Genomic DNA, 72089 nt, shown 5'->3' with positions numbered 1-72089 from the left:
TCCATAACAGCACTATCTGGGGCAGTTGGCCAACCTCTTGAACAATTTGCCAAGCTCACTGATTGTTATGTTATGTGGTCGGAATTGCTGGTTCCAAAGAAAAGGTGAGTCTTCATGGTTACAATCTGATTTTGCTTTGAACCCTTTTAATCCAGGATCTAAACTACCCAAGAGAGAGAAAATGATAACCCAAGGATGGCTTCTGTTGGGCTGAAAATAAGGTTGATTTACTGAAAAACAAAGCTTGGATTCGATGAGGTTTTCAATTATAAAGAAGAGAATGGACCAAGATGCTGCTTTACAAATGTCAGTTTGAGTATTTTCACAGTGGGATTCTCAACATCGTATATCGAATTTCAAGCGAATTAATGAACTGCAATTTTGATTGCCATGCCGCACGCGTTTTGAACTGCAACGTTACATCCAAGAATCACCAAGAAGAGCAAGGGTTTTTCAGTCAAGGTTTAGGTTCTAAAGAATGTCTCCAAGGAAGTCCTTTTTCCCCTGTTCCGTTGTTTTCTCTTCTTCTTCATTGAGCTTCTATCTTCTGCGTGCTGCGATAGCTTCTAGGAGCTAAGCTCCTACTGGGGAATGCCAGCAACGGAGAATCCACTAAGGTCAGTGTTGGTAATACATCAGAAGTAATTCAATTCAATTAATTGATGGGGAAAAAATTCCTTACCTGGATTTGCTTTCCCTTACTTGAAGTATTCACAGCGGAAGTCTAGATCCACGTCCTCGTTCCACCACCAAAGATTTATCGGCAAGATTCCTCAGTCACAGAGAAAGGGAATAATATCCACAACCCAAATGCCGTGGATTAATGGAATGAAGATCAAATACAAGCAAAGAAGAAAATCTAAGCCTGCGATTCTAAGAGAGAGGGAGAGAGAGATGGAGCCGCCGTTTCTCAAAGATTCGCTCGTGCGAATGAATCACTCCGTTACTTACTCACTAATGCGGTGGTTACTAAAATATATAACCTATTTTGTAACCGCCCTAATAGTGAGTTTCCAATATTGCCCTTGGGCATTTAAATTATTAATCAAATTAATAAATTCCAACAGCTCCCACTTGCACAAGGGCAAGTGTTAATCTTTCAATGTGTCCCAGACACACTTGTATATCCCAGATGTATACATTCAATCTCTCTGCTATGTATCCCAGATACATAGACCTCTTGTGTCCCAGACACACATGCATATCCCGAGATATACATATATATTGATCTCTTCACTATGTATCCCGGATACATAGACCACCTGTGTCCCAGGACACTAATATCCACAAGTCATACTTGGCAAAATGGGTTGTGCGACCGGTGATATACACACGCGTGAGCCCCAAACTAGAAACCTTCCCGAGAAGGCCGAATGGCACATCACTCATAGAAACAAATCAAATAAGCATTAGTATAACACAGGTGTCCTAGGTTTATTCAAACTCACCGGACTAAAGGTATCTCGATCCCTCCGAGAGATCACCTTCTTGTCCTTAAAATGTTCACTACTTGTAACACATACGGTTTGGCGCCAAAGAAACACTTTTTAGGGTGCGGTTGAATCAAACCTTTCCTTTCGCCCCAGACCATCACTACACTCGGGATTGACTCCTTTCCCGGTAGTGCCCCTTTAGGTCGAATCTATCATGACCATAGGTAACACCCCAAAGTAGCCACATCAACCCTTCGTTTCATGATGTCGTCGAAAGTCACTAAGAACACTAATGGACCATAAGGTCCAGGACTCACACAATGAGAGGAGCGAGGGATCCATCCTCTCATTTCCAATGATCGCTAAGCACACATAGTATGATATATGTGCTATGGTGGAGCATTCTATATACAATAGAACGTATGTCCATCTCAACACCATACGGGTCTTAGTCCAGTCGCAACCCCTTGCGCCTAACCCGAGTTACTTTATTGTCGCCACCCTAGCGCCACATAAAGTACTCGCACTGCTCCTATAGGCAACATGAATAGTGGGAACATTCATGTCGATTCTCTTCACAATAGAGAAACTCATCTTGATTCCAAATCAAGGCGACATCATGATTATGAATTGACCTACACAAAGTCATTCACAATCCATCTCATCTCTGCTCGCCTCCAAGGCGCCGAGAGGCGAATGCTCGTGTGAGTGAGCCATTCTCTTGCCTATTGACATATGTTGTTTTATGCTAGAAGAAACACAATCACACGAAAAGTGAATAAAAAAATGCTGGAATGAACTCATATTATTCATAAATAAGAAAGTCTCGGTACAAAAATAAGTCACAATCTCACGCAAGCCCAAGGATTTTACATGAGAAATAAAAACATCCTTGGCTATAGGTTTGGTAAGAGGGTCAGCTACCATCAAACTAGTAGATATGTGCTTAAGTACAACTTTCTTTCTTGATGTAATGTCTCTAACAAAGTGATATCTCAACTGTATATGTTTGGTCTTCCCATGATACTTGGGGTCCTTGACATAGCTAAGAGCTGCCGTACTATCACAATAGACAAGGGCAGCCTCTTTGGATGTCATCACAATCCCAGTATGTCGAAGGAATCTCCTCAACCAAACAGCCTCTTGAACCGCAGTGAGCATGCCACATACTCTGCTTCCATGGTCGAGAGGGATATACAAGCCTCGCTTCTTGCTACACCACGAAATGGCCCCTCCATTCAGCAAGAAAGCATATCCGAGAGGTTGATTTGCGCTCATCGATGTCTCCAGCCCAGTCGGCATCACTATAGCCAACTAACCGCAAATCCGATCCTTGGTAACACAACATGTAGTTACTCGTTCCTCCGAGATATCTCAATATCCTCTTGACCGCTTTCCGATGATCTATGCCTGGGTTTGATTGGTACCGACTAACCAAACCCACTGCATAACAAATATCCGGCCTAGTACACATCATAGCGTACATAAGGCTACCCACTGCACTGGAATATGGAACTCTTTCCATCTTGGTTTTCTCCTCTAGAGTCTTAGGACCCATATCAAGGCTCAAATGCAAACCCTTCTCCACTGGAGTATCAATTGGTTTGCAGTTGTGCATCTGGTATCTCGTCAAGACATTGTCAATATAGGTCTCTTGAGATAAACCCGGTAATCTCTTTTGCCTATTTCTGACAATCTTGACACCAAGCACATAGCTTGCTTCACCCATGTCCTTCATATCAAATACGGAGGACAACCATTTCTTAATGGTTTCCAATAGCTCCTTGCTATTGCTAGCCATAAGTATGTCATCTACGTACGATGTCGAATGACATAATTATTATCGATCTTTTGGTGTAAACACGGTGGTCTTCCTCAAGCATGGAAAAACCATTTTCCATCATAGCTTGGTGGAAGCGCACATTCCACTGTCTAGATGCTTGCTTTAAGCCATATATGGACTTCTTAAGCTTGCACACTTTGCGCTCAAGTCCATGTGCTTCAAAGCCTTGAGGTTGATCCATATAGATCTCTTCCTCAAGTTCTCCATTGAGAAAAGCAGTTTTTACATCCATCCGATAAAGCTCCAAGTCCAAGCGAGCAACAATGGCTAGTATGAGGCGAATTGAGGCAAACCTAACCACGGGGGAAAAAGTTTCCTCATAATCAACGCCCTCTTGTTGGGTGTAGCCCTTAGCCACTAAACGAGCCTTGAATCTCTCAATAGATCCATCCGCCTTTCTTTTGATCTTGAGAACCCACTTGTTCCCAATCGCCTTTCGGCTCGGCGGCAAGTCAACCAAGTCCCAGACATGATTAACTTTCATCGACTCCAACTCTTCCTTTATTGCTTTTAACCATTCCTTTGAGCTTGACCCCGCAAGAGCTTCCCGCACGTTCTTTGGTTCATGCTCATCGACTGAAATCATCTCACGGTCGATCTCTTCAGGAGTTACCATGTAGGCTTCATCCTCTATGTCGAAACGTCGACGAGGAACTAGCCCGCGCCTACTACGGCGCAAGTGCATGTCGATTGCTCACCGTCTAAGGTAGCTATCACATCTGCACTCCCACTCCCACTAGGATCTTCCGGATGAACCCCGGGTTCATTATCCGAATCTGAATCCCTGGAGTGACAAGACCACTATCTTGTATCTCAAAGAATTCCGATGATTCTTTGTTGACTCCTGAAAGAGATGGAAAATCATTCTCCAAGAATGTTGCATCCCTAGACTCAAGTTTCGTTCTCCTCTCATTCTCATCTAGTCCAATGAAGACATGGCCCTTTGAGGGTTCAGAATATCTCACAAAGATACACTTTCTTCCTCTGGGTCCAAGCTTTCCATATTGGTGAGAAGTAGAGTGAACATATGCTGCACATCCCCATGCGCGCAAGTAACTCAAATCGGCTTCCTTCCGGTCCACAACTCATATGGTGTGGAAGGAACCGATTTGGTTGGAACTCTGTTGAGGATATAGGCCGTAGTCAGCAAAGCATCTCCCCAATAAGAGATGGGTAGATTTGCCTGCGCCATCATGGATCTCACCATGTCTAGCAAGGTTCTATTCCTCCTCTTAGCAACCCCATTTTGCTGTGGAGTCCCTGGAATAGTGAGTTGTCTAGATATCCCCTTTTCATCACATAACCCTTTGAACATATCGGAGAGATACTCTCTACCTCTTTCCGTTCTAAGAGTTTTAATCCTTTTATCTAATCGATTCTCAACCAAGCTCATGAATTTCTTAAAACATTCCAGAGCTTCTAACTTATGAGAAATTAGATAAATGTGACCATACCTTGTATAGTCATCTATGAATGTGATGAAATATGACTGTCCTTTTCTAGTATGCACATTCATGGGTCCACACACATCTAAATGGATAAGTTCTAAAGGAAGAGAGGCTCTCAAAGCCTTTTTAAATGGTTTTCTAGTTGCTTTTCCCCGCTAGACATGACTCACGGGTTGGCAAATCGGATAGTGAACCTTGGCCTAAGAGACCTTCTCTTGCCAACATGTTCATCCTATCTAAGCCAATATGTCCTAGTCTAGCATGCCACAAATTAGAATCAATACACACAGTATTTTGGCAAACAAAAGCATTACTAGAATTAAATGAATAATCAATTGTATCCAATACAATGAAACCATTATCAAGAAAACCATAACCATAAACTGTATCACCCAGATACAAAACCAAAGAATTGTTTTCAAATACAATTCTAAAACCATGTCTTAAAAGATAAATAACGAAACAAGATTTCGCCGAATGTCTGGAGCATACAGCACATCATGGAGTAACAGCGTCTGGCCACCTCGCAAAACTAATTTGCATGTGCCTATGCCATGAACCTCCACGCTTGAGCTGTTCCCCATCGTTATCCTTTTGCTTCCTCTTGGAATACGACGGTATTCCACGAAGCTCGAGCGTTCCCTTGTTATGTGTTCTGTCGCACTTTGAATCAACAATCCACAAAGGATTTAGTTCAAGCAAGCATAGTAGAACTTGTTACATAACAAGATGAGGTATAACACACAAGTACATACCTCTTGCTCGGTGCAATCACGAGCAAAATGACCAGGCTTTCGGCACTTGAAGCAAATCAAAGCTGATTTCTTCTTGCCGCACTAGTCCCCCTTGAACGCTTGGGCCCACTCTTGTTTTTGTTCCCACCCTGGTTACTTTGCTTGGACCGCTGAGGTTGAGCTTTCTCTCTCTTGCGCTTGAAGCTTGCACTCTTACTAGTGCTAGCTTCAGCAGCAAACACATCAGTTTGAGGGGTATCGGCCAACATCCGATCCTCATCAAGCTCAAGGTGCTTGGCGGCTTGATCGAAAGTCTTGACCTCATCGGCATGAGTCAAGAAGATCTTCATATGCTCCCAAGTCTTTGGCAATGACCTGATGACTGCGGAGACTTGCTCCTCATCAGTCTTCTGGCGCCCACATGCGCTCAACTCACTAATCATGTTAGACATGATGGTTATATGCTGCCTCATGGTGTGACCCTGGCGCATCTTATAACCGTCAAAAGTGAGTCCGAGCTGGCGGCCTCTTGTGGTGGAAGTCCCTCCATACTGGAACTTCACAGCCTCCCCCAAAGACTTTGCAGTCCTATGCTTCTCATAACAAAGCATCAGGTCATCCCTCATGGAGCTCAGGATTGTAATCCTGGCTACCCGGTCTTTCCTCTTCCAAGCATTGTATATATCAAGGTCCCTGCGATGCTATGTGCGGTGGTACCTTCCTCGGTGGGTTCATGGTCTGGTTTATGGTCTCTAGCATATCCTGCTCTTCCAGAGAGATATTGCACCTTTCGGTGCCGAGAGGTCATAATTCCTCTCATTCAACTTATCTCCTTTAGTGAGGTCGGCAACAATGCTCTTGGTAGCAGCCATTTTTCTAGAGATATTACATACAAGAATGAGTTCAATAAATCTAGCATAAAACACAACTCATGCAACAAAAGTCACACTAGCATAGTCAACCTATGGGATAAGCACTTAAACCAAAAGAGATGCTAAAAAAACATTCAATCAAATTCTCATGCAAACCCACATAGACTTATACACTAACTTCATTCTGTGCAAGAAACATGATTGATAGACCCATAAATAAAAAAATAGTTTTATTAAAATAAAACATGCAATCATGTTAAAGCTATGAGGTGGTTCACCCAGAACACTTCTACCTCATTAGCTCCCACTAGGCCCCAATAGGCCTTCAATGCCCAAACATCACACAGATCGTCGGGCCATTGGTGTCCAATAAGTTAGAAACACATTCTGAATCGGACGGGACCAATATCCAAAAAAAATCCATCTCCCAGACGGATTGCCGTCTTCCCGCACGGAATTCCGTCTCGCCTTTTTATGCCCAGGCGGATGACCGTCTGCGCCCGCACGGAAATTCCGTCGGCATTCTCGTGACCAGACGGATGACCCGGATGGTCGACCGTCGCCCAGACGGATGACCGTCTCCCAGACGGAAATTCCGTCTGGGTCACTGTGACCACTCTGATAATAGACGGACGACCGTCTGGTCAGACGGTCGTCCGTCTGGTCCACAGTGACCAAAAAACGGCGATTTTTCAATTTTTCTTGAACGGAAAAAAACGGTAAAACACGTTTTTTCACTCAAAAATCATCCAAAAAACACATGAAAAAAATCCAACAATAAATTTTAAACAAAAATTTTCATCATGGATTATCAATTCATGCAAATCTCCATTAGGGAAATCCACAAGGATCTCCCACTCGGATCCGAACCCAAATTAAAGGTTTCCAAAAACCCTATCAATTCTCCCATGGGTTTCGTATTAAACCCTTGATCCTCCCATTGGATCCATAAAATAAAATTAAACAATGGGGAGGAACAAAAAAACGTGGGAACCAATGGCTCTGATGCCAATGTTGGTAATACATCAGAAGTAATTCAATTCAATTAATTGATGGGGGAAAAATTCCTTACCTGGATTTGCTTTCCCTTACTTGAAGTATTCACAGCGGAAGTCTAGATCCACGTCCTTGTTCCACCACCAAAGATTTACCGGCGAGATTCCTCAGTCACAGGGAAAGGGAATAATATCCACAACCCAAATGCCGTGGATTAATGGAATGAAGATCAAATACAAGCAAAGAAGAAAATCTAAGCCTGCGATTCTAAGAGAGAGGGAGAGAGAGATGGAGCCGCCGTTTCTCAGAGATTCGCTCGTGCGAATGAATCACTCCGTTACTTACTCACTAATGCGGTGGTTACTAAAATATATAACCTATTTTGTAACCGCCCTAATAGTGAGTTTCCAATATTGCCCTTGGGCATTTAAATTATTAATCAAATTAATAAATTCCAACAGTCAGGAAATACGGTCTTATAAATTTACTCGCTGATTGGATGAGAAGAACAGATGGTGAAGAGAACGAGCCTCGGCTGGGTTGGTTTTATGAGGACTCTCAGCTACAGTGACAACTATCAACCCCATTGACCCCCTGGCTGATTCTAATCGTTAAACCTACTCAATGAGCTTTGCATTTAATCCTACAGCACAGGAGAAATACCAAAATATCCAGGTGTTCTCGTTTTGGAAAAAGAGACGGGGAATCAAGAAAAGCACAGGAATTTAAGGGATGTATTGATGGCGAAGGTGGGTAAGGGTGATGACATTCGGAGGAAATGATCCTTTTTCTTGATGAATTAAAGAAAGGGGTGGAGCGATGTAAGATTTACCCAGATCTGTTAGAAGGTAACAAGGGAGATGTGGGTGGGGAAGAAAAAGGAAAAGGAAAAATCGATGGTGAGAAAGGGAATTATGAAGTGAGAGATCTGGACTCTGTTAAACAAAAAGATAAGCAGAAATCAAAAGGGAAGATGGTGATGGGAATGGAAATACAGAATGATAACTCGTGGGACAAAAATGGGATACATGTGGAAAATGCAAAGGAAGAAGATGCAGGGATTTTACAGAAGGTGTTAAAAGGTGATGAAGAGGATTGAGAACTTTGAGCATGTTTCTATTAAAACAATGAAAACTCAATCGGTTACTTTTGTGTCAAACTATGATTGCCCCAGAGCAGATCCAAAAAAGGAGGAAAATGTGGACATCCAACAATCTAAATCTATTGATGCTTTTACACAAACTGATGAGTGTGATGAGATATTCCCCAAGGAAGTGAGGCTGAGGAACCTTAGGCATTCATGGTCTCTCCTAGCAAGAAGCGCCGCCGGGAATCACCTGATACCCCCATCATCCTTGATTTCATGCAACTCCGTCCCATTGAACGTTTCATCTGTTTCTGGATGCGCTAATTAGGGACTTGTCCGAGCCTAAAGCGATGTTTTGGGAAGCGTGGGGGTCTATGGAGGCTCGATATCTTCGCAATCCAGACTTTGGTATATCCCTTCAACATATGGTACAGGTGCAACGTGTGCCTCAAGATGTATTTTAGGACTCAGTGGAGGACTCAGCAGCTGGCATTCCCCAGGGCTTCATCCAGGTCTTTCCATACCACAAGTATTCTGAGTTTTTTGAAATCTACATTGTGTTGTTTATTTCAATTCTTGCTGTCATTAATAGCTGGAGGAAGAAACTTAATCCTATATCCAAGAATAGGTTCTTTGCTTTATCCTATATTCATCTGTTTGTCTTTTTTTCGGTTTCATATAATTTGTTCTATATGATACTGCTTAGTTGGATACGTCTGTGTTTGTCGGTCTTTGTAATCCATTTCTGGGTTTGTTGGTTTTTGGAACTCCTTTGCTTGTTTATTTGTTATCATGTGCGTTCTTGGGGAATTAGGAGGTGGAAAGTCGTCTATGAATCTTGGAATTCCTTATCCAAAGTTGTCATTATTTGTGGTCATAATGAAGGTTATGACGTGAAATGTGAGGGGATTAAATGGAATGTTTACTCAACAGTGCTTCAAAAAAAATTTGAAGAAGCATAGACCTAATCTAGTTTTTTTGTGCAAAACTAAATGGTCGGGACCACTTAAGTATGGTGGAAGAAAAAAAAAATAAGTTTGTTCCATGAGTACTTAGTCATTGGCCATGAAGGGAGCAGTGGCTCAAAAGTTTTAAAGGGGGGGCTGTTAGTTCTCAATTCTATTAATCGCAAAGTGGAAGTTTCCTTTCTGATCAATCAATGTTCTTTGTTCGATGTTGGGGAGAGGGTAGAAGTTACGTTGTTTGTTTCATCTACGCTCCTCCTAGTTATGCTGAAAGGAAAGGGTTCTGGTCCACTGTGGCATCTAATCTGCAGATGGTCTCAGAGCCATATGCAATTTTAGGTGATTTTAATGACATTGTGGATGCCAATGAAAAAAATTGGGGGGGGGGGTGTTTAGAGCGTCAGGTGCTGTGCAGGGATTGAAAGAAATCATTAATGACGAGAATCTGGTAGAAATCATGGCACTTGAATGCTCGTTTACTTGGACAAACAAGCAAAAACTACCTATCTGATTAGGGAGAAGCTAGATAGAGTCTTTTGCTCTCCAAGTTGGTTAAGTTTTTTCCTAAATCAACAAGTTGAAAATTTACTTGCTTCTAGGTCGACCATAACCCTCTAATTCTTAAACCCCTGGGGGCGACTATTTACAACCGAAAGTTGTTCCACTTTCAAAATGCTTGATTCTCACACCCTTTGTTTCCAACAGATCTTCAATCTGCTTGGGATAAAAGTTCGAATGTTCCCCTCGGTGAGAAGTTGGCAATTTTGTCTAGATTTTTGAAACAATGGAACTCTTCAATGTTTGGTTTGGTGGATAACATTTTTCAGAATATGGCACTTGACAGGGACTTCCTGGAACAAAGTGGAAACAAGGACTGAGACCTTATTCAGGAAAAGAAACAAAGAATGGCGTGGGCTCTTGAGGTAGAGGAAATGTTTTGGTCTCAGAAATCTCGAGATACAGAAGAAATTTTGGCCCTTAAAGTAGTTTTAGAATTATTCTCGAATATAACAAGACAGGAGATAAATCTTGAGAAAAGTGTGGTGTTTTTCGGCAGGAATGTCCCCAAAGAAGAAGGGAAGACGATACTATCGATCCTGAGGGTATATAAAATTAAAGATGATACAATATACCTAGGATCAAACCTGATGCCAGGGAAGGCAAAAGCTAGAACCTTGCAAGGGGTGGTGGATCGAATGACGAGGAAGATGACAATGTGGAAGGCGACGAACTTGCCATTCGCAGGAAGGGGTGTGCTAATGCAGGCATCAATTCAGTCAATGGCGTTATACCAGATGCAATGTCTAAGATTACCAAAGACAACGTACAAAAAGATTGATGCAATTTGCCAAAGATTCTGGAATGGACAACCTCACAAATGCAAACAACTGAATCTCATTGCGTGGGGTAAATTTTGCCAACCAAAAGCTCTCGGGAGAATGGGGTTCAAGAGAATGGAGGACTACAATTCGGCTTTGTTGCTGAAGCAAGGATGACGAATATTGACAAATCTAAATGCATTATGGGTACAAACTCTGAAAGCTAAATATTTCAAGGACCGAAGCCTTTTCAATCCTAAAGTGATTACAAAGAAGGGTTCATGGATATGGAATAGCATCACGAGTATCATTCCACAGCTGAGGGGAATGGTGATGAGAAAAGTCGGGAATGGGCAAAGAACCTCTTTTTTGTTCGATCCATGGGAGCAACAACAAACATTCAGCACAACAATAGGCTAGGACTTCACAAGATGGCCTTGCCAGGCAACAATCGTAGAAGTGGCAGAAGATTTGAGAAGTCAGAATAGGGAGTTAATCTCAACTCAAAACTTGGGAATAATTCCATTAATCCCTACTTCGGATCAAGAAGATTCTTGGTCCTCCTTTATTTCTCCAAATGTAGAGTTCTCGGTTAAGATGGCTTGTTGAGAAATTATTAAACAACGGTTTACGAACCTGGAAAACCAATTCTCAATTTGGTGGAACCACATGTGGAAGTTACCAATACACCTGAAATTTAAAGTTTTCTTTTGGTGTGACTTAAATGCAGGAATGCCGGTCTGCGCAAAACTTGCTCAAATGGTCACAAATGCAGCCGAAGTGCGCAATATGCGGAAAGGAGGAAGAATCAATCTAGCACATCTTCATCTCTTGTGAATGGGGAAAAAGAATTCATGCAGCTGGACCCTTGGGGCTCTGCACTGAAAATTGGGCGGACACATCTCTTCTGAGATGGTGTCATGGAATGATGTCAATATTAAATAAGGCTAATATTCGTTGGTTCATGTCGGTATTTATAATAACATGCTATTTCATCTAGAAGGAAAGAAACGAAAAAGTGTTTAATCTTAAAATACCCAACCCCTGAAGGCGTTAGGAAGCATTAACTATTGAATTAAAGCCTTAAAATTACAAAGGGAAGAAGAGAACCCAACAATTCCCTTTCTAAATTATTGTGTAAATCAGGATGAAATAGAAGATAATTGGTGTAGGTATATACCACAATCTAACAAACATATTTTAATTTGTGCAGGGGTTTCTAACCAGCATCGGGATATGCAACAGGATGGAGCATCGGGATATGCAGTGACAAACATCTACAATCTGTCAATTTTGGAAAAGGGAAAACTAAAAGTATTTTGGAGGCAATGCTTGGCGACCTACAAATGGGGATGGACAAAGCAAGAAGAAGCGGAAGAAGGATAGAAGAAATATGGACTAACAATCAATGCTTAACAGATCTATTACCATGGCCATCAAGAGCAAAATGGCCCCTTGAGGAATTACCTATGTTAATGGAAGTGGCTAACAAAACAAGACGGGTGAAATTTGATAAAGTCCCAAATCCGGTGCTCCGGGTGATTTTTGAAAAATATGCAAACATAGCTGCTAATCAGATGGATGACTGCAATAGTACATTAGATAGTATTGTAAGTGCTATCCGCACTAACACTTTTTATAATAAGTTCTTTCTTACCAAAAAAAAAAGTGTGATTTTGTCTTCATAATTATCGATTTATTTGATTTGATAAAAGGATATAATTAAAAATTTTATCTTGTTGCCAGGTACTTGCCTAAAGGGATAGACATATACTTTGAAAATGTAGGTGGGAATATGCTTGATGCAGTGCTTCCCAACATGAGATTTGGTGGTCAAATTGCTATGTGTGGGATGATCTCTCAATACAACCTTGAAAAGCCAGAGGGTGTTCACAATTTGTTTTACCTTATATCTAAGAAGATTCACATGGAAAGGTTTTTGGGTTTCGCCTACTTCCACGTTTATCCCAAGTACATGGATTTATTCTGAAATGCAGCAAAGAAGGGAAGGTAACTTATGTAGAAGGCATTACTGAAGGTTTTAAGTAGAAGGGGAGAAGGGTTCTTTACTAGACTTAATGTTGGGAAACAGGTAGTTGTAGTTGTTCATGAATGAAACTTTTTTTCTTTTCTTTATATGATAAAAGAGAAATTATATTAGCTAGATAGGATTGCATCTACTAGAGCACTACTAGGAATATTGTTCTTGATAGCTAGATGGGCTAGAATAGTCAATTTGTCTTGAAGTGTGGGGAATTTAAAGTTACAAAACAAAGCTCCATGAGAATATACCAAATATTAACCAAGACTGGTGTATGCACCAAGGGCCAAGTTTTCAGTGGTGTGGGTGAAAAACTAAGCACTTGCTTCGAGTTGCATCAGATTTCTTTTGCTTGTTGTAGTCCCTCACTCATCACACGTAGCAGTGCCTCCATTTTGTTACCCATTTCACCTGCCTAGCTTTAGAGTAGCATATATTCCCATTCCTTACAATCCCCACACTCCAGCCCGCACTGTTCAGAAGTTCATCAAGTACCCCTGCACATAGTAAGGTTGGTGAGTGAATGGAATTTATATGAAATAGAGGGTCAACTATGCATATGCTTTTGTTCTAGGAAATAATTTCATCTGAATTCAATTCTCCAAATATACCATTTTGTAGTTTGAGATCACCAATCCATCTATTTATATTGTTTAATTTTGCTTATGGATTAGGATTTCCTTTCTTGAAGCAGACAGTATTCCTTTTCGGCCAAATAAAGTAGCATATAATAATAAAGTAAGAAAAAACCACCGCGTTGCTTTATCTAGCTATGGGTCATTCAAGAAGGAGTTACACAAGCTCAACATCGAATCATGGTACAGTTATTCCATCCTTAATCCAAGTGCTTCACCCGTCCAAACTCTCTTGGTCCATCCATTTGAGATGAATGTCTGCCATGTGGTTTCTGCTTCCTTCCCACACAATCCACAAGTAGGTTCCGTTGTTGTCCATTGGGAAATAATAGATTTAACTGGTATCCTTGCATTCAAAAACTGTCAAAATAAAGATTTAAAATTTTGGATGTAGTGGTAGCTTTAAGAAGAATTTCCACCACCTTGAGAAGAGATTGTAATGATGGGACACTTTTGTTTCACCAATGCTAGCCCCACTAGTCTGGCAGAGAAGTCATCATTGGGGCCAATCAATGAAACTCACTTGTCATGAGGAGAGGAAAAAGGTAGGTTAACAATGAGAGACTGGCAATTGGATATTTCAGAAAGATACTCCCTATATGGCTTAACAATCTGTGTCATTTGTGTCATCGTATCTTCAGCCAGCTCAACATTCAATCTCAGGGTTTTCCTTTGCCGTGCTAAGGGCATTTAGATGCCAAGGATCGAACTAGAAGTAAGTGAACTTTCATTCCCACCTTCCTTGTTACCATGGTTTCCAAGGTGGGGAAGTACCTCACTTTTAAGATCTTTGCCCATGAAAATTGAGGCTCACTAAGGATTCTCCAGCCCAACTTTAAGAGCAGAGCAATATTCACTTCTTCCATTTTCCTAAAATCCAATCCTCTTAGATCCTTTGGTTGGCAACATTTGTCCCAGGATATAAGAGTTCATTGATTTTCCTTGTTCGAGTGACCCAATCAAAACTTCTAACATGGTAAATCAATTTGTTTGCACACTATCTTCGAGTAATGAAAACACTACATGTGGTAGAATGAGAGAGGCTGGAGGACAGATCTGATGAGCACTTCTCTTCCTACAAAGGACATGCTAGTTGTTTTCTAAGATGCAAACCTGGCCTTAACTTTTCTTAACAAAAAGAGTAAATTTTGTTTATCTTGCCCTTCCCTACATCAGAGTCGTGCTAAGATACACTACTTCTTTCTTCATCTCAAAGATCCTCAAAAGCAATAAGATTTGGGATCATTGGTATTGATTAACATTTCTACTAAAGAAAGCTCCACTTTCTTAAAGTTGATTTCTTGCCCTGTTAAATCTAAGAAGAGTTCCAAATTTGCTTTAATGCACAAGATATCATTAGTATCTATCCTGTATAACAAAAATGTATCATCCGCAAAGAAAAGGTGGGAGACTTCTAGGGCACCTCTGGCAATTTTGATCTCCTTGAAGAGTTCTAGCTTCTTATATTCCTATAGCAATCTAGATTAAATTTCCATGATCCAAAAGGAATATGAGCTAAGTGGGCATCCTTGTCTTAGACTTCTTGACCCCTTGAACAATAAATACAGATTTCCATTCATTTTAATGGAGAAAGAAGCTAATGAAATTAGTTTATTAATAAAGCTACACCATTGTTTGTCGAAGCCCAAAATAGAAAAAATGTGGTTCCCTACTAACCACTCAACCCTATTGTAGGCTTTAGACATGTCGAGTTTGGGTGCTACATATCCCGTCCTTCCTTGAGCTTTATTCATAACATGAAAATTTTCATGAGCCAAATAAATGTTATCAGTGGCTCTGAGGCAAAAATATTCCCTAAAGGGGAGAGATGATATCGGGTAAAAGAGGTTTTAGCCGCCAGGTTAAGGTTTTTGCAAGAATTTTATAAGTCACATTGCATAGACTAATAGGTCCAAAATCAAAAACCACCCTAGGGTTTCATTTTTTTGGGATGAAGCAAAGTAGGTTGTGGTTAGTTCCTCCAAGTAGGGTAAGGTCTAAGAAAAAAAAATTTAAAAATTGAACGCATCCTGCTGGATTAATCCCCAATGATTTTGATAAAATCAAGCATTAAGTCAACCCATTCTTGGGGCTTTGTAAGGTCTAGATAAGAAAACAACATCCTTAACTTCATTAAGAGAAGAGGGGGAGGGGGATGAAATATTCACCAAGTTGGGTAACTCCCTAAGGGAAGGGAAGAGGGGGTCCACAAATGATGGGTCCAAAGGATTAGAAGTAGAATACAAACTGTGCGTGAATTGAGTGAACACCGACACAATCCCCTAAGGATTGGTGACAACTGTACCATGGGATTCTATAAAATGTGTCCTTCTCCTATAGCTAAGAATTTTGGAGGATAAAATGATAGAATCTAGTGTTTTTGTGTCCATTTGAGACATACAAATTCTAGACTTTTGGAACTAGAAAAGTTCTTCAACATTGAGAGCCCACGAGAGAATATTCTTCTAGGCCAATCAAGGACGGGGGCTGCTTCTAATGCATCAATATCAGCAAGATAGATTCCCAAACAACACCTTCGACATCCCCAAATTCAGTTTTATTCCAATGAAGAAGGAACCGAGACAGATTAGCTAGATTACCAGAAAATGAGTCATCCCTATATGCTTCCCAAGCCATATTCACTTGTACTTAGGAATGTAGGGTGGAGGCACGAAGCAATTTGGTAGTGGCATAACTTTCTTCTAGGGGGGTTATTGATACAAACCAAAAGAGGGCTGTGATTTGAGCAAAGGGATGGAAGCCTTTGAACATGCGAAGAAGGAAAAAGGGCCAACCAAAGAGGGCAAGCAAACACATGATCTAACTTCTCTTTAATCAAGTTGGGGTGGTTTTTGTCTATTGATCCATGTAAAGTAAGAGCTTTGAAGCTGAGAATTCAAATAGTGAAAAGGTTGCTATGAGGGACTAAAAAGGTTTTAGGGATTGTAAAGGTTTGAAGGGGGCGCCAAATTTGCCTTCTGCTGAGAGAACTTCATTGAGATCTCCAATTAGAAGAAAATGTTTGTCAATGGAATAAAGAACAAATTCAAATATTCCCAAAAGGATCTTCTTTCAGGGTAGGTTGGGGAGCCATAAACAAACACTATAACCCAAAGGGTCTTCTCCTGACAGGTTAAGGCAATAAAAAAAAATTCTTTAGAAGTAATAAAAGAGCAAGTCAAGTCTTGCTTTGCTAGAACCATCAGACCTCCCTTGAGTCTTTTTTTTTGCCAATTCTATTGAAATGACCCATTAGAGTGTAATTTTTGAAAGTATTTCCCTTCAATTGCATCAATTTGATTTGATTAGAGCACTTCGTTTCGCAAAGAAAAATAAAGTCCAGCTTTTATTCTCAATAGTTTTCTTTTGGCACTAGAGGGTAAACTTACCATTTACATCTTGAATGTTCCAGAAGAAGATTTTTCATGACTTCTCACCGCGGACAGGTTTTCTTTTCTATGCCTCAACTTTCTTTTCCTTTTTTCTATAATCTTATTGCTTGACTTCCTTCCTTTATTGTTTCTCTCATTTTTCTCTTGTTTCTATCTCTCTTCTTGAACTTCTTCTTCAAAAGTTCATGTGAAGCTTCTTTTACTAACTCAAAACACAAAATCTCCAAAACTCAAAAACAACTTAGACTTGGGGCTACACAACCCTCCACCAACCTCCATCAAACTCAAAGTATGGCTAGAAAGTAGGAAATAGCAAAACAAACACACACCTAATGAAGAAAGCAAAACAAAATAGACATAACTAAAAGAAAAACAGAAGTAATAGCATGGCTATTAATTGTCAAGAAAACATACCAAAAAGCATAATGAATATTACAAGAACTGAAAAAGGAGCAACATAAAAGGAGGATGCCAAGAGTCCTAGATAACAAGAGAGAACAACAACACACTAAAAACAACGATAAGAAATAGAATAGGCTAGTAAACTTAAGAACTAAACCGATTGCAAGACTTGGGAGTCAATTTGATGCACCAGTAGAAAAGGATAACCCAAAGAGAAACGAAATAAACAATGCACAAATCAAAGAATTCACTATATTTGTGATAGGGAAAGACCTGAGGGGCGGTGGGTGCCATGTTTGCGTTGTCCGCTTGAAAGGTTGGAGATATATTTGGTTCAATCACTGTGTGTCCAAAATAGTTGTAGTAACGCAACTTCATATCCTCCCAAAAAATAAGAAACTGGTCTATAGGCTGAGGTGAAGCAGCAAGAAGGGAGTCAACTGCAAACTGGAAGGAATCCAATGGAGTAGGAAGGTCAAGGGGAGGTGCCATCCTCTGGCGCTTTTGAGACAGGTTCCTTCCATCATCCTCACCCGATTGACCCTCGACCCCCTCAAAGTCATTGAAAACGCCAGTAACAGAGGTCTTTTGGATCTCCTTCGACGAGTCTTCTTTCCCATGTTTCTTGGGGCAATTGCAATCATTGTTGACCTGAATGGACTGAATGTTGAAAACTTGAGTAGTACCATGCTCAATCTCAAGTGAACTAGCTGATCCTTTGACTTTCAACCAATCTAACAACCGTTTAACAGAGGGATCAGCAAGAAGCTCCACTGGGCAAGAGTCATTCTGTGGAATCTTCTCCCCCTGATTTTGCTCCCATGTCACACTGCCTCCTTCCCCAGCAAAGGTATTTTTTGCAACATCAGAGAGGGCAGATTCCTTTATCGCCTCTTCAAATCGGGGAACGTTATCCCTAATAGAGATTTTCTTGGGTGCAATTTGTTCAATGACCTCTCCTTGGCCCCCAACTGTTTCTAACTTCTCAAGCCTTCTTATCTCATAATCAAAATCGTTTGCTTCAATGACTTTTTTCCCTTTACCATTCTCCATTTTTTCCTCACTGCTACTAGTAGAACACTTTCTCACCACTTCAGTGTCCACATTACACCCTACTGTGTAGATACAATCAGCCAAGAAACAATCATCAGGAGCACCTCTCTTTTGGGTGGAGACCTCTAGTCCAAAATCAACTATTTCATCCCCACCTCGACCTTCTTCTGATGAGATACCTTTAGAATCAAAAGAAAAGGTTTCTCCACTATTTGGGGTACTATCCAAAAAGGCATCAACAAAATCAGCATCAGAGATCCAAATGGGGCTAGAGCTAGGTTGGTCCCTGTGGCAGGTCTTCATTTCCAAACTATTCCGCAAGCCTGAGAGGGGTAAAAATGGCCTTTCAAAATTAGGTTTCCGCTTGAAGCCCATAACACCCCTGCGGATGGGATCAGTAGTAATCTTCTCATAGTAATTGGCAGCAAATAACCCAAAGCATTGCACAAGTTCACCCTTGTGCATAGAGCAAAATTTAGTTTCATGGGTGATCTTTCCACAATTAGTGCATAAGATGAGAACTTCATACAATACTTCTGAGTTGAACCATTCCCCCTTAACATTTTGGATGGCAACGCCAACTTTCACAGATTGGTTAATATCAAAGAGAATCTTAACCCTTGCACAATTCATGGGGAGTCCCAGATCAACATAGTCCAACTGAATATCTAAAACCTTTCCAATCGCAGAAGCAGCATTAAACACTTGTTCAAAGGCAAAGCAATCTGGCCTAACTTCCCTTAGTTGTACCCAAATGACAATGGGTGGTAGAGTTGCCTCCTTACGGTTCTCAGGAAATGGATCGACAGCCAAGTGAACAAGGTGGTTACCTACCCACCAGGGAGACAAAGAAATCACCTTACTTCGAAGCTCTGGGGAGATAAAGCAAGCCTTAACATTGTCCCTCCCACAATAGGCCACAGAGGGTAACCCAAAGTCTTTCCAAAACTCAGCGAGGCTTCGGTTAACCGGATCCATTTGAATAGGAGGAAAACCCAAAGCATACCCATATAAAACCTTGTCCGGTAGGCATTCACCTCCTACCTCTTTCTCCTTGAGCTCCATAGAATGACGAGATAGCTTCCAGGATGGGGCTTGTCCTTTCTCAGTCACTCTAGGCAATAAACAGAAGCTAGAACAAGAAGGAGATCTAGACATGGAGGGCGTCTTGGATGGGGATGAAGGTGACGAGGATGATAGTCGACTCTGCACACAAGGATCAACACAACGAGACAAGCAAACACAAACAAAAGCACAAAGAGAACAAACAGCACAGAAACAGATCAATAAGGTCTCAAAGTAGAAAGTGAAAAGAAGAAGCGGGATTTCAGGGTGCAAAAAGAATGAAATCGCGGGTTGGTACAGAAGGAATAAATGCCATAAAGGAAGTCGAAAAAGGAAGTTGGTAGATAGGATATAAATGGGAGCATAAAGTACACACCTGAAAGAAATGGGAGGAAGGAGAGAGAGCCACGTTGTTGTATTCAAATAAGAACCTTTCACAATGAGATATGCGTTTTCCATTCTCTAAATGCTAATTGAGAATGAATTTTTTTTTTTTTTAATAATGTTTTAGTATTTGTTTTTAAAAAACATGCATTTGTGGACTATAGATGAGTAAGTGTAGCACAGGTGAGGTTTTTTTTTTTTAAATTATTATTACGGAAAAAGATAATTTTGTTAGAGTAAACACATTTACAAAATGTTTTGAGAATTACATTATTGCACTATTGACTCAAGCAAGGAATGAGGTTTATGTTTGCCAATGCAAAGTTGGTCGACTGAAAAAACCCATATCTTTGTGAAAAGGTTGTAGGTTGGACCCTTGCAGACGGCATATGTAATATCCACATTAACTATATATAAAAGTCATGTTCCCAAAAAAAAAAAAAAAAAAGAGTTGTCAAAAGCTTTAAATTGAGCTAACCCTGATTTTTCTAAAATGTCCAAGATGTTAAGGATGAGACTGAGGGCCTGAGGCCACTGAGATATTGAGGAGGCACGCCGGCACAAGGAGGATCAAGAACACCTTACCTGCTATATCATATTTGTTGAACATGGAAAGAGTAGAGTTGTGCATGATTTTATTTATTTATTTATTTAGTTTGTAGCACATAATCTAATCCAAATTGGATGGACTTAATCTTGGCCTCCATAAAAAGATCAGAATCTATCCAACCCATGTTAATTACAAAAAATCCTGTTAAAAAAAAGCCCATTAATCTATATAGAAAAATAAATTTGGTAGTAATCTAAAAAGAAAAAAAGAAAAAAAAAATTTGAGTAAGATGAAACTTATTTAAGGGGTTGACCACAATAGATGAAAAGTTGAAAGGTGTTTTGGATGCATTGCCCCCTTTTCTTTCTGTTTCTTTTCTTTTTCTTTTCTTTTTTTTTATTATTATTTTTTTTTGTGGGATGCATTGCTGAAAACAAATGAATGTTTACAGGTAGGGTGTAAATGGACCGGATTCGGATCGGATAGTGGTAATACCATATTCACATCCTATTATATTCAAATGGATTCAGATAATATCATATCTGTTTTCAGACGGATTCAGTCGGATTCGGATAATAATTAGATAGTTATTTTCTTAAGTAATACATATTGAATACAAGTTTTTGACTACCTATTTACATCTTTACCATTTTATTTGTGAGGGCTAGGTTTGAAATTTAAGAATTTTGCAATTTGGTAGCTATTTTAGTAGAAAATCTAGAAAAATAATCACATATCATAGGTAAAAAAATAAGAAAAATAAGAAAAAAAAATCTAAATAAGTAACTTAATCAGATAATTTTATCGGACGGATTTGAATAATCGATAAGAAAGGGGTATACTATATTCACATCCTATTAATAATCGGACAGATTCGGATACCCATAAACGGATGCAGATGTAAGTTCTGAAGTGGAATTGATTATCCATTTACACCCCTATCTACATGTGATGAGCCTCTGATTCCTTGGAAAGATATAATGACAAAACATATAAAATTCATTTTACGTAAATTTGACTAGGAAAGCAAAAACTACCAAAAAAAAGACTACGAAAGCAAAATGTATATAGAATTAGGATTAGCTAGAAAGAAATTATTTCTAGTGACGTGGTCGTCGTAAGGATCTTTTCTTCTAAAACCAAATATTAACATTTCTACGCAAGAGAATAGAGTTCCAATCTCTTCATAGCCAAAGGAGAAACCATGCCTTATATTTAAGTTATATATAATAGTTATCCCTAAAGAAAAAATCGTAGGTGGGTCTCAAATAGTGGGTTATACTTCCATCCATATATACTTTATATGCTAACATACTCAAGTCTTACTAAAAACCAAATTATACCTAATTGATTAAACTCTCGGTACGAGTTGATTTTTAATTTTTTAAAGAAAAATGACATTTTACATTTATCTCCATTTTAGTACCAAAAAACGGATTTTTGTTTGTGCCTACGAGGATATCGTCCATGCAGGCGCTAGGTTGCGACACTTGTGTTAAAATAATTGAACGGTTTCAAATGCCTTTAGTTTTTTTAAAAAAAATTTAATTTACAATCAACGGCCCTTTGATTAAAATAAATTCGTGAAAAGGCCAAAATAGAAAATAACTTAAATTAATCGGACACTTTTGCTTTCATCGGAAACTACACATTTCGAGAGCCAAATCTAACTCAAAAAAGTTGCAGCAGATTCTTCAGGTTTTCATTATACATACGCAACAAGAATAAACAAGAAACCCATCCAAGATTTATAGCTCTATCTACATTTGTTCTGTTTCTTCACTTAAGATAGAAACTACTGAAGAAAACCAAGATTGATGCAATGGCTGATGAAAAAGAAAAGGGGAGGAAAGCTCTGATTTAGGTTAAAAGTTCAACCTTAGGAATCCAAACAGATTTGAGAAACAGAGGAAAAGATGAGACAAAAATAAAGGAGAGGCGTCAATCAAGAGTGAACACACATAGAAGATGAGACTGGTTATCGAAGACGGAAGAGACTGTTAGGTTAAACTTGATCTTAATCATTTTATGGTTACACCCAAATTTTGGTTCGTAGGAGAGATAGAGACAGAAGATGATGGAGAAGAAGAGGTTGAGGTAGCAGTTGCCAGATTTCTCAATGGTGAACTCTCGGCATCGATTTCTAGCGTTTAGATGGATCGTTAGATTTTCCAACCGGCCGTTGTTTGTAAGTTTAGGTTTTCTTTTTAGTTAATTTTATAAATTTAAAATATTTCAAGAATGTATGATTGTAATATTTGAAACTTGTTAATGATCAAGTAAATCTCAGCCATCTATTTTCATAAAAACACGTGTCACATTTTAACACCTGCGCAGACATCCCAACAAAAATCTCCAAAAAACCAAGTCAATTTTTTGACCAAAATGTCTTCATACTTTAATGTCTTTTATTCAACTTGTAACATATTCACTTAGAAAATTATTTAATATCAAATTATTGGTACCTCGAATTTCTATCTCATATTTGGGTAAATTGAATAAAAATATCTAAAGAATAAAATGCATTTTTGCCATAATTGGTCATTTTGAACACCAAAGAAGGATACAGGAGAAACAAATGCAAAATGTTATTTTTGAATTAAAAATAGATTTTTTTTTTATTGGGTGCCCACTTAAGTGGGGTGAAACTACCCGCCTAAGTGTAAATAGTATTGGACGTCCACTTTTTGCTTTTAAAAAATTACCCATTACCACTATTAAGTTTTTTCATTTTTTTTTTATTAACTTTGAAATTGAAATGGTCATTTTTACCATGGAACGAAATGTCGGCGGATTTTGCTGGTTCACTACCTGGCGAACCGACGAAATCTCACCGAGATTTAGCCGATTTCCTCACCTCATTAATTCCCAAATTTCGATTCTTACAAAATTACAAACTGACAATGCCATGAATCTATGACACGGATTCTCACTCTCATCCACTTTAATAGAGTTTAATACTTACCAAACCATTTCATCATCACGCAAACCAAGACACAAACCCATTTTCATCTCACGCAGCCCCAAGCCCCCCAGCCCATTTCCATCAGCACAAAACCCAAGAGAAGATATTTCTTCTTTTCCATTTTACAAAGCTGGGTTGCGTGTGCTCTTGGATAAACAGATTTCCCATTCCCAAGTCTTATTTTTATTTTTCTTTTCAGCCATTTGTGCATCTGAATAAACGAAACAGAGCACCACCGGGGGTGGTGGTCTAGTGGTCCCAAGCTCACTCCTAGTGGTTTGGTAAACCTCATGTCCTAGGTTCGATCCCCTTTGCTATTCTGTTTCTTGCATTGGACAGTTGTGTGCTCTTTGGCCTGGGCATGAGTGCTACCGGCTTCTGTGGACTATACTAGGCCTTCGGTGGGGCTCCGCTAACGGGGCCAGTGCTTGCGTTGGTAGTGCACAGGGCTAATGCTTGTATAGGTCGCACTCGATAAAAAGTCCGAACATTGCGTAGCGGGGGGCGCTAGGTCGCCGCTACTACATCCCCTCTTTTTTCTACCAAAAAAATAAAATAAAATAAAATAAACGAAACAGAGCAAATAGAGAGCTCCGATGGGACGACGGAGGAGATTTTGACATTTTCCAGAGGTGTAGATTTAAAATCCAAGCAACTTGGCCGACGCCGATCATCTTTGTTGAAGCATTTCAGGCAAAATATTTTAGGCAGCATCTTTAGTCTCAGCGATTCTTCACCACTGTGGTACTGCAAAGTATTTCAAACATCGGTATGGATTCCGGCGATTTTTGGTGAAGAATTTTTGCCTAAATTTCGTCAGTTCGCCGGAAAATCGGCGATTTCCGGCGATAAATGGCAAATCTCGTTTCGCCCCCTAGTTTCGTTTCGCTAGGAGGCGAAACTGGCGAAATTCGCCGAAATAACTTTCCATGATTTTTACCCATGAAGGATGTTATGACTAAATTACCCTCTAAAGCCTTAGCAAATTTGCAAGTTTGTAAGAGAAGAACCAAGAGGAGAAATGATGAGAAAGTGAAGAAGAGTAATTAGTTAAGGGTTTCATCTCCTATAATCCTATTCCAACGCCTCTTCTTCTTAATGTTTCTTCTTCTGTGCTTGGCGTTGTTTCCCTCATTACTTCGTGGATTTTATCAGTTAGGTGTTATCAAAAAAAGATTTTATCAGTTAGGGATAAATATATCTAATTAATTTCGATCTTAATTTTTTGGAAAAACAAAGAGATATCATATTAGGTTATTAATGATTTATTCAAAAATGAGAGATGAGAAATTGAGAATTAAAATTAATTTAAAATTTTGAATTTACAATTCTAGACATCATTTGATACGAATTCAAAGGTCTAGTTGATTGAAGACACAGATATTTGTGAAAAACTAAATGTAGTGCCAATGCAATGCAGGGTTGGTTGAGTGGTAAAATCCATACTTCTTAGTGGAGAGGTTGTTCAACCTTTGCGGACAGCATTTCAATTCCAGTATTGTGAAGAAAAAAAAACAAAAAACAAAAACAAAATGTAGTAAAAAAGAATCCAGGAGGTGAAAAGTGGACAAAAAGTCCGGCTTGCAACGGACAAGCCCAACCAACTAGGGTATGAGCAAGTAAGTTCTCATCCCTAGAACATATAACAAAATTACATAAATCAAAGTTTTTAACAAAGTCCATAACGACTGAGACAGCCCTAAAATGGTTTTCTTTAGCCCACATAAGAGCAACGCGAACGACAACTTCACTTGCAAGGGTGAAGGGCAATGAGATAGGCTCAGAATATGCAGCCACCATTCGACCCCTCCTAAAAGCGGCAAAGCCCACCTCACCGGCTGATGACTCCAAAGGTAATGCCACATCACACACAATTTTCACAGCACCCTACTCCACAGGTTGAGATCTCCCAACATTCGTAGACTCAGAAACAACATTCCTTTGCTCTTAATTACGAACACCATTGCGGGTCCTCTCAGTGTTCATCGTGAACTCATGAAAAGCCAAGTCAGCACTATTGGCCACCACTAGGGGAGTCAATAGAATATTAGTTGGGTGGAAAAATTAGCACAAAAGTTAGAATTTAATAATTATTTTCAAAAATAGAATTTATTTGAGTATAACTTCTTTTTTTAAATATCTTATTAGATAAATGTTTTTCAGAATTTTTCAAGCTGAAAAAAAAAAAACACGAAAAGAGCATCAAATTATCAAACAATGTTCTACGGAAAAAAATAAACTATGATTTAAAAGACTTTGTTAGGATTGTTGATTTTTCTTCTTCTTGAAAATGCGTACTTCGGTTTCAAAACAACTAACTGTTGCTCATTCTCTAGTTGGGAAGGCAGTTACTTTAACAGGGAGGACTAACTGGCCAAATTCTACTACTTGGTTGTTGAATCTTTGTAATTCTGACATCTTGTGGTTTTATTGTTATTTAAAATGAATGTTGGTCTACTTTAAAAAAAAAAAAAAAAAAATCCCAAAACGACGAAGGCTAAGGGCCCAGTTACGTTTGTATCGTGACACGTGAGTGACTCATGGCTCGTATAATATGAAGGTTAGGATTCTGCTTGCTGGTTGCACTTGCTGTTTTGATCTTGGCAGTTTTGCGTTGCTCGTCTTCTATGGGTTCCGACTTCAAGTCCATTCCAATAATAGGTAACGAAGAATCGATTACTGTTTTCTCTCTAATGGATTTTCTGATACACTGTTCTTTCATGGTCTTTCCTGAGATTCTTGGTTGATTGTGACTTCAACTTTTTTGCGCTATGAGGCGAAAAAGACTTTTTTTTTTGTCTCTGAGCATTAACCCGTTCTGGGTATTCCGGATCATGCAATAAGTTCAAATTTCTTCTGGACCATTTCAGTGGGATTGGGAAGGCGAGTGTTGGATGGGAAATTTGCTGGGTGATGTATCTTAGGTTGATACTCTCTAACTTGGATCAAGGCTTACCCTCTGTGGTTCTGGTTATCTTGTCTAAATTCTGAGATAGGGCTGCGTCCCTCGACTCTATTGTTTTTTATTACGGACGGTGCTACGTCTTTGAATGTCTCAAAGATTATTCCACTTTAGGCTTTAGAAGTTTTGAAGATTTAGTTCCTCGTTTCTATTAATATGACTAATTGGTATAGAAAGTGTTAGAATTCTTCGGCTGCTAAGCATTATTTTAAAGTCACAAATGAGGGACTAATTGTTTTTATTCTCTGAGCTCAAATCATGTGCCAAAATCAATACTTTTTTAAATATTTTTGGTGTCAATATCTAGTTAATTGAACAATTCCCATCGGTTCAACAAATTGTGTTTGCATAAGAAAAGATAGCTAGGAATTGCATTTAATGCTTTTCACATTTATATTCCGGTATGGAGTCCAAATGCTCAACTACCCAAAAGTTTAACTGGAAAGCTTCAGAGCTTTGTTGTTCAATGGTTTTATACTATAATTCTTCTCCAATTTCTAATATAGAGTCATAGACATGCCACTGCAGCAGGATTTGTATAGCATTTGGGTTGCGAATGTACTGTTTCACTCATGGTTGATTTATATCGGTTTTTTATTTTGGAGGTGATGATTTTTTCTGTCTGATACATGCCCTAAAGGGTGTCCCAGTGCCCGAGGCTATTGCTATTGTAGAGTCTGGGAGGGGCAAAGGTACACAGCTTTCCCCTGCTTCCTGAGATAGTTGTTTCCATTTCGAACTTGCAACCTAATGGTTGCAAAAGCAAAACAGTTGACACTTGCCCATTGGGTATGATGCATGCCCTATTAATTAAAATTCTGAAGCTAGGAAATTGATAGATAGGCAAGGAAAAGTATGTTATGCATCTGGTAATGCCTAAATGAATATATGATTAGATGGAGCATTGGTGAAGCACTCTCTGATGGGCTGCTTTTATTGACTTAATGGTGTCTAATTATAAGCCAACCAAAGTTGTTTCATCAGTTTTTTGGGTTCCCATGGACTTAAGTTGCAGCAAGTTTATTTTCCTTCTATACTTCCTCATATACTGTTGCAATGCTTTTCTTTTAGTTTGAGGTGGTGCCTTATGATTATTTGATGATTTGGTTTTAACATTTATAAGTGATACTTGCTTACTTAAAGCCAAGGAGAGAGGGTTGGTTACTAATTAGTCACCTTCTACTTTTCTTTTGATGTCTGTTTTCCTCTTCTATCTTTTGAATCAGCACCAGAAGTTGTTGAAATGATGTTCTCCCTTGGGACTGATTTTTTTCCTATATCATCTGATGCCGATTTTTGTTTTTCAGATGTCAGTCCACTGCTGGCTAAATGCAATGATCCTTTGCTTGCTGAAGATCAAGGTGTATCTGAAGTTGTTGAACAATTAGATCGAGCTTGTAAGGAGGCTGGTTTCTTCTATGTGGTGGGTTACGACTAGTAATTTTATATGGAAGATAGGATTCTGAAACTGGAAGTAGTTCATGTTTTTCCCTTAGATTCCGAGGGGTAAAGACTGACTAAGAAAAGGGTAGCCTTGTCAATACCTACTAGATATGATTTTAGATCCATAGATGACTGTTCATTAATAGTTAAGGATCAGAAAGTATTTTGTCTTCTTAGTATTTAGGGATTTAGGATATAGGGGTATTTGGTTCAGGTACACAAGAATGTAGGTTATAATGGATTAATGGTTGGATGGGTTTGTAACTTGGAGAGACGTAGGTAGGTATATGGGGATAATCCCTAAAGTTCAGGACAGTTCTGATGGTTAAATTGGCTTAAGATCAAAGTTTCAACTTTGTGTTTCTCGGGGAGTCCAAATTTTTTTTTTTTCTTTTTTAAAAAAGCTAATAAAATCTTGGGTCATGGATGGTAATTTTATTTGTACTCTTTATTGGTTGAAGTGGGTGATATGTATAAGTTGTTGGATGAATTTCTAATGGATTCTAATGGTTGGTTTGGGGTGGAGATAAATTTTAATGGCTGGGGTTTAGGGAAAATGAAACTTGGGGAAGTTGGAGCATTTAGAAGGTTAGAAGAACTGCAGAAGTTCAGATAAAAACTTACTGTTGTTGACCAGCGATTGAAATGCTTGAATTGATCCTTGAACTTGAAGAATTATTAGCAAACTTGAGGCTTCTTCCATGGAGATTGGATTATGAACCATAGAGGAACTGAAGAGATTGGTGAAAGGGAAGGGGGGTGGGTGGGGGGGAGGAGGGACTGGAACTACTAAAATTTCTCAAAAACAGTGATTCTGAAAATAGAACTTCCATTAATCAAATCGTGGGCTCAACAGAGCAAGATAGAAGCTAGGACTCAAATTTGAACAAAAAGTACCGTTCACTGTTAATGTTTACATGACCAGTCACTTTAGGATCCCTATTGAAATTACAACCCCAAAAATAAAACTTAAATAGAATAATAAATAGGCTAATTAAAAGTCAAGTAACCTAAAGCCATGATTTTAGCTGCTGGTGTAGGGAGTTCCCCCAAATCCGGCCTACACCTAATAGTGCTGGTGTAGGGAGGAATCCCTATAGCTGAGGCTGTTTTTGGGCAGCAGCCGAATTGTGTCACCTTGTCCCAGATTACTTGGAATCTGCTAAATGAATGCAGTTCTGCTTTTCTAGTCCTTTTAAGGCCCACATTTTGTGAACTGACGAGTTGTAGATGGCACAGAGGCTATCTCCGACAATGGTTTAGCTGATGATCTCTCTTGTGATTTAATCCACCCATCTTTAAACCTTTTAAACTCGGCCGAACAGTGATGTGGTTTTGTGCTTCATTCAATGTAATAGGATTATCAGTCTCTTCTTCTTGGTTAGGATAAGGCTGAGATGTTGTTCTTGTTGTACTGTTCTCTTCCTTTATGTTTGTTTGTCAACTTTTAATACTGTTCTCTTCCTTTATGTTTGTTTGTCAACTTTTAATACTAATAGACTGCTGAAATGAAATCTATTTCCATTGGCTATGCCAGAAATGCCATGGTATACCTGATTCCCTAGTCAACAAGGTGAGAGAATTGGCACGCCAATTTTTTGATCTTCCATATGAAGAAAAACTTAAAATCAAGATGACTCCAGCAAGAGGATACAGGTTTTGCTTCTTGAATTCATACCATGTTAATGTTTTGAAAATGGGTATTTGTCAATGATACGTTATCTGGAAATATTTAAACTTCTTTTCTTGGTCAATGTTCTATTGCAGAGGATATCAAAGAGTTGGAGAAAATATCACTAAAGGAGTACCAGATATGCATGAGGCCATTGATGTAAGTCTGCTTATGTAATTTCAATGTTGTAGTCTCTGTGCAGCTGCAACCATATTCTAGCAGTTGGAGATATGGAAAGGGGTGTGATACTTAGACCTGCCATTAGTTTCTTAACTAAGCACTTCTTTTAGTGTCTGGCATTTGCAGCCTAATCTTTGGATTTAGGTGCATGTGTATATCAGATTTTCTTTAATCTTTTTTGGTATGGGTCTTCTGTCTGTATATCTGTTTGTGCATATCATATGTATGAGGATCTTACTTGTGTCTCAACGGTAAGTTATTATAATTTAATGTAAATGCAAAGTCAAACACATATGAGTCTATGGTCATGCCACATGCATGGTTGTCTGCAATGTAAGCATGTGTTTGTGCTTATGGAAACTTTTATGCCTGAAGCAGCAATTTGCCCTATAGTTCCTAGGTTATCAATCTAAACTTCCCATGTGCAAGAATGCTCTTGATGTGTTATAGCTCAGAAAGCATCCCATTTTGATGAACTTATGTTTAAGACAAATCCTTTACAGTTATTTAAGCTTGATCAAGTAATTGGATTCCAAACAATCAAAAATCTCGTTCCAAAAATTGGTGCTTTCAATCAATGATTAATTCCACACACATGATTTTAATTTTGTGTTTTCCTTGCTGGGTCATCATTTGAGACCTTTGTTCTAGAGACTGTCTCAACTAAATAAAATAAACAAAGCAATTGCCCTGAATTGGTATTATAAAAATTTTGAAGATAAATAACTGAAGAAAATAATTGGAGGATTAAATGGTCCACAACTGGTTCATGATCAATGAAAGTCAATGCTGGAATATTCATCCCTAGAAAATTTCAGTGTTCCAATTGTTTTGTTAAAATTTTCTTGTTAGTTTTTAAATTAAGGTTGTAGCTAAGCACCAGTGGCACCATTAGATGAACAATCTCAATGAGAAAATTTTATCATGTGGCAAATGTATTTTGCACTTGATAAATCAAGAATACCCTGTATAGAATGTCATGGTAATCTTACAATAAGAATTTATATTTAATACTAATTCTTCTCTTATGATTATTGTCATCATCTTCATAATAATTACGAAAACTCTCATGGTTACAGTGCTATAAAGAATTGAAACCTGGGTCCTATGGAGCTCTTGGGAAACCTTTAGAAGGAGCTAATGAATGGTATGTGTTTGTTTATGTTCTCAGTCTAAATTTTTACCATGGTTTTGTGAACCACTGAAGAGGGAAGAGAGCAACTTTCTTTTTCAGTTATGCATAAAGTTTCTAAGTGGTGGTATCCTAAGTCGCTCACACATAAAGACTAGGATTCCATGTAGAAACCAGAATCACAGGGCTAAGATGGACCAGAAATAAGGGGGAAAGACAGCTTGTAACGTCATGGGAGCAAGGTGTTCTTCAAATACAGTTTATCTGCACCAGAACATTATGGGTGGCAGAGATTGGTCTTCTACTTGTAGCCTCCTTTGAGCTTTCGATGGAACAGAGTTCAGAATAATAACAACTCTAGTTTAGGTTGTAGAGTCTGATGTAGCTCTAGATTGAAGGGGATCAACTAGGGGCCAGTTTACCAGGATCTGTTAGAGATCCGAATTCAAGAGGGCAGAACTTGGGTTAAGGTGTCAACAAGGGGAATTATTGTTTTCCAATCAGAATTGGACTTGCTGGTTGATGACCAGGGATTTATGGGATGGGAACTCTATTCAAAATATATTAGAGTAGGATCTTGTACCTGAAACTAAAATCCTAAAACTACAGGCAATTGGGAAAAGTTAAAAATAATCGGTTGATGGGGTTTGGATGAGATCTTGTTGCTGCATCTTGGATTGGGTGTTTCTTCTCAAACTGTGGGTCAATATACTGGTTAAGATGGCTGGAAAACCAAGTTGCAGGTTTTGTATTTATAGCATCTTCATGGACTATAATGGAGAATCAAAACAGAACAAAGGGGAAAGAAGGGGCATGGGGTAATGATGGAGCATGCATCTAGGGCAGAAGAGTAGGAAAGGAGAAAGGGAAAAGAGGGGTGATATGACCTTGGCCTCTCACCTTTGGCCTTGGACAGTGTGTCATCAACCACATGGTATCTTGCCTCATAGTTACTCTCACAGCTCAATACCACTAAACCAAAGCACTTTTTTATTTATAGAATTCTTGTATATTGAGTTATATGGCTGTTACATCTTATATAGGCAGGCAAAACATAGCAAACTCAATAAAACATGTCGCTTTTTTTAATTTTTTATCTTTTTTGGTAAACAATAAAACATGTCACTAATGTCCACCTAACAACCACCAAACCTTAACCTAGTTATGACAATGAGCCTCTTTTTGTCAATGGAGCCCCCTTTTTATGGAGCCTCCCTTTTGACAATAGGGGACCTCCTTTATTGACAACGAATTGGGCTTAGGCCTGGTCCAATATTGGTGCTAGGCTAGGGCTTAACTTGATCTATGAAAACCATCTTTATGGCCACCAACAAAAATGGTCCTATGTTGTTTGGGGCTCGTTCTTGTGGGCATATTTCAGTAGAAACTATATGATCCACATCACTAAGGTTATATTCCACAGTTCACTTCTTTTTTCTGATCAAAACCTGTATATTGCCATGAAAAAGTTTTGTATTGTCTGTATGTGTTTCTCTTCTTAAGCTTAGGTTGTCAGGACTGCTGCAGTAGTTCTGATAGTAGAACTGTAGGCAATAAGCTTTTTACTGTATTAAATTCTTCAGTTGGAATGTATAATTGCGTAAATAAACTAAGAAGTACATGCTGCAGTTCTGTGAAAGAATATGGTTTTTGGTTTCCGTGATTAATAACTACATTCTTTACTGGAAAAAGAGATTTGCCACCTGTTCTGGGAAAGCCACCTAGGGCAATTTGGTTGTCTCCCTGGGTATTTTCTTTTATCAATCTGGTGTCTGTTTCTACTTGCGTATATCTATTAGATGGATGTATCGCTAAGAACGAAAGGGGAAAATAAATCCACAATTCTTCTCTAGTTTACATGATCAATTATTCTGTTAACAGCGAATATTATAGTCATACTTGGTTGGAATTATCCATTTTCAACTTTGTCCTAGGAAAAAACTTTTGCAAACTTAATGAATTTACTGCTAGAAGTTAATTATTGAGGAACTTCAATTTTCTACTTTTGTCAGCGCAAAGACTAAGCGACCTCATTCATTCATGTAGTACGCCATAATTGACAATTTTGCCACATTACATGATTATGATTTGTATTAATATTTTCCTTCTTTTAAATATCTCAGGCCAGATAAACCAATAAACTTCGGCTCTGTGATGGAGGAGTATATCAGCCTTCTTACAGGCATGTTTGCCATACATTTTTTTCTTCCTTCTTTATAGATTTCTTTGGCCTTATAGTTTTTACTGCAGAATGGAGGGTGAACTGTATCAGCTTCTATAAATAGAAAAGTTGGATCCATATGACTGTCTGAGCAATGAAATTACTATTAGCAATTTGTTAAATTTATTCATAAAAGCAACAGCCACTTGGTGTTAAGTCGAGGATTCATATTTGAATGAAGGCATACATTAAGTATTCTAGGTGTTCCATCATTCAATGTGGTTAATGGTTTGTCCTTCAAAATTTTGTGGTCTGACTGGGTTGGATGCATCTAGTTCAAATGATCAGCCAAGAGTAAATGGTTTTGCAGCAAATGATGTTCTATGTTGTTGTTAACACTGTAGAACCTACCAGATAGTGGCTTCCCCACCACCCCATCCGGGGGAGGAAAAAAAAGAAGCGCCCACCTAGTCAACAAAGTGTCACCTAGATTGTTGCCCTGTGCATCCAGGCTCTTTCTTGGGTCCAGGGTGACAACATGATGTTGGCACTCAAGTTTATTTGTGTATATTATTTTGAACTGATTGGAGTAGCTCTGATACATTATAATCTTAGACAGCTATTTGAAGTGCCATGGCCATGTCCAATGGGGACCTTTTGATCTCCAATACAGACAAGTGATTTGATTCAGATTGAAATACTAAAAAAGTCTGTAGCAAACCTAAAATGACCGTAGGAGAAGTAATGAGGACATATATGAATAGCTTTAGCCTTGTATAAGCATGATGTCATAGAACTCAATTGGAGGGCAAGGATACATGTAACCAACCCCATTTAATTGGGATAAGACTTTGTTATTGTTTTGTATTTTGAAGAACAGGTTTATGTCTATCCTTTGCTTTTCTGTTATATACTATTTTCTTGGATTGAATCACCTATCAGCATAATTAGATCATGTTGCATTGGTATAAATTCCTTGCATTAAGCATAATTTTATAAAATTGTCATTGCTATGTGTATACGGTTGTCTACTGCATGTCTAAAAAAGCACCTATGCATTGCCTTGTCACCCTGGATCCCCCTAAAGCCTTTGGTCACCCAGCTGCATGACAACTATGTTCCAAACAGCTGAACCATCTGGTCCTGTCAGTTTAAAAGTCTGGGCTATATGTTATGCAAACATATTTAATGTGTAGACATCTACCTCATGCATTTCCTTAGGTGAATTGACATGCCATACCTATAAATGTGTGTTTATATGGGCTTGTGACATACATTTTCTTGTAGGAATTGATTTACTTCGTCTCTTGATAACTAGCAGATCTTGCAAGAAACATTATGCGTGGAATTGCTCTAGCATTGGGTGAATCACCCAATGCATTTGAAGGGGAAAAAGCTGGAGATCCATTTTGGGTGATGCGTATAATTGGCTATCCAGGTGCTTCTGATACCAATGGCTCAGGAATGCAAGAAAATGACATTGGATGGTAATCAAAAAATATTTCTGTTTGTACTTGTAAGTGTGGTTGGACTTTGTTTTTTTTTGGATTTTGCAGGGTCTTATGTGAGTGACAGTTCTCTTTCATGTTTTATGTCTCAACAAATGCAGTGGAGCTCACACGGACTATGGTAAATTCTTTAGCTTTTAGTTGAGGAAAAATGTATTATATAATATATATATATTATATATATTTGAGGGTTTTTTTTTTTTGGAGTAAATTACACGGCACCCGCTATAAAGGGGGTAAAACTCTTGACCATCCACTATTACCTCTTAAATTACATGGCATCCACACTTAAAATTACAAGTTACCCACAGTTACATTTTCAGTTAAGTGGAGGTGTAAAATGACCAAAATGCCCTTATTATAGTAAATGACCAATCTACCCCATTTTAATTTTCTCATAGCCAACCCTTAGTCACCCATCTTCTACCTACACCTCACCCCTCCCTTGCCAGTGACCACCGCTGGAAACTGTCCCTGCCGGAACCCCCCTCTCTCTCTCTCTCTCTCTTTCGATGATACCCTATTTGGGCGATATACGCTATTCTGATACGTCCCTTCAATGTGCTGACACTCTTCCAAGAATGATAGCTTCTGACTTAGGGTTACCCTTTTTCCTTTCTGTTTTATTGCTTTCGTAATTCGTACTTCACTTTTAGTTCTCTTGCGGTGATGAATTATGAATATTTCACATGTCAGACTTCAGAGATTTTTAAAAATCTATGAGAAGACAATTCATTCTTCTGAGCAAGAATCTATTGAATTGATCCTGCCCTTATTTAAACAAAACTCAATCTGAATTAGTTTTGAACTGTTAACCTGTCAACGGTCTTGATATTTTTCAGTTTCGATTTTCTTCTTCCTTTTCTGGATTTTGAAACCCTTGCTGTAAAAGATGTCAAGTGTTCCTTCTCTTTTGAATATCCTGGATCATCTCCAACCCCTAAAACCCTAGTATATATCAAACTTAACTTGTCCAGCTTCTCAACAAATTCTGGGTACTTCTCTTTCATTCTGTTGTAAACAAGATGGCTAAGAAGTATGGGAGTTGCACCACCACTGGCTGGTTCTTCCTCACAAAAGAAAAATAGCTTGGATGGCAACTCAGGAAGCTGTTTCAAAAGCCCAACAACAAGGTCAAAAAAAGGCTAATCAGGAACTCAATAGAATACAATTTCTCCGAATGCAAAATCCAACCTGAGCCATCTCGTGGTGAAAGGGGATTTTCTGGTCTGGAGCAGATTCATTGGCAGTGAATGCTCAACCAACCATGTTGGTCCCTAGTGGCTCCTCCAACATACAGTAATTCGTTGTAGCTGAAAGGCTGGATGACACGATCGAAATCTGAAGCTGTAATGGCTGGGAAACCTCTGAGAAGAAGAGCACCACTAGTATGGATCAGATTTTCTAGCCATGACTTATGTTGGGTTATAGCATCGATGAATCGAGAGAGATCGAAATCTGAAGCAGGGTTTGGAGAGATGACTGCTAGGAATGGAACCCAACTTAGGATTTCTGTTGAGGTATACTAATTTACAGCAAACTCTAGATTCCTATCTGATTTACCAAACTTCTGTCTTGAAACTGTAGATTTATGGAAATAGATAGGAACCCTAGAGACTCTTCATTGCTCAGAGAGGGAGAGACGACTGACGGAGACAAAGTAGTATCAAGCTGGACAAGTTAAGTTAAGGAACGCTGCTTCTATGGGAGGTGAGCGAGAGAGAGAGAGAGAGAGAGAGGTTTTCTGGCAGGGACGGTTTTCGGCGGTGGTCGCCGGCAGGGGAGGGGCGAGGTGTAGATAGAAGATGGGTGAAGGGAGAATTCTTTCACCCACTAAGGGTTGGCTGTGAGAAAATTAAAATTGGGGGTAGATTGGTCATTATACTATAATAAGGGCATTTTTGTCATTTTACACCTATACTTAACAAAAGATGTAACTGTGGGTAACTTGTAATTTTGAGTGTGGGTGCTGCGTAATTTAGGAGGTAATAGCAGGTGATCAAGAGTTCTACCCTCTTTATAGCGGGTGCCGTGTAATTTACTCTTTTTTTCTTTCTTTTTTTTTTTTTTTTGGGGGGGGGGGGGGGAGTTGGATTGGTGCCTGAGGGTAAAGCAAGATACCATTTGTATGCTTTCATTTGCACAAAGTATTTGTGACTTATGTCTGTTATCTTTATATGTGTATAACTATGCACATGCTGTTACAGGTAATACATGCTTAAACTTGTAACATGCGTTCATGTTAGTCTTTCCAGATAGTCTTAAATTTGTTCATCCTAATTATATTATGATGTTTCATGACAGGACTCTTAACACTAGTTAACCAGGACGAGAACATTCCTGCACTGCAGGTACATTTTAATCCTTTTCTCGTCTTAAATGGAAGCCTCAGTTAAGTTACTAGTACATATTTTTATCCTTACTCATCATAATCATACAAGATCATTCTATGAATTGCTTGGATACTAACCAAATGTAATATGAGAATCTCCATTCTAACAATGGTCTCTAACTTATAAATGTTAATTTGGAATATCTGGACCTTGCCTTTCTGTATTATGAAAACTTCATGAAGCAACATTTTTTGGAGGTTTAGTTAAAATCTGCAATACTGTTTTTACTATTGAAATATGGTTATTCATCATCAGCTAGGGTATGACAGGAGTTGTGGAAGTAACTTGGCTCGAAAAACCTGAGTGGACCCTCTACTCACTGGAAACTTCTGGGATTAGGCAGGGACTTAGGCTGAGGAAGTGATCTGACCCCAGATGGGCAGCCTTGATTTGGGATTTCCCATGCCGAAGTTGGGTTCAGCTGGAGTAAAGTGACCATGGCTTTATACTCTACCAATAATGCTGGGAAACATGCCACCACCTGTTTACTTCGAAACCCACCTCTGCCGACAGCCTCATTTACCTACCTATAAACTTCAGTGTTGTTGCTTCAAATTTCTTGAGCTTTAAAATCCTTTTGTGGAGAGTGAAGAAAAAATGTTTCTTTTGACCTAATAAAAGAGAGAAGGGTTTGTCATGGTTGAACCTCAAAATATCAAATTTTGAGTTTTTTGGGCATGGTTTGTTTGCTAAATAAATAGGGGTAGGAAAAATAAACATGTGGGACCCACATGTAGTGGATGGGAGATAAGAAAGGAAAGGATCTTGTGGAGAAGTTGCAAAGTGGATCCCACTTTTTTTATCCCTCACTTCCCCACAAAGTTCCACATATAGTGAGACTTTAGAAGGGGGGTGCAAAAAGTGACATGCCACGTCAATATACAACCTTCTTTAATTTAAGGAAGCTTGTTTACCCACTTTCCCACCCCCATTGAACCAAGCAAAGCATGTTTTGGGATTTCATGGAAAAGTCACCTCACTTTTTATCTAGCAAACAAACGATACCTTTGTCTTTGAAATTAATGGGAGCTGTAATCAAAGGCTCAAATCCAGTTTTGACTGAACCCTCTAATACCCTCGGTTGATTATACTATTTCATAGACCAACTTTTCAAATTTGAGTGCCCAAAAAAATGACTTTTTCTTGCTGCTGGAGCTGTGCACTCTTTGTTGAGGGTCTACAGCTTTCTCTATGTTATGTTACCCGCCTCCCCCCATCTCAAAAATAGAAAGAAAAAAGAAATCCAATAGCTGCAAGGATATTTTCATTGCCATTGTTTTCTTGAGCCACTGGGTGCATCTTGAATCTTGATTTTGACATGCAATATCCATTGAAGGTGAGAAACATGTCTGGCGAGTGGATATGGGCATTTCCAATTCCTGGTACATTTGTCTGCAACATAGGTGACATGCTGAAGGTATTTACTTTCAAAACAAGTTCTCTTTGTCTTTTTCCCCCCTTCCACGAAGTTCAAAAATGGATGGGCGTATCTAGTGCACAAGGATCCCAGTACTATGGGATTTGGGGAGACCCCGGTCCTTTCGCAATGAGGCTGTCACCAGACCCCAACCCATTGCACCAAGGCCCGCCCCTTTTTTTCCTCAAAAGTTATTGGAAAGGCCTTGCTTAAAAGCCTACACAAATTGCAGATTTGGTCCAATGGTTTGTATCAGCCAACTTTGCATCGAGTAATCAACAACTCTTCAATGTATCGGACTTCTGTGGCCTTCTTCTATGAGGTATGCTTTTTCCTCTCTGTTGGTTTATTGTCTCTCCCAATTAAGGACCCTCATCATGATTTTTATTTCATGTACAGCCAAACTTTGATGCTGCAATAGAGCCATTGGAGGGTTGTAAGCAAAAGACTGGTGGCACTGCTAAGTATGAAAAAGCCATTTATGGAGAGCATTTAGCCAGCAAGGTCACTACCAACTTTGGGTGATGTAGGTTTCTCCTTTCCCAGGCACTCCCTTCTCAAAAATAAAAAATGGAAAATAACAAAATAAAAGAAACCTGTCATCTGGGTACATCTAATTTTATCTCTTTCTCATGATTCAGTGTTCCTTTTGACTGTTTATCTTAGCAACTTTCCATCATATGGAGCTTCTCATATCATTGTATAATTCTAACTAGAGAGGCCATTTCAGTAAATACAGGGAGATATTGACAGTCACTGAGATTGACCTTTATAAAAGCTCAGTTGGGAGTACTAATTAGTGCCTGAATAATCACCATGGTGAATTCCTATTAAAAAAAAAAGTAAAGTCAAATTATCAGATTTGGTGAATCTTTGTCTGTTCTCAATGATTGATTACCTCTGTTGCAAGCATTCTTCTTTCTTTCTGATATTTTGGTCATTAAAGGTATAGATTTTCCTTTTGTATCTGCAATTACTCAAATATCAGAGCACCTTTATTTCTGTTGGAGGCTTCTGTTTTTTCATTCAGTGATGGACCTAACCTGGACCCCTCTGTAAGAGAAACAAAGTTTGTTGTGTTTACCAAATACATTATGAAGTTTAGGGAAATGTGAAGGGTTTGTCTCTAAGCTTGACCCACCCTGATTATTGCTGATAGGGTTGGGTTGGATCAGGCTAAAGACCTTGATCTTTAACCTTTCCTTGCTAATTAGTCAGAAACTACATGATGTGTTCTACTGAAGATGTAACAACAAGCATAAGCTACACTCTTTGTGGCACTAGATTCTACTATTATAACCTTACATGCTTGAGGAACTAAAGACCTAAAATCCCAATTATCTTCAATAGTATTCGAAATTTTGGGGAGACTTGGAGTCTCTTGATGGCAGTTGGAATCTTGGAGCAATGGAGTTGAAGACTTTGATACTGTGAACACTTTAAGATCATTAAGGTTAGTGAGATACTTGGCTAAATAGTTATTTAAAGTTGAGCTATGCATAATTCTTTGTTTTTTTGGTTTAACACAAAATTGTGTAGCATCAGTTCGAATTAGCTTGAGGGCTAAACTTGAATCCTACTCGACCTTATCAAGACTAGTTATATTGTAACCCAATGGTCCCTTTGGCTTGAAAAGTCAAGCCAAGGGCTGCGCTTAGGACAATTTTGGACTTATTTGGATTGATGGGATTTTATTGACACCCATAAGTGGGGGGACTCAAGTTGTTAACTAACATAAATCAATGCATTTCTTGGGGGAATTCCTTCCTAAACATGCATTTTCTGACATCTCGTGAGTGATTAGTGCTAGACTGAAAGACCGGCCGGCACCCACCCAACTAGACAGTCCTATGTAGTGAATACGACTTTAGAGATTGTCAAATAGGAGCATTGACATAAGCCATATTCCTAAATTTAAATTAAATCAATTTCCAAATAATTTAGTTATAAAATGATTAACATTAAAGAAATAATCTCTAACAACTTTATTTTCATAGAATTACTTAACATGTTCTTGTTGATGGTTTATCTTGGTTACATGATCCACCTTCTCTCTCAACTAGTTGTAGTGGGATGCACCTAAGCTTTGGTTGGCCTTTTTGAGTATGAAAAACGGTCTACATGAATGCAGCCAAACATGCCTATACTTTTTACAGGTACGGAAAACTATTCCATGAATTATTTATTTCAAATTGTTAACCAAAAATATAATTTATTGCAAATTGATTTTTTCAATGAATATTTATTTATCCAAAAATTGTTGTTAAATTTCATCATCTTCATAGTTGTTGTTTGACATAATCCTACAAAAAGGCTATTTATCTATTAAATGAGGAGATCTGAAGTGGGCTTCAAGTTACAGTGACGAATTCACTAGATATTTTAATAAAGTGCGAAACAGAGCATATGTTCAAATGGAGATCCCTTTACCCACCTCACTGGTGTGGTTCTTTTTCTCTTTTTTTTTAATAATGTTTTAAATATTTGAAAAGTTTGGGTATCTTTTCATAGTATTTTGGATAGAGCAGCGTAGGAAGGAATCACCCTCTGGGGTGAAATTTTACAAAATTTCATTTAATTTTTTTCAAATTAAAAAAAAAAAAAAAAAAAAACCCTCCTAGTAGCAGTAGGCCTTGTAAAGCAAAACAAAACAAGATTAGACAAATTGAAATATTAGCTACTTAAGTGGCCATACAAGAATTTGGACCCAACTTAATGCTTGTGATTTTTAGGAAATATATAGAATATTACAAGAAACTTTTTTTTTTGTATAGCATAGGCTTTGTATCTAACATGATCTCAATCAAAACTGTTTAGAAAACAAGAATCCATGTAACTGATCACATTTAGTTGGAATGAAGCTTATTATTATTATTATATATATATATATATATAGAATATTAGAAGGAACTTTTTCTTCTGTCATCATCCAAGCAGTCACAAGGAAAAGAGAAGGGGGAGGGGGGAAGAATGCGTGAAGCGACGAAGGTCGAATCTAAATTTTTTTGGTCTTACTACTTCTATATAAAAAGTTGTCACGATTGTGCCAGAAGCACATCCACAATATACAAGAACTTAATATATTTTATGGTACCACAAGTCAGGTGATATATCGCTAATGGTTGAAAAATCGGCAATTGTTTTTTTGGGTCAAACAATTTTTTGTCATTTATATATGAAATTAGGGCGAAAGGTAAGGTTGATTGATCGAAACACATATAGTAACGTTAAGATTGATTGAAATTTTGAAATGCATAATTAGAAACCAATAAGATTGATTGACATTATAATTGAAAAACAAATTATAAAAATAAGGCTGATTGAAATTATAATTAGAAGTAAAGATATAATTGAAATTATGTAAGGTTGATTGAAATAATAATTGAAAACAAAGATGTAATTGAAATTATAAAGTAACATTGAATAAATCTATAAATTTATAATTAAAAATCAAATCATAAGTTAATATTTGCATTTTCTTCTAATATAGTTGCTATTCATTTAATAATAAAAAATAAATAAATAAAAAAAGAAGAAGAAAAAGAAAAGTTGACCGAAACATATTTTTTACTAAGGGTGTCAATTGAGTACTGAAACTGTTTAACCATACGGAACCGCGCCGTCTAAAACTGCACAGTTCAAAATTCGGTACGGTATGTACTGAAACAAAATTTTGAAATTCAATAATATGCGGTACTAGTTTCAGGTACTCATATTGTCGTTATGTACAAAAAACGTACCGAATTGGTACTGTATCAAATTAAGGAATATAAATGTAAATTTACAATTTTTGTACGGTGTTTACCTTTACCCTATCCCTAATTCTCTATTTCAGTCACTCCTCTTCTTATATTTATTTGTTTTATCTTTGTTAATATCATATTCTATCGATTGTATAATCGCAATTTCATTAGGATCTTAATGAATTAATAACAAAAGTGGTATGGATTCGTTTGCACCAAAATTGTACCGTACTAGATATCGTGTTTAAATCGTTTTCTCGCACCGATTTATTACTAAAACCGTACCAAAAACACTTTGCAAATATCGAAACTATACCGTATTGTGTACATTTAGTACAATACGAATCTAATTTTTGAGATTCAAAGTTAGTATCGTACCAAATTACCGAAATCATACTAATTAACATGTACCCTTTTCTAACTTAGACTGTGAACTAGGCATTTGCCCACAAGGCCACACTAGTGTGCTCCACAACATTTGAGAAGGCTTTATGCTTCTTCTTTTTCCTTTTCTTTTTTGGTAGGAGAAGGCTTATGCTAAAGGCATAAAAAGTTGGGACCGGTTTTCCATTTCCATTGTCTAATTTGTAGGGGAAAAGGTGGGCAAATGCCTGGCCTATATTTGTCTTTCTCTATATTTCCTTGAGATGGAATCTGCTGCTATCCCGAGGAAAGACATTTTCACTCCACCTACATCCAATCAATGGTATGGAATTGTTCCTCTCCTCTAAAAAGGGTGTTGGAATCTTCTATCTTATTATGCTTTTTAACATTTGTCAACCGTATTATTTTGGAAGGGAGAGTCTATCTCTTATTTGCCTTGTCCATATTCAAACATAGTCTTTTTCTAAATGTGTAATGAAAAGATATGAGAAGAACACAGTTATCTCTATGAATTAATGATTCGAACTTTTCTAAGGATGGCCAAATGTGGGTCATTTCTTATGAAAAACGCTACTTGCCCGCTATTCACATGATGCTTAAGTTCTAAGCTCATATCATATAGATATTATTGTAGTAAATTTTATTTTGTATTGCCTTTTTCTTCTTTTCTCAATTTATCGATTTTGAAAGGAGTAGGCTTTGGTGCTAGTGCTAGTGTTGATGTTGCTGTGCAAAGTTGAGTCTAAATCTTCTCTATCAAAGGAATAGAAGATTATGCTCTTCTCATACCCCTCTATCATATATTTAAGTGGAAACCCATTTCTTGACACTGATAAGGTGAGCCAAAGACCAAAATAAAGACAGTCTCTCCATAAAAATTGATGGGTCAAGGACATTCCATCAAGTTGAGTAAAAAATAATAATAAATAAATAAAAATAGTGAACGAAAAAACAAATTTGATAATCTTGTTATGCAACCAAACAATTTACGTTTTTGATGGATATAAATATATCTACTACCCTGAGAAAAAGATGAATACAATTTATAAACATGTATCACGAAATCAATATGAAATAGAAATCAAAATCATTCCAAACATGCCTGACAGAAGAATGCATTTTGTTCTGTTCCTAAGGAGCGTTCTGATTCTGCCACTTCACCGGCGGTGGAGGCGAACGTGGAGTCTGTTTCCACGGAAACGGAAACGGCAATGGCGTATGAGAAATCTGACAAGGAACGATACTGTACGACGCCAGATCAGGGCAGATCCTAGGCTGTGCAAAGAACTCCACACACTCCATCACTGATCTCTGAAAAGGCAGATCAGGAATGCAGTTCCTCCGCACATCAAGTATCCCAGTCTTTATCAGATTCCTACAGACGGGACCCACAAGAGTGAAATAATTATCAGATAACGACAAATTCTCCAGCTTTCCCAACGCACATACCGACTCTGGCACCGCACCGTACAATTCGTTTCCCGCGAAATTGAGCTGCTCCAATTTCTCCAAACAACCCAACGAAAACGGTAACGGACCGGTTAACCGGTTCGAACCGGCATCAAACACGGTTGCTTCTCTCAACAAACCAATCTCGTACGGAAGGCAACAGGAGAGCTGGTTGTTGAGAAACAAAACCTCAACAAGAGTTTTAGCAGCTTTTCCAATACTCTTCGGAATGGGACCCACGAACATGTTGTTGGCCAAAGCGAGATATCGGACGGTGGAGCTGCCGAGATTATCTGGAAGCTTCTGCTTGAAGTGGTTGTTGTTCACGAAGAGAAGGTCGAGAGCCTGGGTGAATACCTGAACCGGTACTGAACCAGTAAAGGAATTGAACCGGATGTCTAAGAAGGCCAAGCCTTTCATGGCTAACACGGCGGTGGGAAATTCGCCGGAGAAGTTGTTGTTGCTGAAATCTAGTTCGTAGAGGTAGCGGAGCTGGGCTATTTTAGGAGAAATTGTGCCGGAGAAATTGTTGGAGTTGGCGTGGAAGAGTGCGATGTCGGGGAGTTGATCGAGGAAGTTGTCGAGCGATGGGGCTGTGAGTCTGAAACCGTTGAAGTCGACGGCGGCGAGTGCGGTGGCGGATTTGTTGTCTGGTGGGTTGTCGCAGAAGAAGCCTCTGTAGTTGCAGATATCGGAGCCTACCCATGTTTTGGTGATACCAAATGGGTCGGAGGTAATTGTTTTCTTGAAGTTTTGGATTACTGGGTATACTATAGCTAGCCTTTGGTCGGCGAAGACTAAGTTTTCCGGCACAGGTGGTACAGGGGGAGGTGAAGGAGAACCACTTCCTCTACCGCCACCGCCACCGCCACCGCCGCCGCCGCTTCCACCACCACCACCAATCCTGCCACCAATACTACCGCCAATTATGACTTGTATAGTTTTTCTTTTGGTTTCTGGGACTGAAGTGCTGCCAAATTGGTGAAGGTAAGAAGAAAGAAAGACGAAGATGGTGGTGATGATTAGTGACTTGGTAGAGATAGAAAAGTAGAAACCCATCTTCCTTTTCTGGGTTTTGTGGGTTTTGTTGCAGAGGACAAGAAGCAACTAGGAATTCAAGTGGGGACTAACAGTTCAGACTTTTAGAGAGATAGAGAATGCTATAAAGGTAATGTTAATGGTAGTGGTTGTGATCTGATATTTCAAGAGAAATGAAGTAGATCTTCTTCTGTTCACTGATAACCCATTTCTCATTTCTGTAGAGTCTCAATCTTCTACAATCTCTTATTGGCAAGAATTGGATTTTCTCTGCAGTAGAGTGCTTAAAATACTTCAATGAGAGAAAGGTAATACATACCACCAAAAAAAAAATTAAAAAAAGACAAAGAGTTATCCCACCATCTTGGGCACGTTTACTTTATGTCTTCCACCAAAATCCAATAACTTTGGATTAAATCCAGATCAGTTTAATTCATTTGTTTCTGGATTTGGATTCAAGGACAAACCCAAGTAATAAAAGAGCTATGCTAGAAAGACAAGAGTTCCATAAGATACTGTTACTATATCAGTCAGCTGGAATCAGAACTCACGGGTGCAAGAAATCTAAAAAAGCCTCATAGGTTCCATTTCTTTCAGTACTTGCTGTTCTCCATGTCCCCTCTTTTTCATCGCTTCATGTTTGTCTTCTTCTACTAGTCCATCAGTAGTTAGGGTTGTCAATGGGCTGGGTTGGTTTACACATTCTAATATCCAATCTTAACCTGTCAAGGTTTTTCTGAGCTTGATCCACCCTGATTTACCTGAAAAGGCAGTGCTGGTCTTAACTTATACTTATTCAGCCCTGAAGTTTTACCCAGAAAACAAAACAATATGCATGAGTTACTGACACCAAAGAGACTTGTAATTCTCAATCCCTTATCTCTTGATTATGAAGGGTTGGTGTTTACCAACTAACCAATCCCTTATGGCAATTATTAGTGAAATATATACTTGGTTAAATAATTACTTAAACTTAATTTGTACACAGGATCGAGTAGGGCTAGGCCAGGTTGGCCTGAGTGCTAGACTTGAACCCTACCTAGCCTTGTCAGTGCCACATACTTGTGACCCAAACCCGCCTTTCGAGTTAAAAGTCGGGCAAGGGCTAGTTTGGGCCGATTCGGACTAACAAAGTTTTATTGACACCCCTAGCCTGTGTAACAAGGTCTGTAAAGACCTCAGCGTAGACTTTGTGCCCAGCACAGACTGAACCCTCTATGGTTCAAACAGCCCAATCTTGATTAGTTTGACTATTAGCATGGTTTTGGTGCATTGATCAGCAATACTTGATGCATAATTAAGCTGAGGTGATATCTAGTTTGGCATCGGTGGGTATGAAACCAAATTTACCTTAAGTATTTTCTAAAATATGGAATTTTGGACTTTATTACTCATTGTCCTAATTACCATTCAACCAATACAAAGGATGCTTGCTGATAACATAGCATATATGGAGAGTACTTATTCTCGAACTCACCATTACATCAAAGCATGCTCAAGGTTGATTTCAGTGAGAGGCCTCAAACCTATTAGGATTAGAGTGATCAATCACACATACAATCGAATTGAAAACAAGAAAGAAGGAGACACGGATTTTACCTTGATTCACCTCAACATGAGGCTACGTCCACCATTAGACTTTCCACTATATTCTTCTAAAAAACAACTATATCAGATGCTTTTGTTACAAGAGAATATATATGTGCACTTAGAAACCTTAAGCCACAACTATTCATGGGCCCAAGCCCAAATTGTAAAGAAACTATGAGGTTCAAAGAAACATGGACCCTCTACAAGCTATGGGGGTGTTGCCCCACACCCCGCCAGGGTAGCCTCCACAAACCCCTACCCGCTCACTGGGGAATGGAACCCCGTGTCCGTCGGCAATACGATGTGAAGCATTAATGGTACACAACAAAACCAAAAATATGAGTGATCTTATGATGATAAATCCAGACTCTTGAGAAAATCTTCTCCCATTCCTTCTTAATCTTTTCCTTCCCACCAAACAAAGTCATCATTTGCATATCAAAGAATAATTGTGATCTTATTGACTTAGTAATCTTCCTTCCTGTCTCCCACCACCACCTCTATCATGATCACCTTCCCCGAGTTTCTTTCTTGTGTCCCTACTGGATATCACCTTGCATGCTCTCAATATCTTTATGCATTGCTCATCATTCCAGTTATGTAATATCCACAGTCACGTAAAATTTCATATAAGGTTAGCATATATATTTTAGGCTCAGACAAAAAACCAAGAGGAATTCACATACATACCTTGAGCAGAACTGCATCTGCAGGAGGAGTAAATTCAAACACTGTACATTACAAGCTCGGGAAGGTTTCAAGAATGGTCTTAGCCAAAGTTCCAGTGCCACCTGCCACATCAACCAATGACCTTAACCCTTCAAACTCACCTTCACACTTTGTAACAAGAAGACCCATTATCAATCTAGTGTCACTTTCTGTACCCCCACACCGTCCTCTTATATGGGTTTCAACGGCTTTAACATCATCTCCCTAGAATCAGACACTATTATACCTTAAGTAATCTTTCTTGGGTGCAACTTTAGAGGTTTGGGCTGACTGATCTTGGGGGTGAAGACACATTTGATACCCATATTGCACAAATTTGGGTGTCTAAATTCCTTAAAGAAAGTACCTTTAGTATGTTTCAGTTTTGACGATGTATCGTGATTACAAACACCTCTCAAGAATTCGCGCAAATTCCTCAACAAGTTCTCAACAAAGAAATGCCAAGGTGCCATTAAGATAAGATCCAGCGATTGTTGCAACAAGGTAGATAATCTTTACATTATCCTTAAGGAGAAGCCTTGATGAAGAGTGTGTGGGCACATATCCTTCTTCATCTTCATTGACTTTTTAAACTACGAAGAAATCAGTGTACCAAAAAGCACACAAGGCGAAATAGAGAATCTGTTTTTGCTGTTGGGAAGGCAAGCTTCATGATCATCTTAGATGCATGGTTCCACTGCGATGGTCACACTTGATGCAAGTAGTGTTTGATCCAATTTTTATGTCACCTTTGGCATTTCCTTAATGCATGGTTCCAACGTGATGGTCTTACAGCATCTGAGACTGCACACAGGTGGATCTTGTAGGACTATGCAGGTCAAGACATTGAGCTCAACAACGTTTTCAATGAGGTCACAAAAAGTGAAACTCGGTTATGAATATGATTATTACAAGGTGTTGGGGGCGTGCTTGATTAGGATCATTGGTTAATCTAGCAAGTGGCTTTGAAACTTTGCTAAGCCAATTGCTAAAACCTTCTCAAGCTCGAAATGTGCATTGCATAGGGGAATTTAATTAGCAGCACCAAAGAGAAAGGATCACCACAAAGAATTAATATAACTCAGGGTGTAAACGGATCAGATATAGATCAGATAGTCATAATACGATATCCACATCCTATTATATTCTGACGGATTCCTATTGATTTTTGGACGGATTCAATCAGATCCAGATGATAGTCTATGGCAGTGAAGGTTAATTTCTCTACCATAGGTGGCGGCAGAGGTGAAGGAGAACCACTGCCACCGCGGCCTCCACCACCACCAACCCTGCCACCAATTATGACTTGTAGGGTTTTTCTTCTGGTTTCAGGGACTAAAGTGCTGGCAAATATGTGAAAGTAACAAGAAAGAAAGACGAAGATGGTGATAATGATTAGTGATTTGGTATGGAGAGAAAAATAGTAATCCATCTTCCTTTTTTGGGTTCTGTTTGCTTTGCGAAGGACAAGAAGCAAAAAGGAATTCAAGTGGGGACTAACAGTTCAGACTTTTAAGACTTTTAGAGATAGAGAATGCTATAGGTAATGGAAGAGGTTGTGATCTCCTCTGTTCACTGATACCCATTTCTCATTTCTGAGGAGTCTCAATCTTCTACATTTTCTCATTGGCAAGAATTGGGTTTTCTCTCTTACCCAAAAAAGAAAAAAGAAGAATTGGGTTTTCTCTGCAGCAGAGTGTTTAACATTCTTCCATGAGAGAAAGATGACACTATTGATTCTTCCACCAAAAAAAGGTAAAAAGAGCAGAGAGAGGTATTCCACCATCTTGGGCATGTGTTTACCTTATTTCTTCCATCCATTCAGATCAGTTTACTTTATTTCTGTCTGGAATTGGATTCAAGGACAAACCCATTTCTTGGTAGCCTACTAACAAAAGAGCCATGCTATGCTAGAAAGACAAGAGTTCTGCAAGATAATGTTACTGTATCAGTCAGCTGGAATCAGGACTCACGGGTGCAAGAAGTAAAAAGCCTAGCTTATAGGTTCAAATAGGTTCATGTACTGGAATAGGTATAGTCAAAGCAGAAACTAATGCGATGCCAAACAGGTTTACCTTTGATATTTACTGAAAAAATCGAATTTTGGACTCATTGAAAGTGTTGTTGAGCTCAGTGTCTTGGCCTGCATACTCCTACAGCGCCCTCTTATGTGCAGTCTCAAATGCTGTAAGACCATCTCCCCGTGAGCTCAAATCCTTCTTCATCATCTTCTTCTACTTTTTCAACTGCGAAGAAACCAGAATGTACCAATAAGCGCATGAGGCGAAACATAGAATCTGTCTGTGCTGTTAGGATAGCAAGCTTTGTGATCATCTCAGAGAGGGTAATTGGCTGTTGATGATTGTGAATTATGTCTGGTATGCCTAGCTGAACTGCAAATTTAAGTGACATGGAGTTTATGAAGCAATATAAGTGACTCCATAAATGGTTTTGAGCGTGGAACAACTCTTTCTCATTGAGATCCATTGATTTGCTCAGTATTTCAAGAAATTTAAGATTTTCTCACATCAAAGGCTCTGCTGCGAGCTGATCAACCTGATGTGCTCTCTATTATATAAGTTCAAAGTGGGTGAGTTCCTAACACAAGACCAAGTAATTAATTAGCTAGTGCCAAAGCATGTGTCTGAGAATTGACCAATACCGATAAATTAAAGATGGTTTGGCATAACTTAGGTGATTGTCAAGTCTCGAGCACTTGGTTTGGTACATTCTAGCTCCCTTGCAGTTTAACAAATCTGAATAGATGAAGAAGAAGAAGAATTGGAAGAAGAAGGATATGGGTTCACTGATCAAACCCTCTTTTCGTATTCCTGATCATCCACCACCATGCAAAGTCACGTATCAAGTTAAAAACTCTCTGTTCAAAGTGGATGAGTTTCCCAGTCCATGCCAAACAATTTGTCTCTAGACGTACGGAGCTTGCGCCAACATATACAGATTGATGCTGGTTAAGTCTCATCAAACACATGGCTTGTCACAAGCTATTGGAGAGCTAATTTGGCCATTCTCGCAAGTTTGGTTGTAACAGATTTGTCCATCCGATTTAGGCTCTTTTTGTTTCATTTCATTGTCAATTTGGAAATTTTCGATCGCTAAATTGTTGGCACACGATTTATTTTAAAATTTTTTTTTTTTCCAGTGATCCTAATTTTTCTATGCACAAAACTAGAATCCCAACAGTTCATAATTTATCAAAAATTCACCAAACCTTTTTTTTCTTCCATGGATTCTGCTATTTATTTAAAGCGGGGATTGACCCCCTCCTCCCTTTTTTTTACCCAAAAACCAACCCCATGCTTTCTGGTCATTGTTTTGTAATTTATCTTTAATTGAATCGTTTATTGGGTGGATTCTATCAGAAAGTAGCTTAGAACTAATTGCATCAAACTAATTCGGTCAGACTTAGATCAAAATCGGGTCTGAATGATTTCATCTCCTATTTGCTCTGAACTACATGACATCCACCAATCAGGATCTGCTACTCCTGGTGGAAGGAAAAGGGCAGATACCCACCAGATAAACATTAGTTAGTTCAAATTTGTGTCAACTTACTCATACAGTTCCACCCCCCCACCCAAAAAAAAAAAAAGAGCAGCAAAATCCGAATTTGCATGCTTTGGTGGGTTTTACTAAGATTCTCGAGATGACCTATGTAGTGTTAAAACGGATATCTATATGATGCAATTGATTGTGTAAAACCCACTAGAGCTGCAGAACCATGGAAAACATGAAGCATACAAGAAAGACAAAGACATATTCTATCTGCTCTATTTTAGTATTAGCTACTGATCTTGGGTTGTATTAGCATAGACCTTGAATCTCTATGTTGGCCCTAAGCTCAGCCCAGACCAGCAAACAGCCCAATCTTGATTAATTTGATCTACTAGCATGGTTTTGGTGCATGGTATTGGATCGGCAATGGTCGACGCATAAGCTGAGGTGATATCTAGTTTGGCATCGGTGGGTATGAAATCAAATTTACCTTTGGTATTCTCTAAAATATGGAATTTTGGATTTTATTACCCATTGTTCGATAACATAGCATATATGGAGAGTACTTACTCTTGAACTCACCAATACATCAAGCACGCTCTAGGTAGACTTCTGTGAGAGACCTCAAACCTATTAGGATTAGAGCGATCAATCACACACACAATCGAATTGAAAACAAGAAAGGAGACACAGATTTTACTTTGGTTCACCTAAATATAAGGCTACATCCACCATTACTTTTTCCATTATATTCTTCTAAAAAAACAACTACATCAGATGTTTTATTACAAGAGAATATATGTGTGTGCTTAGAAACCTCAAGCTACAACTATTTATGGACCCAAACCCAAACTGTGAAGAAACTTCGAGGTCTAAAGAAACATGGACCATTTACAGGCTATGGGGGCGCTGCCCCCACACACCCTCCGAGGCGGCCTCCTTGGACCTGCTTGCTCACCAAGGAGAGGGACTCGTGTCTATTGGCAACATAATGTAAAGCATGAGCTATACTCAACAAAACCAAAAATAGGAATTGTCACATCCACCCAGCCACTACCCTATCTGACATACTCGAGTGTGTGTGATCTACAGCCCCGAATATCAGTATCGAGGAAACCAACCTCCCACATTTACAATAATATAATCATGAACAAGACATAATCAATGTTATATTTCATAAACAAAGATATCAAAATAAGATGCATAGACTAACAATATAATCAGAGTGCGGAAAGAATGATACCAATATAATAATCAAATGTAGAGTGTCGCAGAAAATCACTCCACACAACACAGCGGAATTGTAGATCGAAAGTCAAAAGAAAGATTACAACTGATTCCCAAAATGAAAGGAAAAGAAAAGAAGTAATCAAGATTAAACTAATGTCTCTTCTAACTTATAAATACAACTTCTCAAAGTAAAAGTCTCAGAGTCCAAATACGGGTAATTAGCACATGAGTGCGACTAATCCTGATGCGAAACTCCTTCACCCAAGAATTCTTTACTTTCATAATCACCGTAGCCAACACTTTGGGAGTAGTATGCATCATCTGTTTGTGCTTCATAGTGCTGGCCTTCATAGTCGTCAGTACCTGCAGGATAGTCTAACAAAGATATCTGCAAAAAAGAGTGAGGTCAAAAGAACTCAGCAAAGCATGTATATCCACAGTAATATAGTAAACACGATAGCAAAACATACATGATGTAGGATGATATGAAACAGACAATGCATGTATGAATCTAACTCTATGTATGCTGATCTCTATTGGCATACATGATTTAAGTCATAGCACCATACTCCTCTGGGTAGGTCTCAAATCACTCTCCCTCAACCATCTCGGTATCTTGGGTTCTTCGGTGGTAATTGGGTCCTGCATCCCTCTCGGACATTCCATGGATGGGGTTTAGGTCACCGCTCTCTCACATCACCCTTGGTCTAAGTATTGGTGCATGTCAAGGTTAAACCTAATCCAATGCAAGCCATCTACTTAGTTATATCAAGTTAGAGTAAGATACTTCCATTCCTCACCTCTCGTGATCCTTTTCGTATCCTTCTCACTAGAGTCAGTGTATCCTATGGCTACAACCAACTCGGACTACGGACTCATCAACCCTATTGGTCATCCACAAATAATAAATGGGAAGCTCTCATTTCCTCTCACGGGTTGGATACCGGTCTTGAGCACCCATGAGCCCAAGTCTACTACTTGCAATCCTACCAATGAATGGCCTCTCACAATGTGATCCATGTCCTTTCACGGGTTGGTTACCGGTCTTAAGTGTCCACAAACCCACACTGCTGCCACAGGTTACTCGGTCTCAATACCCTTCCGAATCGGGTCTGATATAATAGGGACATCCTAACCAAACACCACTAGACAAGTCCTAGGTATGACAACCAATAATCCGGAAAAGAGTCAAAGGGCACCATAGGAAATGCCCCATACCACTTCCATTGATGTCCAAGGACAGAAATGTCAAAAGGACATTCCCCATCGCCAAATCATACATAAACAATCACATTCCCAATTCAGTCACAACATACACAACTGATATTCCAATATATGGAAAGATAAACATATAAACATGATCAATTGAATAAGAAAATTACATGAATAAGACCTATTGTACTTGAAGTACTTACAACAATAATATCATAATAAGAAAATGGAAGAACAACAGTAAATTCATGCAATTCCCAAATTAGAAACTAAGATTCATGCAATCTAGGTTAATATGGAAACAATCGTCCTTAACTTAATTAGCTTCGAAGAAATTTCGGAGATAAAAAAGAATAGGTCCAAGGTTAGCAAACAAACCCTAAACAAGCATATATACATCATTAGGAATAAGCCCTAGAAGATTGGAGGTCAAACAGATCAAATCGGACGAAGAAATCCCATACTGTCAACCTTGGCAGCTTGGTCCAATCAACCAAGTGAATAGTACGCAGTAGAAATCAGAATTTTGATCTGAAACTCATCTTCCGGGATTCAAAACACTCTGAAAATTCAAAGGAATATTAGGAACAATAATCTAAGACTAACTAGCATAGATTAGACACCAACCATGATCATAATCATGACTTTCTAATTTGATTAAAAAAAAACCATGATTTTCAATAAAAACAAACCATGGATTCAAAGGAGAATTTAGAGAGAACAAAGTTTCACTCTAAAGAAATATTTGCAACAGATCAGAGATAAGAACTAACATGAGAATGGATCTAACATGCTAGAGAAATAAGATTAAACATGCATACATGAAGATATCAATGATCTCTTCTAGAAAATCAAATATGGAGATCATAACATTATTGGAATGAAAGGAGATTCATTCTCAACTGAGGAGATTATAGAAGAGATGTTTGCAAGGATGCAATACCATCTTCATAATCACAATAAGGATCGAGATCAAATCATAGCAAGAGTAAATTCAATAGAAGATTAAGATTACTAACCTTCAATGATGAACAATCGATGAAGAACTTGAGAATTTGCAAGTAGTTCTTCCACAACACCGGAGAAGGCTTTGAGAGAGGTTCTCCACGTTCTCTTAGGGTTTTAGAAACAAAAGAGGCTAAGAAACACGAAGTCCTATTAAATAGAGCATCAAAACCTTAAACAGAGGATCTTACCAAATCCTGACTGCCACTGTTGGTCGATTGGCCCAATAGACCAACCAATCGACCAAGGTTGACAGCAAGCCCAAAATAGGGACTTCAAGGTCCAAACCTCTTCCAATTCAAATGGGCTTCTCCCAACTCAACAAATGACTCACCTAGCATAGAGGAATGCCTTCAAACCATGTCCAATTAGGCTTTAGGTCCATCAACCAAGCTCTTCTTCATCAAGGTGCAGTTTCTTCTCCAATTCTGACAAAGTTTCCAAGTATGGAATACCATCATCAATCTCCATGGGTTCTAGGTCAAGCACCACGTCTTCCACTAAGCTGGTCCATAATTGCCTTCTTCCTTCACTTCGGGTCTTCAGACCTACAAACAACAGGGTTTCCGGGTCAAGGTTAGGGCTGGATTTCACAGGAATGATCTTATAATGAGTAAATCCAGACTCTTTAACAAAATCTTCTCCCATTCCTTCTTAATCTCTTCCTTCCCACCAAACAAAGTCATCATTTGCATATCAAAGAATAATTGTGTTCTTATTGACTTAGTAATCTTCCTTCCTGTCTCCCACCACCATCTCTATCATGATCACCTTCCCCAAGTTTCTTTCTTGTGTCCCTACTAGATATCGCTTCTTGCATGCTCTCAATATCTTTATGCATTGCTCATCATTCCAGTTATGCAATATACATAGTCATGTCAAATTTCAAACATGCATGTCTCCAGCAATATGTGTAAGATTCTCATTCCCTTTTAATCTAGTTACCACAGGTAGGAGGTTAAGCACTATACATTGCAAGCTTTTGGGAAGGTTTCAGGGATGGTCTTAGCCAAAGTTCCAGTGCCACCTGCCACCTCAACCAAATGGCCTTAACCCTTCAAACACACCCTCACACTTAATTTGTAACAACAAGATCCATTACCAATCTAGTGTCACTTTCCATACTCCCACACCGTCCTCTTATATGCGGTGTCAAAGGCTTTCAGATCATCTCCCTAGAACCATACACCAAGGAAATGTGGCTTTGTTGTTGGGAAGGCAAGCTTCATGACCATCTCAAATGCATGGTTCCAACACGATGGTCACCGTTGATGCAAGCAGTGCTTGATCCAATTTTCATCTCTCCTTTGGCATTTCCTTAATGCATGGTTCCAATGCAATGGTCATACAGCATCTGAGACTGCACCTACATGTGGATCTTGTAGGACTATGCAGGTCAAGACATTGAGCTCAACAATGTTTTCAGTGAGGTCACAAAAAGTAAAACTCAGTTATGAATATGATTATTACAAAGGTGTTGGGGCTTGCTTGATTAGGATCATTGGTTAATCTACCATGTGGCTGAAACCCACTTCTGCCACTGCCGCGGCGGCCTCCACCACCACCAACCCTGCCACCAATTATGACCTTGTAGGTTTTTCTTCTGGTTTCAAAGACTGAAGTGCTGGCAAATATGTGAAGGTAACAAGAAAGAAAAACGAAGATGGAGATAATGATTAGTGATTTGGTATGGAGAGAAAGGTAGTAACCCATCTTCCTTTTTTGGGTTTTGTTTGTCATCGGACAAGAAGAAACTAGGAATTCAAGTGGGGACTAACTGTTGAGACTCTTAGAGATAGAGAGAATGCCAGAGGTAATGGAAGTGGTTGTGATCTGACATTTGGAGAGAAATTAAGTGGAACTTCCTCTGTTCACTGATACCCATTTATCATTTCTGTGGAGTCTCAATGTTCTGATTGGCAAGAATTGGGTTTTCTTTCTTACCCAACAAAAAAAAAAAAAATAAAGAATTTTTCGTATGCAGTCTGGATTTGGATTCAATGACAAACCCATTGCTTGGTATCCTAGTAACAAAAGAGTCATGCTATGCTAGAAAGACAAGAGTTCCGTAAGATACTGTTACTATATCAGTCAGCTGGAATCAGGACTCAAGGGGGTGCAAGATATCTAAAAAGTCTCATAGGTTCCATTACTCACTGATCTCCATGTCCCATTCTTTTCGTCTCTTCATGTTTGTTGTCTTCTAATAAGGCCATTGCCTATGTAAACAGGGCCTGATTAGCTTTATAAAGACCTCAGCTCAAACCTAAGTTGGCCCTAAGCCCAGCCAGGCTGAACCTTCCATGGTTCAAATTACCTGTGTAGCCCAATCTTGATTATCAGCATAGTTTTCATACATGGTACTGAAACTGGTATGACCATCATAGGGTTGCTTGATTGGTCAGACCAACACTTCTTAATGAAAAGGTCATGAGTTCAACTTTGTGTGATGATATATTATGTAATATCCTTATCCCCAACATATGAAATATCGCTTGTTCAAAATAAAAAATAAAAAAATGTACTGCAATTGGTATAGTTATCGCAGAAACTAATGCGATACCAAACAGATTTACCTTTGATCGATATTTACTAAAAAGATGAAATTTTGGACTTTATTACCCATTGTGGCATTGTCCTTACCATACAACCGATAAAGAAGATAGTTGGTAATAACATAGCATATATGAAGAGTACTTAACTCCCGAACTCACCAAGAAGCAAGACATAAGGAATATAATGGATTAATGGTGTCTACTAATTAAATCTTATTATCACCAAATATACATGTAGCACACTATGGGTAGACTTCAATGAGAGACCTCAAACCGAAAATAGGAGTGATCTTGTAATGAGTAAATCCAGACTCTAAGAAAACCTTCTCCCATTCCTTCTCAGTCCTTTCCTTCCCACCAAACAAAGTCATCATTTGCATATCGTAAAAGAGTTGTGTTTCGGTTGACTTGTGATCTTCCTTCCTATCACCCAACACCATCTCTATCAAGATCACCTTCCCTGAGTTTCTTCCTTTGTCCCTGTGAGATATCGCCTTCTTGCATCCTTTCAATATCTTAATGCATTGCTCATCGTTCCAGTCATGCAATATCCACTGTCGTGAAAATTGCATATAATGCATGCATGTCAGCATATGTTTTTAAGGCTCAAATGAAAAACACAAAGAGAATTCACTTACAATATATATATACCTTGAGCAAAACTACATCTGCAGGGGGGATGAATTCAAACATGTCTCCAGCAATATATGTAAGATTATCATTCCCTTCTAACCCAGCAACCACATGTGGGAGGTCAAGCACTACACATTTCAAGCTTGGGAAGCTTTCAGCAATGGCCTTAGCCAAAGTTCCAGTGCCACCCGCTACATCAACCAATGATCTGAACCCTTCAAACACGCCCTCACACTTGGTAACAATAATATCCTTTACCAATCTAGTGTCACCTTCCATGGCCTCATTGAAAGTGTGGTTGAGCTTAGTGTCTTGGCCCGCATACTCCCACAGCGTCTTCTTGTGTGCAGTTTCGAATGCTGTAAGACCATCTCCCTTGAACCATTCACTAAAGAAATGCCAATGTGACATAGACATTGGATCAAGCACTAGTTGGAACATGGGTGAGATAGTCGTTACATTATCCTTAAGGAGAAGCCTTGAAGAGTGTGTGAGCACATATCCTTCTTCATCATCTTCGCCTACTTTTTCAATTGCGAAGACACCAGAATGTACCAATAAGCGCATGAGGCGAAACAGAGAATCTGTCTTTGCTGTTGGGATGGCAAGCTTTGTGACCATCTCAGAGAGGGTAATCGGCTGTCCATGATTGTGAATAATGTCTGATATGCCTAGCTGAACTGCACATTTAAGTGACATGGAGTTTATGAAGCAATATAAGTGATTCCATAAATGGTTTTGAGCATGGAACAACTCTTTCTCATTGAGATCCATTGATTTGCTCAGAGTATTTCAAGAAATTTAAGATTTTCTCACATCAAAGGCTCTGCTGCGAGCTGATCAACCTGATGTGCTCTCTATTATACAAGTTCAAAGTGGGTGAGTTCCCTAACACAAGACCAAGTGATTAATTAGCTAGTACCAAAGCATGTGTTTGAGACTTGACCACTACCGATAAATTAAAGATGGTTTGGCATAAGTTAGGTGACTCTCATGTCTCAAGCACGTGGTTTGGTACATTCTAGCTCCCTTGCAGTTGAACAAATCTGCATAGATGAAGATGATGAAGAAGAAGGATATGTGTTCATTGATTAGACCCTCTTCAAGGCTCCTCCTGATGCAAGCTACAGTGCTTGTTCCAATTTCATGTCACCTTGGTACTTCCTTAGTGCATGGTTTTAGTGATCAAATGGTTATCTTACACCATCTGAGAGTGCACATAGGAGGATCTTGTAGGACAATGCAGATCAAGACATTGAGCTCCACCAAATATTTCAGTGAGGTCATGGAAAGTGACACTCGATTGGTTATGAATGCGGCCTTTACAAGGTATCATGGCATGTTTGAAGGATTGGGGTCATTATTTGATGTAGCAGGTGGCTCTGTTCAAAGTGGATGAGTTTTTCAGGGCTTGACTTCAGTAATTGCGCAGAATTGTGTTGCAAACGGTTGAGATTGAGATCTTGGCCTAAATTTCGATTTCTGACCATCCGTTTCACACTTTTCAAAAATGGACGGTCTAAGATCGACTCGTTCGCTCCAATGCAATTTCGGTAAGTTTCCCAATCCATGCCAAACAATTTGTCTCTAGAGGTACGTATGTTTGGTGGTAACAAATCTGTCCATCCGATTCAGATAGATCCCAATTTCCAGTGATCCTAATTTTTAATGCCAACATTAGAATCCCAAATAGCAATTTTTTGGTCATTGTTCTTCATAAATTATCTTTAATCGATGGTTTCTAGGTGGATTCTATCAGAAAGTAGCTTAGAACTAATTGCATCAAACTAATTCGGTCAGAATTAGATCAAAATCGGGTCTGAAAACGATTTCATCTCCTATTTGCTTTGAACTATGTGACATCCACCAATCAGGATCTAGTACTACACTCCTGGTTAGGGATGTCAACGGTGCTGTTTTGGGCTGAAAAACACCTAACCCAAACACGGCCCATTAGGAAAATAACGGTTTCAAGACCGGTTTCGGTTTGGTGCGGTTTGGGTTCGGACTAACTAACAATTTGGGCTAATGGTTTAGATTCGGGTTGACTAACGGTTTATGGTATGTAAGAAAAAAAACAAGAAGAAACAATTGAACATCCAACAACAAAAACGAAAATTATAGGGAAAGCAAAGTTGCTATTGGTCAATTTCCATTAAAAAAAAACCACTCATTCTTTAGAAATCAAGAACCTAGATTTTAAATAGTAAAATGACTATTTGATTATTGAATTCATGCTTAGTTTTTTTAATTTTCTATACCAACTACCTAATGGTAATATAATGATTTAAATACTATTTAATGTAAAATTACAAAACGGGTTGCAAATGGGTTATAACGGGTTACGGTTAAGTTTCAATTTTAACGGCCCCGGGCTATTTTTTAAAATTTATTATAATTCCTTTAATGTTTGTATTTTAGTTAATTCTTCATTTCCACTTTTTCCTTCTCTACTGTGAAATCACTATTGGCCTGCTCCCAATATTGTCATTTTGGAAGGGAAAGGACTGATACTCACCATATAAACATTAGTTAGGTTAAGGAAATTTAGGAAAAAATCTTCTCCACAATTAGGTATTCTTTCTCAGTTTACTTTATTATTTTTTCTCCTATTGTTACTTTATTTGATTTTATATCCTTTTTTTTTTTTTTTTCTTTTTTTTTTTTTTTTTTTTTTTTTTTTGTGTCTTGTGTCTCAACCATTGGGTCTCAAATCCATCTCTAAACATGAAGAACACAAGAAAGACAAACATATTCTATATGCTCTTATTTTAGTATTAGCTATGCCAAAAAAAAAAGAAAATTAGTATTAATTATTGATTCGTGTTGTAGGGGCCCGGGCGCCCAGTGAATTTTCTGCCCCCCCCCCCCCCCCCCCGGTGCGGGGGGGGGCAGATGGGCACCTTAGAATTACATTAGTTAGTTTAAATTCGTAAATTATACAAAGACTTAATTACCTCCCAAAGAAAATCCCATTGGGCTCAAATCCATCGAAACAGAGCACACAGAGAGCACACCTTCTGTGCTCTTATTTTAGTATATAGCTATCCAAAAAAAAATAAATATAGTATATAACTATATGATTCGAGTTGTGGTGCTGGGCCTTGGGTTGCACTAATCATATAATACATATACCCTTCTGTTTGTAATCAATTACTACTATTCCTTTAAAAAAAATCAATTGCACCGTTAATAAGGCAATACCAAATACTCGAATTATGGGCCAGTTTCAGGGCGGAGGCGAGGAAAGACCAGAAGAACGATTCATTTGGATCGATGAGCCATTTTGGTTCCCTAGATAAAAACATCCCATGAACAAATATGATACGGCACTGACAAATTTACATGCTCATATCATATATATGTCACAGCCAATCCACAAGATAATACATCTCAACATTGTAGATTCATTGTAATTACCAAAAAAACAAAAACAAACATTGTAGATTCACTATTTCTGATCAGGAGACAAATGACCAGAAATGCAATTAACAGACCCATTACTGCAGGAAGCCACAGTATGTTCTTAATTTTTCACCGTAATCCAGAGTATCTATAAATATACAGTTCTTTAGCTACAATTCAGGTCCTCTGCTCGACCACTGGCATTAAAGAATTCCACATCACTAGGTATTAGACTAGATGGACTCAAGTTCTAAATGGAAGAAAAAGAATTATGAGGACTGTAGGGTTAGATAAAAGTAGAGAAAAACAAAATTTACCACAGCAGCAATCTAAGTTACATCAGCAGATCAATTTGATTAGCACCTGAGTTCTTCCTGTCAGAAGCTCAAACTCCTGCAATAAATGTGGCAACTCCATTTTCTGATATCCTTCCTGCATCACTATCTTTTGTATAAAGTGGAATCCTTGTGCCGGACTCCTTGAGCCGGTTTACCATGTCATACAAAAATCAAAGGTGAGTATTGATTGTGCATTTAGATCCTCCCTCACATGTGGTTGAATCCTAAACCAATCTCCCAACATCTTGTGCACATGAGAACGGATCATCCTCCATGGAACTGGATATCTCTCACAGAGTTTCAAATACTCGATTACTAAATCTGCCTGGTCTAGTCCTGCATCTACAATGCTGTCATCATCGCCATCTTTCCCTTCAGCAGTCCGATATCCAGAAAAGAGAGCTGGATTCTCCAGAAGGGCCTCAGCTGAAAGCACACCATCTGCACCCGTTGCCTCCAAACAGCTGTGGGCATCATCCACGTGTCGTATGTTTCCATTTGCCAGAACTGGTATCCTGACAGCACTTTTTACAGCCTTGATGGCATTCCAGTCGGCTCGGATTTTCTTTCCATCTTTTTCATCTCTAGTTCGACCGTGGACGGCTAAAAGAGAACACCCAGCTTCCTCAAGCATCCTGGCGTATGAGAGTGTATCTTGTAAATTAGGGAAGATACGGATTTTGCATGAGACAGGAACATGAAGGTTGAGAGCCAATTTTTCTACTAGTGACTTAACGACTGGAAGTTTATCCATTAGAAAAGCCCCATAGTTTCCCCTCCTAGCAATTCGCTGTGGACACCTGCAAAACATAGTGACAACATATCCTCAAAAAATTATCGTGCTACAAAAATATGAGTTGGAAGTGCACAGGGAAAAAAAATTAGCTGCACCAAGGAGTAAGAATGACACAGAGAGAACCAATAGAACACAGAACAAAAGAGGAAATTCAAGAACATGGTAGTATGTATTCATACAAGTAGTAACTGTGAGCCTCAGATAGGGCCTATTGGAGGGAAAGGATCTTTGCCGCCAACACCATTAGCTGAGATTTTCCTGATTTCTTGGGTTAACCACTTTCCTCTTACTTCCATTTTTCAGTTCAATTTATCACTTTTTTATTTTATTTCTACATATTTATTATGCATTCCTTACTTCCTTTCCCTTTATGTGAGTATTCTTTCCCTACTATAAATGAAAAAATACATGTATCGGACCCCATTTAGCTGGGATAAGGTTAAGCTGCTGTTGTTGGAGTAACCATGAACCTCACAAGATTATGGCCTTACAACCACTTAAGGTCAAAACTGCACCACAGTGGGTACAGAAGCAATTGATACAAACACGCGGAGATGTAACGTCGAAGAGAAGAGGGGTACTCAGGACCAACATGTAAAAGTAACTGTTTTAAGGGAAACATTATTTTTGAGCTTCTACGTAGGTACTGGGGGACAGAATAAAGGAGAAAGACAAATAAAGAAGATATGGGGAATAAGAAGAAGAGAAAAGGAGATGGAAAGAGGAGGGGAGAGGGCGCTGCAAATGCACAAAGCTTAAGCTTCAATACATTTTTCTATTCCATCCTCAATAAACTGATTACAAGTGTTGAAATAATAAAAGAAACATTCTTCAAATACGAAACAACTATAGGACTCTTGGTAATTTAGAACTAGCAACAAAAACCGATCATACTAGGACTCTTAGGAATTTAAAACTAATTAAAAAACTGATCCTAGATATCCTACCTGAATTAAAAATCTAATTACCTAATTATCCCAGTAAATAAATAACAAAATCCTAAAGCATCTCTAAAACTCCAACAAAAACCTTCCTGTTTTATCTCCTTACAAGATGGAATTGGGGCCCACCAAATACGAAGAATTATCTCCTAGGTTACTTTTCACATTACTGTAGCGTGAACAGTAACTTCTGGTTGTGCCTCACTAAGGTCCCATGCAAATGAAGTGTTTGCAAAGGGATTATGTCTTCTCAAATTTAATCAGCAGCATAGAGGCAATGTTGTTACCAAAATCCAGCTGATATTGATATTAAGCCATACTGCAGCTGTTGTTACAAGGTTAGACAACACAGAGCTAAGGGTTTTAACATGTCAGCAATTTAAAGAGCGACCAGTGCAAATTTAAGTGTATCTTTAAGATACTTTCCAGGTATCTACCACAAGTCACATTGTTCCTGCAACTATCCCCATCATATCTTGAGGAAACTAGGCTCAGAACTAGGACAGACACTTCTACATACCAAATACCATTTACACAGGATATAATTCATAAATAGGGAAAATACACTGATATTTTGATACAATACAAATTGTTAAAAATAAAAGGTTAAAGCACATATAGTCAACCACCAGAATATTATTCAGAAATAAATAATGCATCGAGAGAGCGGCTGACTGAACGGGAGTGTGAAAGAATGACGTGAGGATGCCTGACCCCCCCCCCCCGGCACCCCCCCATCCCTCTGGTAGATCCAGATTCTGCTCCACCCATCGCCTCTGATCCTCTCCCCTGTCCCCAAGCCCTCTCTCTCCAACTACCATCTTTGGCACTCCCCCCATTTCTACACCCTCACCATGGTCAACCCTGCTCTCCTCATCGCTCCCCTCAAATGCTGGTCTTCCTCTTCGCCTGATCCCTACCCCCATGGTGGATGGCCGGAAGGTTGCCTTTCGCCCCGCCAAAGTGTTAGATGATGAAGCACCTCATTGGAGTAACAGTCTTGTGGGACACTTCCTTGGTTCTTGACCTCCCTTCCCCATTGTTAAAGGCTTCCTGTTGAAACAATGGCAACATATTGTTTCCATGGTGGTTTATCTCTAGGCCATGGTTTTTTTCTCTTTAACTTCTCCTTCAAAGATGACAAATGTGGAGTTCTCAAAAATGGCCACTCTTCCTCCGGCCGTGGTATCGCCATTTGAAGCTTAACCAAGAAGACTTCTCCTCACTGCCACTCTGGGTCTCTCCCTGGTCTGCCCCTACATCACCAGTGTAGTGAAGGCTTGAGCATTGTGGGCTCAGCCATTGGCACCCCACTCTTCTCCAACACTAGAACCCTGAAACGGATAGGCTATCCTACGCCTGAATCTGCATTGGTGTCGCCAAGGATGGTCCCCTACCTTCGTTTGTCATTGTCTCTGAAGAATCCAGCTTCAGTCTGTCAACAACTCAAGGGCAAGATGACTAAATCCTTGAGGTGGTGGATCCATTTGTTGAAAATGCATAATTTATGCGTTGTTGTAAGACCTTTAATGCAAATCACAGTCTAACATCTTTGTCGATAGTAAAGCTGGAGAAAAAGAGAGAAAACAAGAGAGGTGATTGTTTGTGCAAACCCCCTCCCCTCCCTCAAACTGGTGCATTAATATTAATCTTCCAACTTGTTACATATATGAGACACCCTTGGACTCCTAAGGCACCATTTGTTTGCAAAGGTGGGGTGGAAAAAAATGGGTGGAAAAAATAAACATGTGGACCCCCTATGTAATGGGGTGGAGGAGAAGGAAAGGAAAGGATTTTGTGGGAAAACGTTAAATGTGGGTCCCACTTTGTTGTTTTTCACACTTTTCCACAAAATCCCACCTATTTTGTGGGGTTGTGAAAAGGCATGGGGTGGGAAAGTTAGCATTCCACCTCAGTAAACAAGCTTCTGCTAACTCCCCCCCCCCCAAGCCACACTTTTGGGATTTCATGGAAAAGTTTGTTTTTTCAAACTTTTTTCCCACTCGACCTTTTATTCCAACAAACAAACGGTGCCTAAGGATTTGCTAGTTACTCTACTATACAGACATAACAAGGAGAAATCAACTCTTGTTGTATCCTTTCTTGAAAAAATGACGATCTACATAGATATGTTTTGTTCTTTCATGACACAAGATTCAAAGCAATAGGGAAGCAGCTTGGTTATCACACCACAGCTGCATAGGAACATCGTCAGAAAACCCAAGATCTACCAACAGCCATTTCACTCACATTAGCTCATGAGTAGCATGTGCCATGGCCCAAACTCTGACTCTACATTGGATGGATCCAAAAACGTCTAGTTCTTGCTCTTCCAACATAGAAGGTTCTCTCCAACAAATATATAGTACCATGAAATTGATCTATCAATCCAGCCAAATCAGAATCTCTAACACCCTCTATCCTCCCATGAGAATGATCACTAAAAAGGAGACTATGTCTAGGAGAATTACTGAATAAGTATAAGATGCATAACATCCTCCTTGAGATGTTCAAGGAGCAAACAAGAATTAACTCACAACATTAACAAGGCAATCTCAGGCCCAGTCATAGTTGAATAACTTACCTAAACAACTAGTCTTTGCTGCTACTTAGGATCACCTAAATTTATCTCCATCATTAACGATAAGTTTAAGATTGGGATCCATGGCAGTATAAAAAAGTCAAAAACCCAACATCCTTGTCACCACAAGAAGATCAATCAAACATTTCCCATTGGAAGGGAAATTCTCTTTCTTGATTACGCCACTTCCATACCCAGGAAATGTTTTAGATTTCCCCATCCTTAAAGCTTAAGTTTTTGCTGTAAATGCACCTTCAAGTTCTCATACTCAAAGCACTTGCCCTAAGCAACAAACCCAGGATGCTGCTCCATACAAAACTTTTAACGAAGATCATGTAGAAAGCATTTTTAACATCTAACTGATGTAAAGGCCAACGATGAGTAGCTTAGTCTCATTTCAAAAGCTATTCAAATATCTTTCTAATAGCATCTAGATTTGGTGAATCCAAGTTCGGTTTGAGAATTTAATTAAGTCTATTTCTCATTAGTCAGTGACAAGAACTCTATTGCGGAGTTATAACTATGAGTCCAAAGTGAAATGATATGCTAAGTTTATTAATATCACACAGGAGACCTTGGTATCATTTTCCTAATTATTACAGACCACTGCTGCTATTTCATCCTGTAACTAATCCCTATAAATTATGGTGTTATAAACAGCCTACATCACATCCATATCAAAAATTTCGAGTCAAATAGGTGCTTACCCAAGATTGATGTCCACATAATCACAGTAAGGTTCCACCATTCTTGCAGCTTCCAACAAAATATCCGGATCATTCGCACAAAATTGGACAAATAATGGACGATCTTCCTGCAATTTACAAGGAAGTTAAGGATTGTCATATTAAACCATTGCGACACAAAAGCTGATCTTCCATCCCACTGCTGGCAGAAAAGTATCTTCCATGTACTCAAGAGAGAGAGGCAACAAGTAAGCTAGTATATGAATCAAAAAGTTAAAAGGAAAAACACACTTAGGCTCTTTTTTGTATCAATTCTCATTCTCTATTATGCCAATTTAAAAGAAATGAGGACAAGAATTCATTATTGGTCAAGAATGAAAAATGGTTTGGTGACTTTTGTCGAGAATAAATTATCGAATGAAAAATAAGTTTGGGTCGAAATTGGTGCCCTGTGTTTTGGATTTTATTCAAACAATTTTTGAAAAACATATAACCTCGGTTCGCCTGGTCCAGTTGGATGGTTCGGTTTGTAGATAGCAAACTAGTCGGTTGTTCACTTAATTCCTCCAAATTGCATCCACGGCCAGGATGATTTGCAGCGGATCCAACGGCTCGCTTGATAGTCATTAATGCGCAGGACTGAAGCAAAATTGAGCTAGAGAGGCACTAGTTGGTTGGATTTCACTGTCACTGAGATTAGGGTTTGAAATTCATGGTCCAACCTGTGAAAACAAGGCTATTCTATAGGGTTTAGGGTTTTGTGAAAAAAAATAGAAGAAAAAACCTTGAGCTGGAAGATCTGTATATGGTTTAATGAATTTGATGTTCTATCCAATGGCAAATTACTTAATTCACATTCATCAAACTGAAGGAAGGAACTCAAGAAATGTCAGTAGTGTAAATTAATTTTGAACCCATCCAGACAAACAAAAAATCAAACACCACATCAAAACCACAACATCCAAGATGCACCAAATCCATCAATGGAGAAGGAAAAAGAAGAAGAAAATGGGATCTCTCTCAGACAAATGCCTCAATCACATCATGGTTTTGAATGGATTATCAGACTCGTCATCAAGTATTGACATCACTAAGAAACCTCATTTCGTTAGAAAAGAGAAAACATTAGAATCCCACAAAACCTAATTTTGGCCATAGCGAAAAACAAGAAAAGAAATTGATTGATCAGAATCAAATCAAACTCAAAACAACAAAGAAACAAAGTTAAAATAAAGTAGAAAATATAAGAACACCAGCAGTTCCAATAGGAAAGCACAATGAGCCGATGGTACACTCCGTAAGGAAAAGCTGAGCGAGAAAAGAAGAAAAAAGATGAGGTTTTCATAAAAATATGTGCATTGTGAGAATGAGAATAGATACCAAAAAGAGCCTTAAAGAGAAGATTGATAAAAATAGATAAATAAAAAGTAACTCCTAATATCAAAATACAGTTTTAAAAGAAGTGGAATGCATTAAACAGTATGTAGAGAATGAATGACTAAACTCATCCAGATTTTTTTGAGAAGTCACAAAAATTTGCCTGGTGATGAATATTAGACCCACTGGCACTTGAAGCACCCAGTCCCCCACCCCCTCCTCTTCTGTGCAAAGTGGCTCTTAGTTTCCTTGTTCCCTGGGTAGATTTGAAAATCTTCTGAACTAATTGTTTCTAGTTTCACCTGATTAAACACTTAACGCTTTACTGTTCTTCCATACTTGAAGAGAGGAAAAAGACAATTGAACCTAAATGACCCTAAGTATGGAAGCCCAGTCAAAATACTTCATATGTTCAAATTTACTTTCTCTTAAAACAATGTTACTTGGTTTCTGCTATCTCTGACAACAGTAAAACACAGCAACGTCTCCAGTTGAACAGTCAACACCCTAATTTGGCCACACCCGAGAACAATATTTAAAGTATCCAACTAAACCAGATCCCCAAGTTTAGAAATCCACAAAGATAATGCCACATAGTTCCCTATAAACACTTGACTGACTTGAGAATACAGGCACAGCCCCTTTAACATGATTATCTAATTGCTTCAACTGGATTTCATGCGCTTCTGTACCAATAAATCCTACATTTTCCTGTAATAATTGGATATTATCTGCAGTTCAATATTTCACAGCGGATCCCACATCTCATTCCCAATTTAAAATACAGATTTCTCTCCTTCAACCTTAGAAAGATGCGGCCCATGCTTTTCTTCCAATTTGGTCCGCTCAGAACTATGGATAATGTCGCACTTCTACCATATCTAGACTCCAAATGGGATTTACCTCTGAATCTGTTCCCACACTCGCAGAAAGTGGAAACAGTCGACTGCCCTCTTAACTATATGCATTCATCAAGAATTAAACCACTAAAAATACATACTTTCAAGTCTATTGCAAAAGCATGAAATAAATATGACACAGATTCTGGTGCAATTTGACTTTCAGGTGCAGGAAACACCATCTACGGTAATCAACTTCGGAGAGAAAGTACCAAGAAAAATAATTTACACTCCGGTCAACAAGATAGTGAAGGAAAAATCCTAGCTGAATGAGGAAAAAGGAGCCATAACAAACCTTGCAGGTAGTGAATTCTTGAGTGCGGTACTTTTCAGTCTCAGAGAATATGCGGGAATGCAACATGGGCGTGTAGGCGGCGTCAGCACCATACTTGCGACAAAGCATCCGGAAAGGAAGTTCAGAGTTGTCAACCATAGGAGCAACAATGAGCTTCGGTTGCCCTAATTTCTTCCAGTGAGCCCAAGCTCGCTCAATTCGCGACTCACCATTCAAGTAACCGCTTGGAGTTCCCAGAGAAAACAAAGGAGACGGTACATCAGAAGAGAGATGCTGGTCAATCGAAAAACAACGATTGACATCAGAGCAGATAAGGTCGTCGAGATTCTCTTGCGAGTCGATTGGAGGTGTTGGGGTTTGAGTTATGGGAGTAGCCATGAAAGACCTTTTATTGATGCGATGAAGGAGAGAGAGAAGAATAGAGAGTGGATCTTCGGGAGATGAGTTCTTTCGGCAGCGAAAAGAAATGGAGAAACGCAAGAACCTCATCAGCCGACGGAGGAAGCAGCGGCCATCGCCGTTTCTGCTCCGCCGCGATATGGAAGGAAAAGATAATTAAGCTGCCCTAAAGCCATGTTTGGATCGGACGAGGTTTAAAATATTTCTCCTATACGATACGAGTACGTACATGTCTAAATTTTTTTTTTATTATGGGTAATTTTCATCTAGACCCTGAGGTTTGGTCTAAAACTGAAATTTTACATCTGCTTTCCCTTTACTATAGAAAAAGTTAATTTTCCTTTACTATAGAAAAAGTTAATTGAAGGACAAATTATCAATTCTATAACGAATTTATCCTTTTTTTTTTATTTTAATTTTTTAAAATTAACATTTTAAAGGGTTAAAGTTTATTAATTTATAAAATCAGACATTCCTCATTACTGATTCCCAAATCCTTAGTTATACCAATTCTAAATTCTTATTTTCTAAATACTAATTGAAGTTTAGAAAGTGAAGATGGATGGGTGAAACGTAACTAGCAAAAAGTAGCAAAGAGCAAAGAGCAAAGAGTCTACACGAGGAAGATCCCAGCAGAACCCGTGATCTCCCAAACACAGAGAACTTTAAGAAGATTAGTCACTCACCCTCTCACTGATTCAGAGCTCTGTATGGATCTCTTTCACATCCTTTCTTTCTAACTCCATGACATCAGGAATGAACACCAGACCAGATCAAACAACCAATTGTTACGTCATACAATCGATTAAATAAAACAGCTCGTCAAAGCCCCAACTTCATCAACCGTCCTCATGCATCCATGTCCGATTGATTCAAATTAAGGCGCGGGCGGTTGCACAAGATCTACAGCTAACTCTTGCAGATTATAATAAACTAGTCTACCTTCAAACAAAAACCTACAAGTGATACAGTACACTGAAGAACAAGAACCATACAAAGGAATTTGAGATGTAGAGCGAAACCGAAAGTGCGAACAGATCCGAGCAAGGCGGAATACAATGATCACTAAAACTGAAGCGACCTTAATGGCGGATTGTAACCCTAGTTGGACATTAGGTTTCACCCATTGATTTTCATTTCCTAATCTTTAACTTAGATTTGGAAAATAACGATTTAGAATTGGTAGAACTAGGGATTTGGGATCGGTGCAATGAAGAAAATTAAATTAAAAAAAAGAAAATAAGAATTTGATGTCGATAATTTGTCCTTAAATTGACTTTTCCTATAGTTCAGGGGAGGCAGATGCAAAATCTCATTTTTTTCTTACTGAAAATGACATAGACCAAACCTCAGGGGGTCCAGATGAAAATTACCCTTTTTTTTATATGAGGTTCATCCGGGCCAGCTTGCGCGCACCACAATTTACATCCTCAAGGGAGCCTTTTTATATTAATGCCGCCAAGTGGGTACATGTCTAAATTCTGAATGCATAAATGAATACAACTGATATAATATAACTTGAAACGTCAATTGGATTATATTAAAATACATTTATCAGTATGATACAATACTCGGCAACATGTCTCTTAAAGATCACTGGCCGATATGATATTCAATACCAATATCGTATTCGGTTCGACCCTTGCGGACGACAAAACTCCCTCCCTGAGGACGTAATCCAGGTGCATGCAAGCTGGCCCGGATGAACCTCAGATACCCAAAAAAAATAAGGATAATTTTCATCTGGACCCCCTGAGTTTTGGTCTATGTCATTTTTAGTCCAAAAAAATTGAGACTTTGTATCCGCCTCCATGTACTATAGAAAAAATCAATTTAAAGACAAATTATCATTTATATGACGAATTTGCCTTTATTCTTTTATTTCTCAATTTATATTTTTTTATTTTACATTTTAAGGGGGTTAAGTTTATTAATTTACAAAAATCAGACCCTCCTTCATTATCGGATTCCCTGGTTTTACCAATTCTAAATCCTTATTTTTCAAATCTTAGTTGAAGATTACGAAATGAAAATTAATGAGTGAAACATAATCTCCAACTACTAATAATAATATTTTAAAATTTAGATTGAAAACGGTAAGGAAAAGAACCGGAAAACCATTTTTGTTTGATTTCACATTTTTTATTCTTTTTCAAATTATATCTCGGAAAGGATGAAAAAAATGTAAAGGTTAATTCACTCCCAAAAATAATCTCACTATTTTTTTTAATTTGTTTTTGTTTAACAAAGGAAGCTGTCTTTTAGGCTAGATCTTCGTGGGGTTCATCTTCATTTTGTTGTAACGATCAGAAATTTATCTCCTGATTTTCTACTTTTAGTTAATAAAAGCTTTAATTTTCATTTGCCCGAAAATTCTCAAATTTTTAATCAAAATTATGTGTTATAGGTCATATGTGTGAAGAAAATAATATTAAATTTTATAAATCAAATTAGAAGTATTTGTTTTATTTTTCAATGAGAATAAATACCAAGACAATTTTTCTTTCTTTTCTTCTATTTTTTATAAGATAAAAAGAGTAAATGAAGTAGGTTCAACCGGAAACACTCAAACCTCTGAAGAAAAAACCCTTACGGAAGTGTCGTTCTGAAGACAGCAAACCCTGCCGTGCTTTAAGGTGGAGAGATCTGTCTCTCCACCTCCACCTCCACCTCCACCCTGTTCCTGCTTCCTTGCCTCCTCTCTCCCTCTCTTCGCCTTCTCTTTTCTTTTTTTTTGTTCTTTTTTTGCTTTTGCCTCTATTCTTTATCCGTCTATCTCACGCCTCTCTCTCTCTGATATTTCCCCTTTGTTTCTTTCTCCACTTCGTTCCTCTTCGCCTCTCTCTCTCCGATCCTCTCCTTTCTTAGTTTTTCTATCTATTTTCTGTCATTCCCTTGTCACACTTCACCCACTGGTCTCGGTTATACCTAACAACCCGTGGGTACGATCTGACACAAGATCCATAGTCTTACACATCAATAACAATAAATGCAAGAAAAAGATAATCAATAGTAAAAGCAAGTTCAAATAATTAATCAAAAGAATTACAGGAGTCCAAATACTCCAAAGAATGAATCAAATCAAAGTAATCAAGATTCAAAAGCCAACGAGTTCAACGGAAGAAATAAAATAAACTAAATTAGTTTCTTTCTAATAGACTTTTCTAGAGCTATAGTCTTCTCTTCTAAAACAACAAGATAGGGAGTTCTCTAGTTCTTCTCCAAAGACTTCTCAAAATGTTTGACGATCTGTCTTCTTT

At 38.6% G+C, this 72089-nt stretch overlaps 4 protein-coding genes, 2 non-coding genes and 2 pseudogenes across 6 annotated transcripts; 3 read left to right on the top strand and 5 right to left on the bottom strand.

Moving 5' to 3' along the window:
* Positions 1–12813, top strand: part of LOC149016227 (2-alkenal reductase (NADP(+)-dependent)-like) — a 12843-nt pseudogene extending 30 nt beyond the window's left edge.
* A 12943-nt stretch (positions 12814–25756) lies between these two features.
* Positions 25757–39146, top strand: LOC149016225 (2-oxoglutarate (2OG) and Fe(II)-dependent oxygenase superfamily protein). Its single transcript, XM_089157346.1, has 12 exons — positions 25757–25845; positions 27454–27569; positions 29127–29245; positions 29357–29420; positions 30521–30588; positions 32697–32755; positions 34056–34221; positions 34344–34363; positions 36547–36593; positions 37972–38052; positions 38285–38374; positions 38452–39146. The coding sequence occupies exons 1-12, from the start codon at positions 25812–25814 to the stop codon at positions 38575–38577; spliced, it is 990 nt and encodes a 329-aa protein (XP_089013472.1). The 5' UTR covers positions 25757–25811; the 3' UTR covers positions 38578–39146.
* On the top strand, positions 34901–34993 carry LOC149016226 (small nucleolar RNA R64/Z200 family). Its single transcript, XR_016173820.1, has one exon. It is a non-coding gene; the product is annotated as a small nucleolar RNA R64/Z200 family (small nucleolar RNA).
* A 4004-nt stretch (positions 39147–43150) lies between the features above and the next one.
* Positions 43151–44964, bottom strand: LOC149016224 (uncharacterized protein At4g06744-like). Its single transcript, XM_089156104.1, has one exon. The coding sequence runs from the start codon at positions 44685–44687 to the stop codon at positions 43311–43313; it is 1377 nt and encodes a 458-aa protein (XP_089012230.1). The 5' UTR covers positions 44688–44964; the 3' UTR covers positions 43151–43310.
* Positions 44965–46567: 1603 nt separating this feature from the next.
* Positions 46568–49451, bottom strand: LOC149016223 (trans-resveratrol di-O-methyltransferase pseudogene; annotated as a pseudogene).
* Positions 49452–56721: 7270 nt separating this feature from the next.
* Positions 56722–57886, bottom strand: LOC149016222 (trans-resveratrol di-O-methyltransferase-like). The gene is made up of 2 exons (XM_089156424.1): positions 57131–57886; positions 56722–57033 (listed from the first exon to the last, which is right to left on the bottom strand). The coding sequence occupies exons 1-2, from the start codon at positions 57884–57886 to the stop codon at positions 56722–56724; spliced, it is 1068 nt and encodes a 355-aa protein (XP_089012550.1).
* Positions 57887–60850: 2964 nt separating this feature from the next.
* LOC149016220 (FMN-linked oxidoreductases superfamily protein) lies at positions 60851–68999 on the bottom strand. Its single transcript, XM_089157345.1, is given in 4 exon segments — positions 60851–61027; positions 61030–61655; positions 65881–65987; positions 68431–68999. Coding segments are annotated over 4 exon segments (1347 nt in total). The 5' UTR covers positions 68920–68999; the 3' UTR covers positions 60851–60902.
* On the bottom strand, positions 66875–66955 carry LOC149016221 (small nucleolar RNA SNOR75). Its single transcript, XR_016173828.1, has one exon. It is a non-coding gene; the product is annotated as a small nucleolar RNA SNOR75 (small nucleolar RNA).
* Positions 69000–72089: the final 3090 nt, after the last annotated feature.

The sequence above is a fragment of the Hakea prostrata genome, chromosome 5 (genome assembly GCF_041222555.1).
Source record: "Hakea prostrata isolate BN-2017 chromosome 5, UWA_Hpros_2, whole genome shotgun sequence".
Lineage (NCBI taxonomy): Eukaryota > Viridiplantae > Streptophyta > Magnoliopsida > Proteales > Proteaceae > Hakea > Hakea prostrata.
The sequence above is the reverse complement of the archived record's forward strand: the minus strand, read 5'-3'. Positions and strand labels throughout refer to the sequence as shown.

Excerpts from the sequence above, each read along its gene's own strand:
- LOC149016224 (XM_089156104.1), bottom strand. The coding sequence starts at position 44,687 with ATGGGTTTCTACTTTTCTATCTCTACCAAGTCACTAATCATCACCACC.
- LOC149016225 (XM_089157346.1), top strand. The coding sequence starts at position 25,812 with ATGGGTTCCGACTTCAAGTCCATTCCAATAATAG. Across the intron at positions 25,846-27,453 it reads CAAGTCCATTCCAATAATAG|ATGTCAGTCCACTGCTGGCT; the intron begins GTAACGAAGAAT and ends TTTGTTTTTCAG. Across the intron at positions 29,246-29,356 it reads ACTCCAGCAAGAGGATACAG|AGGATATCAAAGAGTTGGAG; the intron begins GTTTTGCTTCTT and ends GTTCTATTGCAG.
- LOC149016222 (XM_089156424.1), bottom strand. The coding sequence starts at position 57,886 with ATGGATCTCAATGAGAAAGAGTTGTTCCATGCTCAAAACCATTTATGG. Across the intron at positions 57,034-57,130 it reads CAGATGTAGTTTTGCTCAAG|TGGATATTGCATGACTGGAA; the intron begins GTATATATATAT and ends TTTTCACGACAG.